The sequence below is a fragment of the Fukomys damarensis genome, unplaced genomic scaffold (assembly GCF_012274545.1).
Source record: "Fukomys damarensis isolate Sample0158 unplaced genomic scaffold, DMR_v1.0_HiC HiC_scaffold_16, whole genome shotgun sequence".
NCBI classification, from domain to species: Eukaryota; Metazoa; Chordata; class Mammalia; order Rodentia; family Bathyergidae; genus Fukomys; species Fukomys damarensis.
Window position 1 is genome coordinate 38,609,589 of NW_022900928.1, and position 72,089 is coordinate 38,681,677.

The 72,089-nt window shown below is 38.1% G+C and overlaps 2 protein-coding genes and 1 pseudogene across 4 annotated transcripts in view; 2 read left to right on the top strand and 1 right to left on the bottom strand.

Moving 5' to 3' along the window:
* Positions 1-3,605: 3,605 nt before the first annotated feature.
* Ccdc81 (coiled-coil domain containing 81) lies at positions 3,606-56,431 on the top strand. 2 transcript variants are annotated; one of them, XR_782112.2, is made up of 17 exons: positions 3,606-4,004; positions 11,265-11,326; positions 12,751-12,907; positions 17,445-17,701; positions 19,625-19,704; positions 23,181-23,302; positions 25,110-25,233; positions 33,695-33,788; positions 34,207-34,353; positions 35,452-35,556; positions 38,561-38,733; positions 40,803-40,881; positions 41,104-41,324; positions 48,528-48,653; positions 52,495-52,767; positions 53,648-53,714; positions 56,379-56,431. XR_782112.2 is itself a non-coding variant. In XM_010633729.2 (15 exons), exons 1-15 carry the CDS (start codon positions 3,926-3,928, stop codon positions 52,634-52,636), a joined length of 1,968 nt encoding a protein of 655 aa, XP_010632031.1. In that variant the 5' UTR covers positions 3,606-3,925; the 3' UTR covers positions 52,637-53,182. The 2 variants fall into 2 exon arrangements, 1 of the variants encoding a protein (XP_010632031.1); XM_010633729.2 differs by lacking the exons at positions 53,648-53,714; positions 56,379-56,431 and having other exon boundaries at positions 52,495-53,182.
* LOC104868786 lies at positions 56,022-57,020 on the top strand (annotated as a pseudogene).
* A 3,576-nt stretch (positions 57,021-60,596) lies between these two features.
* Me3 (malic enzyme 3) overlaps positions 60,597-72,089 on the bottom strand; it is a 199,280-nt gene continuing 187,787 nt past the window's right edge. For both annotated transcript variants that reach the window (XM_010633727.2, XM_033764266.1), the window contains 7 exons: positions 70,633-70,730; positions 70,268-70,381; positions 68,494-68,599; positions 67,776-67,918; positions 67,007-67,180; positions 63,587-63,685; positions 60,597-62,187 (listed from right to left, as the gene is read on the bottom strand). In XM_010633727.2, the coding sequence (XP_010632029.1) occupies positions 62,026-62,187; positions 63,587-63,685; positions 67,007-67,180; positions 67,776-67,918; positions 68,494-68,599; positions 70,268-70,381; positions 70,633-70,730 (896 nt within the window). In that variant the 3' untranslated portion in view covers positions 60,597-62,025. The remainder of the gene's footprint in view (positions 62,188-63,586; positions 63,686-67,006; positions 67,181-67,775; positions 67,919-68,493; positions 68,600-70,267; positions 70,382-70,632; positions 70,731-72,089) is intronic.

Here is a 72,089-nt window from a genome sequence, read left to right on the forward strand (position 1 = left end):
TTTTCTAGTTCTGTGAAATATAGTGTTGGAATTTCAATTGGCATTGCATTGAATGTATATAGCAGTTTTGGTAGTATGGCCATTTTCACTACGTTGATTCTTCCTACCCAGGAGCAGGGGATATCTTTCCATTTTTTAATATCCTGTTCAATTTCTTTTTTCAGAGTGCTATAGTTTTCAGTGCAGAGATCTTTTGCTTCTTTTGTTAGATTGTTTCCTAGATACTTCATTTTTTTGGATGCTATTGTAAAAGGAATTTTTCCCCTTATTTCTCTCTCAGTGAGTCTTTTATTTGTGTATAAGAAGGCTATTGATTTTTAGGTGTTCACCTTATATCCAGATACTCTACTGAATCTGTCAATTAAGTCTAGAAGTCTTTTGGTGGAGTTTTTTGGGTCTTCAATGTAGAGTATCATGTCATCAGCAAATAATGACAGTTAAACTTCTTCCTTTCCTATCTTTATTGCTTTAATTTCTTTCTTTTGTCTAATTGCTGTGGCTAATGTTTCCAGAACTATATTGAAGAGGAGTGGTGATAGTGGGCATCCTTGTCTTATTCCTGATTTTAACATGAAGGTTTTCAGTTTTTGGCCATTTAATAAGATGTTGGCTGTTGGTTTTTCATAGATAGCCTTTACTAAGTTGAGGTACAGACCATCTATTCCAATTTTTTGCAGGGTTTTTATCATGAATGGGTGCTGAATTTTATCAAATGCTTTTTCTGCATCTATTGAGAGGATCATATGGTTTTTGTCCTTGACTTTGTTAATATAATGTATTACACTTATTGACTTTTGTATGTTGAACCACCCTTGCATCTCTGGAATAAATCCGACTTGGTAAGGATCTTCTTGATGATCCTCTGTATTCTGTTTGCTAGTATCTTATTAAGGATTTTTGCATCTATATTCATTAAGGAGATTGGTCTGTAGTTCTCCTTTTTAGTTGCATCTTTCCCTGGTTTGAGAATCAAAGTGTTACTTGCTTCCAGGAATGAATTTGGAAGTGTAGCTTCCTTTTCAATTTCATTGAAAAGTTTGAAGAGTAATGGCAGTAGTTCTTCTGTAAATGTCTTGTAAAATTCAGCAGTGAATCCATCAGGGCCTGGGCTTTTCTTTGTTGTTAATTTTTTAATTACATTTTCAATTTCACTGACTGTAATTGGGGTGTTTAAAATGTTTTTATCTTCTTTGTTCAACTTTGTTAATTCATAAGTATCTAAAAATCTTTCCATTTCTTCTGTGTTTTCCATTTTATTGGAGTACAGGTTCTCAAAGTAGGTATTAAGGATCTTCTGGATTTCTTTTGGATCTGTTGTAACTTCACCTTTTTCATTCCTGATTGCATGGATCTGAGCCTTTTCTTTCCTTTTTTTGATAAGATTAGCTAAGGGTTTCTCAATTTTATTTATTCTTTCAAAAAACCAGCTCTTTGTTTCATTTATTTTTCTTTATCATTTTCGTAGTTTCCATTGCATTGATTTCTGCTCGGATCTTTATAATTTCCTCTCTTGTTCAAGCTTTGGTTTTTCTTGCTCTTGTTTTTCTAGGAGTCTAAGTTTCATCATTAGGTTGTTTATTTGAGCCTGCTCTGTTTTCCTAGTGTGGGCATTCAGTGTTATGAATTTTCCCCATAGAACTGCTTTCATTATGTCCCATAGATTCTTGTATGTTGTATTGGCATTTTCACTTATTTGTAAAAACTGTCTAATTTCTTCTTTAATTTCCTCTGTAATCCATTGATTGTTTAGGACAGTGTTGTTCAGTTTCCATGTGTTAACCTGCTTTTAAGTAATGGGTCAAGTGAATACTCCCAGATCACTGGGGGTCCATAATGCACATTTGGCTGTTGGCCAGGTTTTATTTTTGTCTTTTAGAAGACCTCTGAAAGACTTCATTATATAAGCCATCAGATGACAGGATATCTCAGAATCTGTTCTTCATGCTTCCTTCAATTTTAGGCATGCCCCCTCTCATCCCCAAAATAAAGCCACTAGTTTCTTTTTTATCTCATAAACCCTCTTGGCAGAAACAACACTGGAACTATACATGAGATCTTTAAGCATTGTCTCCACTTGTCTGTGCAGGGAGAGAATTCTCTAAGGGAGGGAGGCATGAAGTCTGTTAAGTGGTTCTTAGCTGCTGCTGGTTTTCTCCTACAGTAAACAAATCAGTGCCTTGGGCCGGGGATTTAGCCCAGTGGTTCTGCTGCCTGCCTCGAAAGTGTAAGGTCCTGAGTTCAATCCCCGGTACCAAAAACAAAGCAAAACAAATAAACAAAAGTCAGTGTGCCATTATGAGGATTAATTTCTCTTCCAGGCTACGTGATCTAATATGCATTAGAAATGTCTAATATTCTTATTGACACTTGTTCTTTTTCTGGTTTTAATATCAAAGGATCCTCATATAAACTGCACATGGCTCTGCTTGAGCTACCTGATTAATTAAAGCTAGGATGTAAACTTATCTGTCTACTCCTTTATTTTCTGAAAATGAAATGGGAGGGTGGGTAGCCTCCTTTTACACTACACTAGTCTGACGTTTGTTTTGTAAAGTGCTAAGCAGACAAGGCCACAGATATTGAGTTGGCCTAACTTAGTTAACTAAATTTAACTCACAGAAGTGAGTTATTGGAAGACCTTTGGGAAGCTCACAGAATGATGGAGCTGGGAGAACCAGACTTAGGGCAGGAATGAAGGAGGAGATGGAGGGCTCAGCATTAGGAACTCTTAAAATGAGACAGTGAGGAATGCATGCCATCCTTGCCTAACTATCTTCCAGATTTTCCAGCTATCAAAATGTCACCATTTTAACAATCTGAGCCCTAGAATGAGCTTCTGACAACTGAGCTCGGGTTACGTGCCTGGCTCCTGGTCCAGCTGAGGAAAGGAAAGCATGGATCTGCTTCCTTCAGTTTTGGGAATAGGAACATGGTCGCTAGGAATTACTGTCCCACCAGTATTATACACAATGTGTAAATTCCAAAAGAAAATTTGCTTTTAGGGCACTCAAACCCAAGCAAATGCTGACGAGGACTGTATTTTCAGAGGAGCAGTTTCAATAGAAAGGGATTGAGAAGTAGGCACGGAACAAAAGGGGAGGAGCGTGAAAGAAAATGGGAGTAAGTGAAAAATCAGAAAACATTCTCCCAAGAACAAGTATTCTTTGGCAATAAGTATATCTACTTGTACATACAAGTCATCATGGCTTTTTTTTTTTTTTTCCTCTAGCAGAATTTTAATTCACCACCAGATGGTGCTTGAAATCTACATGCATACTAGTGTAGTGTGGATACTGGGGAAGCTCCCAAAGCTCTGCTTATTTAGTTTTCTTAACCTTTATTCAAGAAACATGGAGGGAGTGCGCGCCCAGAGGATGGTCACTCCCTTTATCTGCGCAGATAGGAAAAGGAAGATGTCCTAGCAACAGCTGAGGTTTGGGCACAAGGCGAGACAGTTACTGCGAGGAGAATTGCAATTTAAGGGTTTGGTGAATCCGCGCCTTGAGGCCCTAGCAACCGAGCGAGCCTTTGTTGCGTCCTAGCAACTTGCTCCGCCCTCCTCTCCCTTCCCTTCCCTCAGCGCCTGCTTCCTCCCTCCCGCTCAGTTTCTCACTGTGTCTGTCACTGTTCCTCCGGTGGGCGCATTTTTTGCACTTTTGGAGAAACGCTGGATAGTTTTCGGACATCCTACCGTGGCAGACTTCTGAGAGCCAGATCAAGAGACAGGATCGGCGAGAAATAACATTTATTTAAGAAAAAAATAGAAAAAAATTCAAGATTTAGGTAATTTTTATTTTTAAAGCACGTCCTAGGCTCTAGAGAGGAGTGACTAGTGGTTGGGTAAAACACTTTAGTAGAAACTTCCTACAAGGAAGGAAGAAAAGAGCCATCGAGAACCAAGCACGGAGTGGACCGGGGACTGAAGATGTTGGACACTATCCTCCCTGATGTTCAGGAGCTGGGCAGGCCGGTGCTGCCCACGCTGCCCTCGCTGAGCCAGGAGGGTAAGGCTTGAGTGGGGCCCTTGGGGTCTGGACGTTCACCTGCTTCGCTGGGAGGCGGGAGGCGTAATACCTATTTTCTTATTTTCTAGTCTGGGCCTGGCCTGGAAGGACCAGGTTGCCTTAGCCACCAGGTAGGAATCAAAATCAGCCTGGGCTGGATGCCTAGGACATTATTGGCTGCCTTATTTATTGAAAAGAGCCCGATGAAGGTATTTACTAAACTCTCTAAAGCATATAGGACCCTCAGCTGGCGAACTAGAACTAGCGCAAGTTGCTCAACAAATGTTATTGAAAAGCATAGACCCCACCCACTGGTGCAGAGGAAAAATCAAGTGGCTACCCAGAGAAAAGCTGTTGTAGGGAACCCTAAATGGCTCCTTTTCAGAGTTCATACGAAAGCACAGTTGCTTTTGTTGTCTTTCACACTAATTTTGCAGTTAAGAAGATGAGACGATCTTAAAACGATACTGGGTATCTGTTACAGTAACGGGACTTGGCATCTTTTCGTAGAAAATTAATCAGGCTTGGTTAGTAGCAAGACACTCTTTTTAGCATATTTTCTAATAAGACTCACCTCAAACTGGACTTAGAGATCTGGTTACAAGCCATAGGATCCCTTTGGGAGAAAGTATTTCAATGATGAATAATGTAAATGTATTGTATACCTAAAATGTACCAATAAAAGAATTTAAGAGAAAAAAAGGTATTTCAGAAATGAAAGCTATTATTATCAAGCCATTGTAACTTAGAGATGTTAGCTAGGCTAACAAATGATTTTAGGAGACAAAATCAATGAGGATAATTTTTTTCTTCCCCCATATCAACTCCTAATTTTCATGTCAAAATAATTCTGACAAAGGCATTAAAGATAATAGCTTTATGGATTTAAAAATATTTGCCAAATTTATAAATTTATACATATAGTCTTTTAAGTAATTTTAAAATCATATGTGCTGAGTTCTACATGTTTTTTACCCCAGTAGATGCACAGCTTCCTGCATGTCGTCATCTATGGGTGCTGTCATCTATGCATATCACCCCCACCAGAGTAGTACAGTCATTAACATTGATGCACGTACACTGACAGATCACAGCCGCCCCAGAGTCTTTAGTTTACATTTGGGTTCACTGTTGGTGTTGTATGTTCTACAACAAATGTAAAGTGAATTGTAGCCATCATTACAGTATCACACAGAGGAGTTGCACTTCCCTAAAAATCCTCTGTGTTCTGCCCCTTCATTCCTACCCCGACCCAAAAGCCTTGGCAAACCACTTGAGCTTTTACTGTCTCCATAATTTTGTCTTTTCCAGAATTTCATATAGTTAGAATCATACATTATGCAGCCTTTTCAGAGTAGCTTTTGTCATTTAGTAACATACATTTAACTTTCCTCCATGTCTTTTCATGGCTTAATAGCTCATTTATTTTTAATGGTAAATAATATTTCATTACCTAAATGTACAGTTTATCCATTTGCCTATTAGATATATCTTGGTTCCTTCCAAGTTTTGGCAACTATGAATAAAGCTACTATAAATATTTGTATGCAGGCTGTTTTGAGACAGCCTCACTCTGTAGTTCAGGCTGGCCTTGAACTCACTATGTAGGCCAGGCAGGCCTTGAACTGGTGGCAATCCTGTCGCAGCCTCCCAAGTTCTGGGACTACAGGTGTGCACCACGACACCCAGCTTATTTTTAGACTATATTGAAATTCTTTTCATTTTGAGATTTAGTAACATCTTCCTAAAAAACTGGAATGTAAGAACAAATCAGGTAGAAATCACAATCTGTAAGACTTATGAATATATTCTAACTGAATTTCTAGGGCCTAATGTTTCCTAATGTCGCTGTCACTGATGTGCATGTTTTCCCTCTTCTTCAATAAGAAATAGCAAATGTCACTTTAAATATTCACTTACATAACTTTGCCTACTATACTTTATGGAGTAGAGCATTACAGTGGATTTAAATAATTTATACAAAGGAAGAAAAACTATTCTCAAGTTTCCAGTTAAGCTTGGTCAAGTCTTTTCATCAGGCTTGGTTGCAAAGTATACAGTTTCTCCTGGCCCCAATTAAATAATTTCCTTTGTGTAGATGGTTTTCCTGAAATCTGATCTGCATGTCACGTCTAGGTGAAAGACTTTTACTGCAGCTAGCAGTAGTATTCTTTTGGGTTGCAGAGAATGTAGTAGGATGTAGTCAAGTAGGGGAAACACTTGATTATAGAAACATCCATGATTTAGAGTGAGGGGCAGAATCTTGGTCTTTGGGCTCACTTTGTCAGGCAGTCCTAGTTTCACTGGTGTTGAGTGAGGTTTCCAACATCTAACTTGTCCAAGATGATCATGAGAGTAAATGCTACTTCACATCCACTAAACCTTTCTTGATCTCTCATTTCTTTTTTTTTTGTTTTTTTTGGTACCGGGGATTGAACTCGGGTCCTTGTGCTTGCAAGGCAGGCCACTGAACGACTGAGCTAAATCCCCGGCCCTTGATCTCTCATTTCTAAAATAAAAAACTGACACTCTTTGTTTGCAAAGTGTTTCTAACTGGATGGTATCTTCAGTAAACATACTATTAGGTTTTGAAAGGAGATGTCCAGCCAGACACAATTCTCTGTATTTCTGAATATTTGTTGTATAGAGTATAAGTTTATATCACACATTAACAGTATAATTAATATAATAGCGATTGTATATAGTTAATATAATATTAATAATAATATATATTTTTCTACAGTAACATTTTGAGGGGAGCAACACAACTTAGGACAAGAAAATAAATACAGAAGTTCTCTTATCAAAATTGAACTGTAAAATCTATGTGTTAAAGTAAAGCCCTTTGGTCTCTTAAAAGGTCTGTTTTAAAAAATTACTATTTTACTGGCCAAGGATTTAGCTCAGTGGTTCCACAGCCTGCCTCACAAGTGCGAGGTCCTGAGTTCAATCTCCAGTAACAAAAAATATTTACTGTTTGGGTCATAATATTAGTATGTTTGGTGTTTCCAAACCTGTGATACAGCAGGTTGGAAGCAATGTATTAAGATAAGGCAGAGAGCTTGCATTAGGAAGCTAGCAGAAGATAGAAATAACAGCTGGTAGTCTAACAGTGAAAAATAAGAATAAAAAAATAGATTCAATAATTCAGTAAAAATAGCCAGATATGGTGGCATATGCCTGTAATCTCAGCTATTCAGGAGGCCAAATTAGGAGGACTACAAGTGTGAGGCCAGCCTGAATAACTTAGTGAAATTGTGCCTCAAAATAAAATTTTAAAAATGGGGGAAGGGAATGTACCTCAATGGTAGAGTGCCTTTAGATTAAATCCTCAATACATGTGTGCATGAACACGCACACACACACACACACACGAGAGAGAGAGAGAGAGAGAGAGAGAGAGAGAGAGAGAGAGAGAGGGAAAGGGAGGGAGGGAAGGAGAGAATATGAATGAGAATTTAGAAAAGCAGAAATGAATGTTGGGACACTTAATGTGTAGATGATAGCCTTTAATACCTTGCCTTAGTCTTGGATTATACAATGTGATAAGAATGAATGTTCATATTATTTAGATGGCACAGAGTAGATACTTTAATGAGTTGTTAAGAAAAAACTAGATTGCACTTTGTTAACTCCATTTGTTGGATAAGGGAAATGTGTGATAGAGTTGTCTCTATTCTAGAGAGGTTTTCTTAAAAAATTCATTGTTGTTATTAGAATCACATCTTTGGGACTTTAAGGGGTAAGCTTTAGTTACCAGGCAAAATAACTTTTGGAATGATTTTATTTTCTTTCTTTCTTTTTCTTTTTTCTTTTTTTTTTTAGCTTAATACAATTTTTTATTGAGGTTATTGGTACAATCTAGGTATACAATACAATTACATTCATCATTGGGATTCTGTATCTTTACATAATAGATCTTGATTCTCATTTTTCCCCTTGTCCCTGCCCTCCCTTCACCCCCCTCCTCCCCTCCACATTTACAAACACTTTATTTCCATTTTTTCAGTTTCTCATATTTTTTCCTCTCCCTTATTACCTTTCCCCCACCCTTCCCACTTTCCTTACACCTTTAGCCCTTTACTTCCTATTTCACATTATTAATTATCTCATTAGGATCCTGTGTACTATTATAGCTTTTTATACCAAAGAAACTATTCAGTATTTCAGTTAAAGAAATCTCTGTATGAACATTAAAAATAGGGAATCCTAAAATAAAACTAAAAAGGAAAGTAAAAGAGAAAAGGCAATGATGTAACATCAAAATAATCCTTAATTCTGGAGATGAAAATGGCCCCTGAACATATTTAAATTGCTTCTTGCTCTTATAGTCTTATCTTATTCTTTTTTTCATTATTTAGAGAATAGTTTATTAGTTTCTGTAATCAAACCCACGTAGATATGACCTTACATATTTAGTACGATGTGTTACCCCTGTACACATGGAAAAAAATAAAAATAAATTAACATTTCTAGACCAATATGTTTGTCCATTTCTGTACAATGCCAAGTCAACACAGTAAATTGGGATGACTTTTTCCAAAGTTGGCAACACCGTTAGTTTCCCAAAATTCAATTTATATATATGTGTGTGTGTGTGTGTGTGTGTATAGACTTATAATAGTATGTTATGCGTCGATAGCAGCAACAGCTTTTCCAGGTTCTGCAGTCATCTGAACAAAATTATAGACATTCAGCACATTCCATTAAAAAAACAAAACAAAGAAAAGAATAATATCCAGACAACAGCAAAGTTCTGTTGCTGTTGTGGTACCTGGCACCATTTTTTCTATTAGCCTCTTAATCATCATCTGGAAAGAGAACATTCTAGAGTAATATCATTAAATGTAGCTCTGATAAAGCACGGTCCCTACTATGTATCATAAAGCAGGTACTAGATATTTTACATTCATAGAGGTATGATACAGTACTGTCCTACATCAATAATACTAGATTCAGTTTTGGTTTGAAATTTACTTTGCCTGCAAATAAGATTGCTACCCCTGTTTTTTTCTGGGCTCCTGTCACATGGAGAATTGTTTTCTATCTTTTCACTTGCAGTCTATGGGCTTCTTTTTGCACTAGGTGTGTTTCTTGTATACAACATATTATTGGATTTTGCTTCTTATTCCATTTTGCCAGTCTATTTCTCTTGATTGGTGAGTTGAGGCCATTGACATTGCTGGTTATAACTGATATGTACTGACTTATTATTGACATGTTATTGGCCTTTTGTTGACTCTTTTTACTTTTTCACCTTCTCCTTTTAATTTCTTGCCTTGCCTATTTGATTTGCTCTGTTGGGCCTCATGGTGTTGTTGCCTTCATTGTCTTTTTCTAGGATCTTGTTTAGAATTGCTTGTAGTGCTGGTTTGGTATTCATGTAGTTTCTCAGGTGTTCTTTGTCGTGGAAGTGTCTTATTTCCCCATCCATTTTGAAAGAGAGTTTTGCTGGATACATCAGTCTAGGTTGGAGGTTGTTCTCTTTTAGTACTTGAAATATCTCATTCCAGGCTCTCCTTGCCCCAAGGGTTTGTGTTGAAAAGTCTGCTGTGATTCTGATGGGCTTTCCTTTGTATGTGATTTGTTTCTTTTCTCTTACTGCTTGTAGTATTTTGTTCTTCTGTTGGGTTTCTGGGATCTTGATTATTATATGTCTAGGTGTAGATTTTTTTTGATTGTAGCTAGTTGGGGTCCTATATGCCTCAGTTATCTGAATGTCAAATTCTTCCCCTCTGTTTGGGAAGTTTTCTGTCATTAATTCTGCAAACAGCTTTTTTAAGTCATTTGTATTTTCTCCTGCTACTTCATGTATTCCTATCAGTCTTATGTTATTCTTCTTTGCATCATCTAGGAGTTGTTGGATCGATTTCTCATGATCTCTTACTGTTTTTAAGAGACCTCTCTTTTCATGGTCACTGACTGCAATCTTATCTTCTATATCTGAGAGCCTATCTTCGCATTCTTTTATTCTGTTGCGTACACTTTCAATAGAGTGTTTAATCTCCTGGATATCTGTTTGAATCTGTTTTATGGATTCCATTTCTTTCCTATGTTGGGCGTTTATTTTTTCCATTTCTTTCTTATGCTGGGCCTTCATGGCTTCTATCATGGTCCTGAGCTCATCTATTTTTTTGTCAGTTTCTGCTCTAGAGTCTCGAATCACGACTTCCATTTTGCTCACTATCTATGGTTATCTGGGAAATTATTTCTGTTTTGAATTTTTCTAGAGCCTGATTGATCGGTTTTGTTACTTCCTGTGCTTTGAGTTCAGGGTGTCCTGGTGGTTCACTATCAGCCTTTTCATCCTCGTTTGCCCTACTGTTTGCCATTGGTAAACTGGAAGTCTTGTGTCTTGCTTAAGTGTTTTCTCATTTTAATTTTTGTTGTCGGAGTGTCCTTGGTTTAATCTCTGGATTATCACCCAAATCTTCCTGATATAGTTGCACCCTAGCTTCTGTATCTCTAACGACCCACAGACATTCTCATCTTCATAACATCAGAGAAAACAGCTCATCAAATCAACGGCAATGCTTTACCCCAACTTATACAATCAGCAACACATTAAGATCAAACACAACTTGGACACTGACCACCTGTGGTAGTCACTAGTGTATCACCCTTAAATCATTTGAATTAAATTGAAATCAAGAAGCAGTCCAGAACATGTCTGCAGTGAACAAACTTTTCAATATAGTATATTTACCATTTAATGGCTCAGACAGAGCGAGGATGCAAGACCCCTGATCTCAGTTAGCTGATTTGTGAACCCCATGAAGCTGACTGACCTCGGGCTGCAAGGCCCAGATTGAGTTCCCCATCCTTCTGAATGGTTGAACTCCGCAACGTTCTATTACAGCTTTCCCCCGCCCTTTCTTTAAAGATGTTCAAAGTTGGGAACTCAGAAAAATACCTCTGTCTTTGCAGAGTGGGTCCAAAGACTTGCACAGTCAGGAGGTCTGAGAGTGCGGGGGGGATTATGGGGGTTCAGGGGCGCCCACATGGCTACCTTCCCGGTGCTTGAGCGATGGCTGCTGGGTCGGGAGCAGGCGTGGTTCTCCTTCCCCCGGTGGATCGGGGCCCGGCCTACCTCCCAGCACTTGAGAGATGGTTGCTCTGGAATGATTTTATTTTCTGCTAATGCTAAATTAGGAATTACTGTCAGTTGATTTTGCATTTCATATTTACATTCTTTACTAGCACCAAGATATTTACGTATAGGTGCTCACATAAATTATTTTGGTTTTCTTTGAATTTCAGAAGTCTCTACTATCTGGGGGAGTGTTTCAGAATTTGTGGAACGACAGCTAACCTTGAATAAGGTAGGATTCATTCTTTAGTTTTAACAGAAGAGTCCAAAGAATCTTTCTTGTATAGTCTTGTATAGTTTTTTGGAAGGAGTATGGGAGACTTTACAGCTACCTAGTTTTACTTGATTTCTTAATATGCATACTTAGGGCATGTGGATAGTAGATGTAAGAACTGGAATATTTCCTAGGTGATGAATTTGTAAGTGCCATTTTTCTACTATAGTGCTGATCAGCCTTGGTTTTTTTTTTTTTTTTAAAGAAACTAGATGAGTCCTGTTTCTCACTGTTCTGATATTTCATGGCATAGCTGTGGAACAGTGTCATGCTTCTTGTTTTGCCTCTTTGCAGGGAATGGATTTTAGGTGAAATCCATGAAGATAGGGAAAAATTGCCAAAAATGGGAAACTTTGCTCAGGGATGGACTGTTTACTCTTATCAAGTATTGGGTTTGGATACCATAGAACTGCACAGATTTTGGGAGGAGCTTAGAGAGAGCTAAGGGGTTGTAGAACTTACAGCCCTACTCAGAATTCCCACTACTTAGGCTGAATTTGACCTTTAAATATATTTTATGTGATAAGAGAATTTGAATTAGTTATCACCACTTAAAATTGGAAGAGTCTATATAAAAGTTGACATTGCCTCCACCTAACAAGCACAGCTTTCCATTCTTGTCTGGGACACTTGGCTGGAGCTCACAAAGGCTCTCTTCTTTGTATGAGATATGCACTCTTTAACCAGTCTGGCTGGTTAACCTCAGTTTCTTGCATTCTTTCTTGGCTCCTGCAGGCATTTGAGTTTGTAATTCTTGATGTACAATATCTCCAGGGAGACAGAAACCAGCTCTAAAGCCAAAAGCCTTTGCTTCTACCATTCACCAAGATTACTGCCTTGTAGCATGTACCTGTGAAGCTGGGCAGCCTGATATTAAGTGGGAGATTTACAATCTGAAAAAGAGAATGAGAAAACTGGGATTCTCATGACCCATTAAATGCCAAATGATTAAAATATAACATACTACATAGGATGACAGAATCTTAGATAACACACTTTGTTTTTGTTTGTTTGTTTGGTTCCAGAGATCAAATTTGGGATCTTGCACTTGTGAGGCAAGTGGCAGAACCACTGAGCTAAATCCCAGGCCATTAGATAATAGACTTTTAAAAGCTGTGACATCCATGCAAGTTTTTATAGTCTTCAGCCTTTTAATGATGTGGAGATGGTATCTGTAAAGCATATATTTCATTTTATTCAAATTTATTTCAGAATTTAGAATCTTAAAATACTACCTCTATGAATGGCTATAGAGATCATTGAATTTTTAGTGAATAAACTGAAATTCTTTTCATGATTTTTGGATAACAATATCAAGGATTCGTCTTCATTTTTTTGATGAATTGTGTCTGTTCCTTTTTTATTATTCTTTTTCCTTTCAGGGGGTTCAGATTCCAGGACTTGGAACTTTCACTTTCACAAGACAAAAGCTTGAGGTGGGAAACAACAGTTTTATTTTAATCCAGAGGCCTGTGTTCATCATGGCTGAGAAGTTAGTGCAGATCCATGGACTCAAACAAAACAAAGCATATTCTCCTGGTAAATACAATTCTAACATTTAAGACTTTTGCAGAAATTTTTTAGCCTGGGGATAAAAAATGATAAGACAAAGATTGGCTAGTGCTGCTTATTAGTTTCTGGTTTGAGGGATAAATATTCCATGTGGTAATTTTGGCAGTGGGAGGGACTGTGGTGGGAAAATAAGTCTTTCTGCAGGCCATCTTAAACCTGAGTACCATAAGAGGCAGTCATGAGATCTGATGTGATTTAAAGGCAAATTTATATAGAAGTCATGTCACAGACTTGAACAGACTCTTACTTGTATTTCAGATCCTAAGAAGTTAAAAGTATTATTAGGAAGAGTAATTTTATTTGTGTCTCTGGGTGGGAGAATTAGAGTTAATATTAGCTGTTCAAAAGATAATTAAAGGTGTTTAGAGGAGGAGAGAGGAGGGGGGAAGGGGAAGAAGAGGGGGAAGGGGCTTGAAAAAAGAATTAAGATGTGTTATGTGCATGTGCCAACTTCCCATGAAGAATATAATCATTATTTACTGAAAGCATTTACTAAAAAAGAATTGAAGAAAGACAGTTAAATGTGTTCCTATCACAATATAATCTAAATTATTAAAATTTAAAAGTTAGAAGTTGAATAATTCCATATTTAATGCATATCTTACTTTTCTCATACCCTAAAATGAACCTGCCTTCCTGCTTTCCTATTTGCCTCCCTTCTTCCTTCTCTCTCAACCAACCTCTCTTTCCCCTTTCCTTCCCTTCCCTTCCCTTCCCTTCCCTTCCCTTCCCTTCCCTTCCCTTCCTCTCTCTTTCCTTCCCTTCTCTTCCTTCTGCAAATATTTACTAAGGGCCAATTATTTGTCAGGCTTGGTTCTAGGCATAGGATGTTTATATCCAGCTTTACTTATGGGCTTTATGACAATTGCCTTGGTCAGTAGCAACCTTTTGGGGCTTACCTTCTGATTCCTGGCTCTGTTCCTTATTGTCCTTTCCTACATTAGACATGGAAAAAGCAAGATAGTCTACCTCCATTGGCTGAGGTGAAAATTCTGTGACTTTCCTGAAAATTATTGTTTAGAATAACTTTCTCCCAGAAAAATGATATAGCCAGGTATGGTGGTGAAAGCCTGTAATCTCAGCACTTGGGAGGCTGAGGCAGGAGGATCACTGTGAGTTCAAGGCCAGCCTGGGATACATAGCAAGACCCTGTCTCAAAAAACCAAACCCTGAGCTGGGGATTTAGCTCAGTGGTGCTGCTGCCTGCCTTGCACTTGCAAGGTCCAGAGTTCAATCCCAGATGCAAAACAAAACAAAACAAACAAACAAAACCACAAACAAACAAATAAATAAAAAAAAATAAACCCAAACAAAACAAAACAGAAAAATGATATAGTGGAAAAACAAATACCAACAAATTATATTGAGACTATATTCAGTATGGTAAGTTTAATAAAATTTAAGTCATTTTTACCTAAAATCTTATGACAGAAGAAAAATATAACATTTCATCAAAAATTTACCAGAGGAAATAAAAATAAAGACAGTTTTTTTCAAAAACATTTTTGCTTTAGAATTAGTCAATTTTCCATCTTATATCTTGTTCTGCAGTCCAAAAAATAGTTTAGATTTTCCCAGGAGAAAGAAATTTTAGAGTTAAATATAACAAAGTGAAGTAATTCAAACTAACAGTATAGTTTAAATTTGGGGTTATGATTGTCCATTACTAATGTAATTCATAATCTACATTTAGTAGATTCATTATCTATATGAAGATCATGGTTCTTGCTTTGAAGAGCTCAGGATCTAATAGACAATAAATGCAAATGATGTAATATGATTAAGCACTATATAAATAGCCCAGATCAGAACTGAATCACATGCTGTGGGAGCCCAGGGTAGATCTTGCTTACCTCTGCTTAGGAAGATGGTGTGTGAAGCGGTTCTTTAAGGAGAGGGCGAGCTCTGCCAGCACAGAAGATATTTCAGGACTAGTATGAAAAAGTCAATAATACAGAGAAAAGTGAATCTTGTTAAAGAAGTAATGAGTACCTCTGTGTGAGAGAAGAAAAAAGGACAAAATGGCAGATAGCAGCCAATTATATGATAAAGATTTTAGAATTCATCCTGTAGGCACTGAGAGCCATGGAAAGATTTAGAGCAGTTGTTAGTTTAATTACAATTTCAATTACAGCAGATGATAAAATAATGTAAAAGCTTGAAGGAAGGATGATCAAGAGGGAAATGAGGGGATCTATTTCTGAGATATTTCAGACGTAGAACTGTTAGGACCAGTAAGTTGAGAGGTTAGGTTGCTGGAGGGAGGGAGGTATTTTAGAAGGACTTTGATTTCTTGGTTGAAAAAAATGTTCATTGGTTGCCCATGACATTAACTTCCATAAAGAATGAAGGGGAAGGACAGATGGCTGTGGTGGATTAAAAAATGAGTTTGCGGGCTGGGTATTTAGCTCAGTGGTTCGGTGGCCTGCCTTGCAAGCACAAGGACCTGAGTTCAATCCCCGGTAAAAAAAAAAAAAAAAAAAAAAAAAAAGAGTTTGCTGTTGGACAAGCTGGATTTGAAGCTCCTGTAGGGACATTTAGATAAATATGATTCTAGCCCATAGGAGAAAGACAGACAACAGAGATCAATATTTGAGTAGGTTTTCTCAGGAGAGGATATAAGGAAAAGAAAGGTCAGGACAGAATACTGTAAACAAACATGAAAAATGCACAATAAAACCCTCAGTGATGCCTCTGGCATTTTACCCAATGGCCTGTGATGAGGAAATTATTTCTGAGAAAGAGTGAAAGGTTGAGGAGATGCTAGGGTGTGGATAGGGTCAATATCCAAGGTCCTAAGTGGTCATTTCCTCCCAAATCAGCATCATGCTGGCAGCACCATCACTGCAGTTGTATTCACTTTATGTTGCTTTGGGCAGCACTGTTTTATCCTTGCCTTTTCCAGAAACCTGTGACTCTCACAGGCTTAATAATTTTTAAAAAGTAACACAAAAAAAGGAGGACTCATTTCTGCATTGCTTTAAGAGTAGGAGTACCTGTAATTCAGCCTTCTGAATTAATGGGAAGATTCCTAACACTGAAGCTTAAGATTACAGAGCCTTGCTGACTCTTCTCTAGGGCCAGAGATCAAAGTGAGGGGACAGATATAACCTCTCAGCCCAGGCCCCACCGTTTGGATTATTTTACTCAAATCAAATCTAAAAAACAAAAACAATTAGAATAAAACTCCCTTCAGTATTATGAGCAGAAGAGAATGGAAACTTAGTGAAGAGACTGAGGATAAGGAAACTGGTGAACTAAGACTGGTGCTATGGATACAAGAAAAAAGAGAGGGCATTGCCAACAGACTTACGGATTGGTCATGGGGGGTGAGATTTGCAAAGTGTCCATTGGCTTGTCCACTGTGACGGATAGTGTAGTGAAGAGTGGGCTAGAAGACAGATTGTAGAAAGGCAATGGGCAAATGGGAGGGAGAATCTAAAGACAGGCAACACAACATGGCCTTCTTAGGAAATTTGTATTAGAAGCCAAGTACTGTGGTGCATGCCTGTAATCCCAAGCACCTGAGAGGCAGAGATAGGAGCACTGCAAAGTGAACCAAGCCTGAACAATTTAACAACTTAAGATCCTGTCTCAAAGTAAGAAATAAAAAAAGGGCTATGGATGTAGCTCGGTGTGAAGGCCCTGGGTTTAATCCCCAGTACTGAAAAAGAAAAAAGTGAGGAGAGGTGGTACAGAATTATTATGATATTGTGTGGGAGACACATAGTGAAGCTCATGTATTGTAGAGCTGTTAACCCTCACCAGTCAGCAATATTGGACATTTGAAAGGCTATAATTTATGCTAGGTAAATGTTAAGAATATTCATACCTTGCCTCTGATTTGTTGTTCTATCAATGGACCTTGGCTTTATCATCTTCATCCTCTTTGCTTTTGCCTCTTTTCTGACTTGTGGACCTTGCACAGCTCTGACATATCTTCTAGTCAAGTATACCCTGTGCTTCCTTCAAGCTAGATATAATCTTATTATTCTACAATGTCATGTATGGGCTCATTAGGCAGGAAAATCTTCCTGCAAGTCATCCATCCTTGTATAAGATCCACTTTCTTTTGAACAGTAGCTTATAGTGAAGATGACTGTCTTTTCAAAATATTTGTAGATACTTATTTCAAATGGTTTTATAATTGGAAGAAAACAGAAAAATTGCTGCAGCATGTTCTAAAAGATAAAGGAGCTTAAAACTTTAGAAAACCCTCTGTGAAGAGAAGCAGTTATTACTGTGTCTCCTAAATAAAACTAAAATATTACTGTAGAAAGTTGTTTAGAAAGGTAATTGTTTTATTTTGAGAATACAACATTATACTTTTAGGAAAAATTGTACTGTTGTGTTGGTTGTGTGCAATAATGGTATTACTTTAGCTACGATGAAAGGTTTCATGTGGAAATTTCTATTTTTGAATAGTAAGTGCATTATTTTCATGTGTATATGATATATCTTAATTGTAATCTTGACCTCCTCAACTGTCTTTTTTCTTCTCTAGGCGATATCCCAGTTATTCCACTTAATTTTGTCATGATATCCCTGGAAAGTCCATTTACCAGGGATACAGTGGAAGGATGTGTTAAGGAGACGTTGCTTTTTTTATCACGATCCATTTCCATTAAAAAAAATGTGGAGTTTACATTCAAAGGAATTGGGGTACTTCTGATCAGAGACAGCAAAGTGAAGATGAAATTTTATAAGGATTTCCTTTGTACCGTGGATGGAAGTGGGACTTTGATGAAAGCCCTCGCAAATGTAATATTTTCCTTCTCTTAACTCTCCTTCCCAATTGTAGCTGTGAACCATATACAGCTATGCTGTCATTAGGAGGAGTGCAGGTTGACATATTTTAAGTGGTAGTTTCCCCAAGTTCAAAATGTCTAAAGATGATTAACTCTGACAAAAAAGATGAGAGGGGTAAAAGAACTTTTTAAGCAATGCCAATGAAAGCATATAAACAATATTAGAAACTTGTAATTCTGAATATTTTATAGTACTTTATAGTTTAAAATATTATATATTACTTCTTGGAGTCTCAAAATGTTATACAATTCTAATCTCACAAGTGAGGAAATTGGAGACTCAGAACTCAGCGAGGTTATAGGCGAAGCCTGAGGTCAAGGTGCTCATATTACCAGCATTGTAATTTGAGCTCAGACTTCCTCATCACTTAGTTCTTGCATTAATGAATACAACAAAATCTAAAGTCTCAGCAGTATGTCTTTAGCTTTAATTTGCCATTTCATAGAGAAGATTTTGTAATTGGGCACCATCATTTTATTTTCTCTGTTACTCTCTGGTTTTACTTTATTTTTTAAAATTAATACATTTTATTTTATTTTCCCATCCCCCCATCATTGTTAACCAGTAAGTAGCTGGCATGATTTTCACTCTAAGGTGGGCATAGCAGAGGTTTAGAAGGTAATAAACTAATCAATAGGATTTATTGAATACAAAGACAAGACAGCATTTTACTTGGCCTGCTGAACTCTAAGGCATAACTTTTTTTTTAAAACTACTTGGGACTTAATCTAGGGCTTTCACTCTGCGCTACATCCACAGAGCTTTTTTTATTTCGAGACAGAGTCTCCTTAAGTGGCCAGGTTCCCTGGGCTAAGCTCAAATTTTTGATCCTTCTACCTCAGCCTCATGGAGTGCTAGGATTACGGGTCACCGCACATGGCTAGGCATAAATTTTAAGGAACATTTCCCCAAATAACTAATTTTTAAGAAGATAATGTATGAAAAGAAGGGTTGGACGCCAAAGCAGATTGAGAACTTCTGATTGAATCAATCATCCTCAGGTAAAGAGGCACAGAGCACATCAGGCAGTTGAGCTGAGAAGCCTGGCTGTAAAGCACCTGGTTCAACTGAATGTACTGAATCATGGAACTCTCAGTTAAGCCCATACTTGTCACTGGCTCATTAACTACACACTCTGTGAAGGAGTGGGAGTGATAGTGTTATCCTCAAGTGTCCTATGTATGACCTATCTGTGAGTACTGTCCTGTAGGGATAGTCCTCCTGGAACTTGTGCTTATTTCAGTCACGGCTGTTTTTTTAAGCTTCTTTTTGGAAATTCCGTTCAAAGCCTTTTGTGTACAACATTCATTCAAAAATAGTAATTTTCTATATTATGCTATATTAATAATAGAATAGTTCATTATGTAGTATAAATTACAGCAGCTATATATTAAATCTTTATTATGTATTCACTCACATAAAGTACCTTATAAAAGTCCTAGAAATTAGAACTATTATTGCCCTACAAATCTAGTGCCTAAGGTCACATTTCAGTGAGCAGTGTGAGGTTTGAATGAGAGGCCACTTGACTCCAAAGCTCTTCACTTAATTTCCTAATTTTAGAATCTGGGGTCAAGAGTGGAATCAGCCAGTTTGCTCATTTCCTTAATAGTTTCAACAAGTCCATTTCCTGTCCAAAGACGTCTGAGAGAAGTTGTCAACTCTGAAGGCAATTTCCAAAGAGGCGGTGGTCTGAGAAAAGGCGGCATCCGTGGAGGTGCTTTGATGAATGAAAATTTTCCTCACTGAATTTTTAAGCTCTTGATGTTCATATTAAATAGCCTGGTAGCCTTGCCTCTGAGACAGCCAGTAGTTTCTGATTTGTCTGTCCTGGGTCCCAGCCCAGGTATAACCTTTTCTATCTCTCTACTCCAGAGGCCTGGCACTGTGGACTCAGTGTTGTCTTCCAGAGAGGCCACTGGGAGGCGGCCTGGCAGCATGCTTGCATTTCCAAGGTGAGTGCTTTGCTCTGTGGGTTTCTCCAGGCACCAGTTCTCCTTGCTTTCTGCTGATCTGATCAGGTGGCCTTTCTCAACCTTCTGTAGCTCATGCTCCTTTTCATGCATTCTCTTTCTCTCTGTCTCTCTTAGTGCACCAGCAAAGAAGAGTTTATTGCATATACTTTCTCTAGTTAGTTACAATGGGTCCTTAGAATATTCCTTTTTAAAGCTACTCTTGACTTCCTGGAAATTCTGGTCTTGGACTAGACTAAGGATACCAACCCTTAGTCTCTGCAATATAAGTAAGATTTTTTTTTTTAACCTGCCAGGCTTTCCTCCACTTCCTCTCTCTAGCTTCTTTCTCTTCCTGCAGTCTAGCCCACCATCTGAGCTTTTGATTTTTACCATTCTTTATTTATTTATTTTTGGTACTGGGGATAGAACTTGGGTCCTTGTGCTTGCCAAGAAGGTGGTGGAACCACTGAGCTAAATCCCTGGCCCTGATTTCTACCATTAAATAGGTTAAAAAGATAAGAAAGCATAGGGGACATCTTTATCCTCAATAGCACACTTGAGTGTTCCTGAAGGCTGCTGACAAAAATGATAATAATAATAATGATGATGACAGTGTTAATAATCACTGCATAGCATTTACTAGATACCAGTTAGGGTTAAGTATTTTTCAGTATTATTTTATTTAATGTTCACAACCATTTAAGATTTGTTATAATTTTCTCCATTTTATAGAGATAGAAATTAATTTTAACTCTTCTGTTTTTAAATGAGTGAAGCAGCATAGTGTGCTATGGATAATGATGGAATTGGAGTCAGAAGGGTTGCTTTTTATTTCCAGTTTGGCTGTCACTCACTCATTGTGTGCTTTAAATTATGTTCTTAATCCGAATTGCAGCGCTATTAACTGCTGTGCATTTTGGGTAAAGGAAAGTTGGAGAATAATAGCCAACATCCTAGAGAAGTATTTTCTCATATATTTGGAGCCTATGAACATTGTGTTTATTAGTTTGGAACATGACACATACTTCAGAAGAACCAGAGTGAAGGAAAGAATAAGCCTGAGAGATTCATTAGTCCATTACCCTCATCTTTATTTTTCATATATTTATTAGTGCATATTTATTTTATAAGATATTGGGGTTTTATTGTGGTAATTTTATACATGAATATATCTATCCCTTCCTTACCCTTCCTTACAACCCCTCTTTGTTATCTCCTGACCCTTTCCTCTTGTCTTTCTTCCACTTTCAAGGCATGTTTTTGAGATTCCACATATTGGGGGTAACATGCTACACTTGTCTTTCTGAGTGTGGCTTATTTTACTTAACATGATTATCTGTACTTGCAAATGGCATGATTTTGTTCTTCTTTATGAGTAAATAATGCTCCTTTGTATGTATATGCCACATTTCCTTTATCTTGTTATCCATTGACAGGCACCTAGACTCCTTCTATTTCCTGGTTATTGTGAATGGTGCCACAATAAACATTGGTATGCGTGGGTGCCTCTCTAGCCTGCTGGCTTTAACTCCCTTAGGTATATAACAAGGAGTGGTATACCTGGATCATACACAGTGATTCTAATTTTAGTTTTCTAAGGAACATCCATATTGATTTCCATAGTGGCTGAACTAATTTAAGCCCCTGCCAACAGTGTATAAGAGTTCTTTCCTTATCATATCCTTGCCAACATTTATTGTTTTTTATATTCTTTATAGCCATTCTGACTGGAATGAGATGGAATTTTGGTGTAGTTTTGATTTGCATTACCCTGATGGCTAAATATGTTGACTTTTTTTCATATACTTTTTGGCTATTTGTATTTATTCTTTTGAGAAGTATCTGTTCAGTTGCTCATTTTTGGTTGGATTATTTGATTTTTGTGTGTGTTGTGAGTTCTTTATATATTCTAAATATTAATGCTCTGTTAGAAGAATAACTGATAAAATTTTTTTCCATTCTCTAAATTGTCTCTTCACATGTTGTTTCCTTTATTGTGCAGAAACGTCTTATGCAACCCCATTTTTCAATTCTTGGCATTATTTCCAGAGCTACTCTCCAGGAAGTCACTGCCTGTGCATATGGCTTCAAGTATTTCTCCTGGCACTTTCAAAGTTTCAAGTGTTATATTTAGGTCTTTGATCCATTTTGAGCTGATTTTTGTTTTGTTTTGATTTTGGTACCAAGAAGGATCAAACTTGGGTCCTTGCGCTTGTGAGGCAGGTGGTGTAACCACTGAGCTTAATCCCCAGTCCTTGAGCTGATTTTTGTATACAGCCAGAAATAGGGATCTAGATTCAAGCTTCTGAAGATAAATAATCACTTAGTTAAAGAAGCCATTTCCAGTGTATTTATTTTTGGCCCCTTTGTCAAGAATCACATGGCTGTAGCTTCATGTGTTTGTTTCTGTGTTGTCTATTCTATTCCATTGATTTGTGTCTGTTTTTGTGCCAGTAGCATGCTGTTTTTGTTACTATGGCTCTATAGTATATTTTGAAGTCAGATATTGTGATATCTCCAGCATTTGTCTTTATACTTAAGATTGTTTTGGTTATTGTATTCTGATTCTTTTGTGTTTCCATATACATTTTATGCTTTAAAAAAATTCCCTCAACTTGTAGATGAAATAGCCATACAACTAATGAAAGGCCAAGCTACAAATAAATGGCCTCTGATTACTCCAGTGCTCTTTCCATTGCACCATATTGCTCTTCTCCTGAAAAATAAACTGATGGATTAAAAACATTTTTATTTTGATTGTTTTGGAAGGTACATTTGATGGTCCCCTTTTTCGTATTTTGCCTGAAACATTCCAGGAGAGAAATAATTGCAGAAATGAAGGCTCCTATCAATTTGAGAGCCTATAAATGGACTTGATGACTCTTAAATCCTCAAACCAGTTGTTGGTATTTATTTACTTGAAGTTTGGTCCCTGAATTTACTGAGAGGTACCACACTCAGTACTATCCTCACTCCCAATTACAGCTCAATACTCTATATCTGAGGCCAAAGAAAACCTACAAGTATACAGACTGGTTGAACACCACTTCCCCAAATTGTGCCTTTGCAGTTCTCTGAGGAGAGCATGAGAGGTGGAGTCCAGAAAAAATACGAGAGAAATGAGACCCATATAGCATTTAGCTAGAGAAACAGAAAAGACACAGAAACATTTTAAGTGGAGCCAAAGCCAAAAATTAAATAGAGACTTTCAAAGGAATTTCTTTCTATACAACTTGATTTTGACCCCACAGTATAGTGGCACAGTGTCTTGGTTTATTCCCAGACTGGGCCTCAAAGAGAGTGAATCCTTGATAATCACTTGGAAATCTACCCCACTTCAAGGAAGTGAACTTATTTTAGAATCAGCAAGCTGGCTGAGTTGCTTTCTAGAATTGAGAGTTCACACAGTTCTAGAATTGAGAGAGTTCATCTATTCAGGTCTAGTGTAATAGACAAGCATTTTGATTCCTTCCCAGGATTGAGCACAAAGATATGGAGAACAAACCACCCATGGAGACCATTACAGAAGAAGGTGAAGGGAACAGACACAGGAAATATAAGTTGAAAGACTACTTAGATAAAGAAGAAGCCATCAGAGGTAGGCCAGTGATTTTGGTGTATAATCTGTCATGCTTTACTACTCATGTACCCAGCCATATTTCTTAGCAACTCATATGCTTAAACTAAATAAAGTTAGATTCATGAATAATCACTGTATTCTCTTCTGTAGCAAACATCTTCTGTTTATGAGATCCTATATCCACTTTATGAGTCTTAGATCCTATGATTCTCAGGCACTTAGACTATCGACGATCTCTTTCCTGACTCTCCCATGCTTAAAGAGGTCAAAACTCAGATGTCTACAGGGTACAGATCTATGAAGTGGATATGTACAAGATGTTAGGAAACTGTTAGCTTAAAAACATTTTTTTCTGGAAAATGAAGTGTGACAGTTTTATGTCTTTGATTTCTGTAGAAAATAGCTGGAATCTCCTGTCTTGTCTACACTTAATCTTATGTAATAAGTGGTTTTGGCTGGAGGAAGAATATCTGAGAATTCTGAAGACATTTTGGAAGGGACAGGGGATGCTCAGAGATGGCCAGACTATGCTTTGAAGGCTGTTACTCCAGTAGTGGAAGTGTAGTCCAAGTGATATAAAATCAAAATTTTCAAGAAATACAGGGCCAGGGATTTGGCTCAGTGGTTCTGCTGCCTGCTTTGCAAGCACAAGGGCCTAAGTTAGATCCCTGGTACCAAAACAAAACAAATAAACAAACAAATACAGAGATCCTGACTTTATGTGAAACTGATGAGTTATTAAATGTTGAAACAAAAAAAATTGTGAACCCCCCTTCACCCACCAAAAAACCCATTTTGATGGGTCAGTATTGGCATACAAATGTCAGGTTTTTTTTTTTCTTTTTGACAGGGTCTCACTATGTAGTTGAGACTGACCTAGAACTCACCATGTAGCCCAGGCGGGTCTTGAACTCACAGCGATCCTCCTGCCTAAGCCTCCTGAGTGCTATGATTACAGGTGTGTGCTACCACACCAGGCAAATATCAGTTTTTGATGTGTGGCCTGCAGGATCACATGTACATCTTTAGTTTAATATTTATGAAGTTTCATTTCTCTAGTCACTGTTTTCTAGACAGACTTATTCTTTGGAAAGAAATTTTTTATGTTCTAGCATGGATTCTTCTTCCTTATCTTCATCCTTTTTTTTTTAAACTCTTTTTCTCCAGTCTGAATTGCTTTTCCTTTTCTTTTAGTCTGTCTCAGTTCTCCTCACTTTTTAACAGCCTTTCCACATTTGACTTCCTCCATGAAAACTACTTTTATCACTGGATTCTGAAGTGACTTCTCTTTTTTTCTGAGCATGTCAGATCCTTAAAGAATGTGCTGCTGTTTTGGAACTTAGATTTGTGGCATCACTGCCCTAAAACACTATTTATACAATATACTCTGTCGGCATGTATGAAGGCCTCCACAAGTGGGAGCTCTCTCTCCTTTTTTTTTTTTTTGGTACTGGGGATAACTCAGGACCTTGTGCTTGGGAAGCAGGGGGGGGCACCACTGAGCTAAATCCCTGGCCTTTTTTTTTTTTTTTTAAATATCTGGGTTTGTTTTTTTTTTTTCTCTACATCTATTGAAATATATTTAAGGTCAAATAGTTGCCTGTTTCCTCTGAATACCCACCACAGTGCTCTTTGGAAATAGGCAGCAAAACAATTTTAAAAACATAGCACAACAAGACAAAGGACACTATTTACATATAAGATAGCATATCATATGTTAAAATTTGCCTTGGTAAGATTTATCAGTTTATCCATGTTGAGTACAAACTATGCATTTAATAGTTTGAAGGTTGACAGTCACCTCCATTTGTTTTTCATTCTACAGAAATCTCATCACCCAAAAGATTACAAGATAGACAAACCATCTCCCCGGCCAAAGTGACAAATGTCAGCTTGTTGGACAAAGTTGAACAAAGTGGGAATAGTGGAAAGAATATGATCTCTGAGAGGTAATGAATGCATTGACTGTCTTTCTGTTGCACCTCACTAACTTTATTTGGAGATACTGATGCAGAGAATCACAGTAATTGTTCATTTGTTCCTTTATTCAGTATTATTGGGAGCATTCTATATGTTAGGTGATGGGGATAAGAGAAATAACTAAGGCTCACAATGTAGTGGAAAAACTAGACAGGTGAAAAATGATATATTACGGCTTAGTGGGATAAATGTTATGATGGAAGAAAAAAAAGCCACAGAAAATATCCTACTTTCCCTGCAGATTTGGTGAACTACTTCTCAACTTTACAAAACTTTTGTTTTCTGAGTGCTTAAATATCATGACATCACATGGTTTCATACATACTTACATCAAATGGAAAATAAATCTACCATGTTTGGCACTAACAGAATTCTTTGAATTAGTGAATTATTACAACTTATCATGGCTTGGTCTTCTGTGATGCTATGTGAAGAAATTTCTATTTTATCCTCCTTTATTTGAGCAGGATACTTTAAAAGTAAAATATACTCAAGTATTTCTTGAGCATGTAAGTAACTTGCGTTGTGCTGTCAATTTTAAGTGTATCAATGTATTACAAAATAGCTTTCATATATAAAATTTATGTACTTTGTGAGTTACTAAAATCACATTCAAAACCCCAGGTATGCTTTTTATTCTTATTTTGTGATAATCTTGCTTTTAAAGAAAGATATGTGAGAAAGAAATGTGTAGTATTTTGGAATTTAGTTCAATCCATTAAATACTAGGTACCATTATATGCTGGATACTATTCTATGCACTGAAAATATAGAAAAAAAGACATATGAATCTACTTTCATATATGAAAGTATATAAATGAATCTTACTTGGAGTGTAGCATCCAGAAATGTGACACATTTCTTATTGTCTCCTCATAACCTAACACCTTGCACCTGACAGGTTATGATTTCTTTTTTTTTTGAGACAGGGTCTCACTATGTAGTTGAGACTGACCTGAACTCACTATGTAGCCTAGGCAGGTCTCAAACTCACAGCAATCCTCCTGCCTCAGCCTCCCGAGTGCTGGGATTACAGGCATGCGCCACCATGCCTGGCTGGTTATTTATGATTAACCAGCATTGCCAACCTCCTCTGACTTTAGGCTTATGAAAGGTAATTTACTGGAGACTCCTGCAGTTGGATTCTAGTATCCTGCCCAGTACACGATGCAGGCCTGAGAAACAAAAACACTAAGAGACAGAACTAGGAGAGAGAAAGCCGGGTGCCAGGACAACTAATGCCAGTGCAACTGACAAGGGCCCTGACCAGTTCCAGGCACTGATTTTTATTGGCAATCAACAGGGATAAAGGCACGCTATGTGCAAGGGCAAGACTACGTGTGGGTTCTATGGAAATTAATGTAGACAAGGCTCATAAAGGACAAGACAAAGCATTTTTGAATTAGGAATAGAATAGACAAAATACATGGTTATAATAAGAACATAGTCCTTCTAGTCAGAAGGTTTTAGTTTTGGGAATGGAATTTGGATGTGAGTTACTCTAACCTGGGCCTGTAGGCTTCAGCCAGACTCAATTTTATAAATAAGCCAATTGTGGGGTTAACTCTTCACAGCCAGCTTTAGGAATAATCATTACTAAAGTCCACCACAGGGAGACCCAAAAAACAAGTTTCAGAAATACAGTAGTCTATTCTGAAAAGTTCCTACTGAGAGCTAAATGCAGCCAATCTACAATTTTATGTTAGTTTTTTAATAGCTAAAGTTTTATTGGAACATAGCCGTGCTCATTTACTTACATATTATTTATGAATGTTAGTTGGACCAGGGACCTATATATAATCTGCAAAGCCTAAGATATTTACTCTCTGGCTTTTTACAAAAGAAGTCTGCCAACTTCTGCTCTAAAAGATCCCAGTGGTTTTGATAGATAAAGTTGGTTCGATCAACCATTTAAATCACAGCCCAAATTTGGAGGGATGGTGTAGGAACAAGCCTGATAATGACAGCCCTCAAAAAGAAAAAGGGAAGAAATGAGCCCCCAAGGATTTTGGAACTTGAACATTATAAAATATAAAATTTAAGCCGGGCATGGTAGCACATGCCTGTAATCCCAGCACTCGGGAGGCTAAGGCAGAAGGATCTCTGTGAGTTCGAGACCAGCCTGGGCTAGATGATGAGTTCCAGGTTAATCTCAACTACATGGTGAGACCCTGTCTCAAAAAACAAACAAACAAACAAATATATTTAAAGGGCTGTTGTTGTTTTGGTTATCTTTTCATTTTATGTTGTGATTAGTTATTTAGAATATTGTAATTTGTTAGTTATTTAGAAAATTGTAAAATGTCAAGTCTTTGTGGTTTCTTTGTATTCTTTTTTTTTTTTTTTGGTACTGGAGAATGAACTTGAGTCCTTGTGCTTGCAAGGCAGGCCACTGAACCGCTGAGCTAAATCCCCGGCCCTTCTTTGTATTCTTGTAATTGTTTCATGTGTTCTTGGAGAGACTATATACTTTTCATTGAATCTAAATTTTTGTATACAGTGTTTAAATACTAACAAAACCTTAATTAACAGCACATGACAATTACTTTTTTTTTTTAGTTCCTTTTTCATTACGATAGCTCTTCCTTTTTATCACCTAGGAGATTTTGCTTTAAATTCTGCTCTAATGAACAATGAAACTTGTAGTTAGTACTTACTTGGAATATCCTTTTATGTAATTATTTTTGTGTATGTGTGTTTTATTCTTTTTGTGTCTCTTACAAACAACTTATACTTAGGTGTTTTTGTTTCAATCTAGACTTTTTTCTTAAGTTTTAAATTTTTGTGTTTTCCATTAAAAAGTATTTTTAAAAGTTGTAGTAAAAAGAATAGAACATTAAATTTACCATCTTTGTGAAATTAATAGGACACATGTGTAAATACTGTATAGTTTCTCTGGTGTGATAAACTAAAAGTGTAATTAAGGATCAAAATGTATAATTGATAATGTATAATAGGAAGAAAAGGTCTAAAGGTGTAGGGGAAATGGGAGGGTAGGGGAAAGGTTGGAAGGGAAAAGAAAAAATAAGAGAAAAGGAAAAAAATAGAAACAAAGTCTTTGTAAATAGGGAGGGGGAGGGGTGAAAGGAGGGCAGGGAAATGGGGAAAAAATAAGAACCAAGATTCATCATATAAAGGTACAAGGTCCCAATGATGAATATAACTAACTGTATTGTATACCTGAAATGTACCAATAAAAATATATTTAAAAATTTACCACCTTGCTATTTTTGAGTGTACAATTTCAGTAGTGTTATGCATATTCACATTGTTGTGTCACCGATCTCCAAAACTCTGTTGTTTTGCAAAACAGACACTTGGTACACATTAAACACTTAATCCCCTTTCCTCTCTTCTCCCAGTCCTTGGCAACTGTCTTTCTATTTTTGAATAGAAAAATATACTTTTAAATATTTTAATTTTATTGGTACAATTTAGATACATAATGATCATATTTATCATAGTGAATTGGTATCTGTGCATGGTGTTCCTTGATTTCTCTTTTTTCCCCATCCCCCTCCCCTCCCTTCTACCCCTTTCTCTCCTTCTTTATTTCTTTATTTATTTTTGGTACCGGGGATTGAGCTTGGGTCCTTGTGCTTGCAAGGCAGGCCACCGAACCGCTGAGCTAAATCCCTGGCCCTCTCCTTATTTATAAAAGTCACATTTCCATTTTTCCTTTTTTTCTTTTTATTTTTACTTCCTTACTTTCCCCACTCCCCTCTCTAGTTCATTCTTCCTTTTGAACAGTTTTCTCTTATTTCACATTATGCATCAGACATTTTGGTCCCTATTTACACTCTCATTTCTTACACCGGAGTGACAATGTTATATTTATATGCACGTCCTATTTATTTCACTTAAGAGTATAGCTTCAAGGTATACTCATTTAGCTGTATGTCTCAAGTTTATCCTTCTTTATGACTGAGTAGTACTCCATTCTATTCCATAGAAAAACCACGTCGTTTTTATCCATTCATTGACTGATAGGCATTTGGGTTGTTTTTAAGATTTTAGCTATTACTGACGCTGTTGTTCTAAACATGGGTACACATGTATTGCTGTTGTATGATGCTTTTAATTCTTTTGGGAAGATACCCAGAAGGGGAATAGCTGAGGTAAATGGGACTTTTAATTCTAGCTTTTTCAGAAATCTCCACAGCCACAGTGGTTATCCCAGCCTGCACTCCCACTAACAGTGGAGAAGGGTTTTTTCCCCCAAAAAATCCCTGCTAGCATTTGTTGTTGATTTCTTGCTAACAGCCATTATTTTTGGAATGAGATGGTATCTTGGTGTTGTTTTAATTTGCATCTTTTATGACCAGTGATGTTGAACCTTTTTTCATTATTTATTTGCTATTTGTATTTCTTCATCTGAGAAGTATGTATTAATTTCAAATGCCCACTTTTGGATTGGGTTTTTGAATTTGAGGGGTCTGATTTCTTTCCTACTCTCTTTGTTTTGTTTTTTGTTTGGTTTGGTTTTTTTGAGACAGGGTCTCACTATGTAGTTGAGATTCATCTGAAACTCACTATGTAGGCCAGGCTGGTCTCGAGCTCACAGCGATCCTCCTGCCTCAGCCTTCTGAGTGCTGGGATTATAGGCATGTGCTGCCAGGCCCGGTGTCTTTCCCATTCTTTGTATGTTCTAGATATTAGTCTTTGTCTGAAGGATTACTGGCTAAAATTTCTTCCCACTCTGGATTTTCTCTTCACCCTGTTGGTAATTTCTTTTGGGGTACAAAAGCTTTGTAATAGGATGAGATCCCAGTTGTTAATTCTTTGTATTATTTCCTGTGAAGTCTGGGTTTTGTTTGTGAGATCTCTACCCATCTCTATGTTGTCAGTTCTACCTCTTCCCTCTCCCAGAAGATTTAGTGTTATGTTTCAATATTTAGATCTTTGATCCATTTTGATTTTAGTATAGTGCATAGTGAGAGACATGGGTCTAGCTTTACTCTTCAACATGTAGAAAGCAAGTTTTTCCAGCACTACTTACTAAAGAGGTTATCCTTCTTCCAGTGAATGTGTTTGACCCTTTTGTCAAAGATCACGTGGCTGAGTATTTTGGCGGTTGTTTCAGTATCTCTAGTCTGTTCCATTGATCCTTAGGTCTGTTTTTTGTCAATTTAGACTTTAACTTTCAATTCTAATTACTGGTACACCTTTCTTTAACATCATATTTGATATTTTATATTTACTATACATCTAACTTATTTTCCCCCTTTGTCTGTTTTCTGTTGGTTTGATCAAATTTCTTTACTATGCATTGAATTTCCTTCAAACTTTGCCATTCCATATCTGTATCAGGTATAATTGATACATTGAGTGAATATTTAATTTTTAAAAATCTACAGTAAAAGGTGCATTGCTATCAATCCTCCTTCAAATTGCACCCCCCCCAACATGGAGCATACTTTTCCCATTCAAAACATCCTCATTTTTACTTTGAGGAAAAGCTAGAAGTTGCACACTGCCAGATCAGGTGAATAAGATGGATGAAAACACATTGTAAGGTTTTTACAAACCTGCCTTTCTGTTGGATGGCATTTGGCAGAAGCATTCAGTTTTTGTTTGTTTGTTTGTTTTTCTTGCCAGGCAGGTGCAATGCCACTGAGATACATTCCCTCCACATTCACAGTATTTTGCGCTTTGCAGAAACACTCAGGAAGGAGGACTTCCAGAACTGCTTCAGAAATTGGCAAGACTGGAGGGCTAAGTGTGTTTGAAGTGAAGGGAAATATTTTGAGGGGGAATTAATGGCAATGTGTCTTTTACTGTACATTAAAAAAATTTAAACATCACAGTATATTTCAATAATACCTTATATTTTTGTTGCTAAATCTTTGTTCCAATTTTCTTTTAAGTAAATCTTTTTAAAAGTTTTACAGCCAATGATTATTTAGATTTGCCAACACAGTTTACAAATTTCTTTGCTCACCATTGTTTCTTTCTTTTTTTTTTTTTTTTTTTTTTTTTTTTTTTGGTACTGGGGATTGAACTCAGGTCCTTGCGCTTACAAGGCAGGCCACCGAACTGCTGAGCTAAACCCCAGCCCTGCACCATTGTTTCTTATATTTCTGCCCTTCTTCCTTCTAACATGAGTCCTTGTAATGGTTCTTTTGACAGGGTTCTCTGTCTTTTTCATATCCTTAGTCTTTGTATTGTTTAAAAAAGATTCTTATTAGTTGTCGCTCTTCGAACGCTGATTTTTGGTTCATATTTCCCCTCTGCACTGTGATAACATTGCTCTATTTTCTTCCAGCGGTTGTCCTGATGAAGAAATCTGACTCAGTCCAGTTATCATTATCTCTTATAGCTTTTATGAGTCTGTCTTATTTCTGGCTGTTCTGCACTTTATTTTTGTAGGAATCTTGACTTTCTGGAAAATTCTTCTCCATGCCATTCTAGAATAGTGGTTGTTGCCCTTTTCTTTGAGTGTAGGAATTTCAGGCATACATCACCACCCTTATTTTTTAACTTTAAAAAATATTTTCTTTTATCTCTGTGCTCCCTTTTAGGTGATATTCTGAATTCTCTTTTCAGATAAATTAATACTAGCATTAGGTAGACCAATCTACTATTTATTTTCTTTATTGAATTTTAAAGAGTATTGTTATCTCTTTTATATTAGTTGGATGCTCTCACCAATTCCTCTATTATTTCTGAGCATTTTGAATGTATTTGTTTAGTATTCTTTTTCTCCCTTTTTTTGCTTCATTATTTCCTCGGGCATGAGTTACCTCATTTGTTGGATTTGCTGACAGAAGTACTTTTGCGGCTCTGGAGTAGTTTATTTTTTTAAATTGAGTTTATTGGTACATTTTAGGTATACAGTTACATTCATCATTGGGATCTTGTACCTTTACATGACAGGTCTTGGTTCTCGTTTTTTTCCCTCATCCCTGATCTCTCTTCACCCTCTCCTCCCCTCCCTGTTTACAAACACTTTATTTCCATTTTTTCATTTTCTCATATTTTTTTCTTTCCCATTATTATCTTTCCCCTACCCTTCCCACTTTCCCTACATCTTTAGCCCTTTTCTTCCTATTTCACATTGTCAATTATCTCATTAGGATCTTGTGTACTATTACAGTTTTTCACACCAGAGAAACTATTCGGTATGCTCTGGAGTAGTTTAAGTGCTTGACAATTTGGCTTTGAGAATTCATTTTGTGTAGACTTTTTTACGCTATATGCCTCTCTGTTATGTGGTTGTTCTGACATTCAGATTGTATAGCTACAAACCCTGGGTAAATATTTATATCAATACTTAAAGACCTTGGGAAATGCTAGAAACTACACCCATATCTCCTGTAAATCAGATATTGGTTTCTGATAAGGAGCTGTGGCTTGTGTGATGCAGAGACTGAAACTGTGTTTCACTGGGAGACTGGTAGGAAGCATACTCCCTGTTGGTGGCCTGCAGAAAAAACAAAAGCACTTGTCTGTAGTCAGAAAATCCTGTGAATTCTATCTTCAACACATATCCAGAAAGTAGCCACTTCTTTTCACCTCTACTGGTACCACCTTGGTTCAAGCCACTCTCTTTTTGAGTTACTGGAACAGTCTCTGAATGGTTTTCTTACTACTGCCATTGTCCTTGTTCATTTTGTTCTCACACTGAAGCTGAAGTAACCCTGTGTGTGTGAGATGCGCCCATCCACTGCTCCAAACCCTCCATCTGCTGCCCATTCTCCCTTAGGATGAAAGTGAAAGGTCTCACTGTAGCCTGGAGATCATCCTGCCTGCTGTCTTTCTTCTCTCCTACAGCTTGCCTCTAGCTGTTCTCCCTCCCTCCAGCCACACTGAACACAGGCGCATTCTCTCCTCCAGGATTAGCCACTCTGCTGTCCTGGAATGTCTTTTCTATAGGTTATCTACATCGCTTCTCTCTTACTTCATTAACACATTATTCAAATGTTATCTTTGATTTATGATTTAATACCGAATTTCCCCAGCATTGCATGGCATTCGTCATCATGGAACAGCCTTTACAATTTACTCTTATTCCTGATGTCCATGCCTATCCACATTAGAATGCCATTTCCATGAGGACAGGGGTTTTGCGTGTAGGGGTGGGGTTGGGGGTGTTCTTTGTACTGCATTTACTAGAATGGTAGACATGGTGAGCACACAGTAAATTTTTGAAGAATGAATAAATTTTATTTCCATTTTGCAAAACTGGTAACAGACTTTGCAAAAATTACACATCTTCTGGATTGTGAGTCACTTTGTAAGCAACAAAGCTGGGATTCAAACCCAGCTTGATTTGATAATAAAGTACAAGTTCTTAATCTTAATATGGACAGATGTTCTGTAGAAAGCCACTCAAATATTTTATCTTATGTTTATATTTGCTTCTAGAATTAGTATTGCTCTAGTGACTACTTATATTAAAAGTTAATTAATGTTTCATTGCTTTTACAGATTATCACCTCCAGGTTATCTGAATAATGACAATGAAATGAAGCCCAGAACATCTCTAGCTCTTGCTTGCCATGATCATAGTAAGGCAGGACAGGTACAGTGTCTTCAAATAATGCCCAGTCAGAATTTTCCTTTGACTTCTGTTTCTCAGAAAGAATTCTGGAAATCTCTCTTTATTACTTGTAGTGTTTGGGAAAGGGTCAAGTATTCCAGACCCCAACTTGGGACTATGACAAATGTATTTATGAGTTAAGATCTACTAATTAATTGAAATAGGATTGCGAGATCCCTTCTAATTTTCATTTTTGCTGTTTTCCATCCTGACTGAGAGTTCAGTGAATCCTTTTGATTATTTGTGAGGGCCATTCTGTAAATCTTATCTTGCTAACTATCACAATATATATTTTCTATCAAGTATAGACACACCTTGTTTTTGGAGAACTTGTGAAGAGAATATGAAGGCTAAAGAGTAAAATGTAAAAATTAATTTGTCCTGAAATTTGGGATTGTAGGAAATGTGCTATGTATGTTTGCAACGAGCACAACGAAATTTCCCATTGTACTACAGCAAGGAGAAGAGGAGGATAGAGATAGAAGATGAGCAAGTTCTACAGCAGTATCAAATATTGAAGGATCAAGAGGCTTACATCAAGCAACAGGTAGTCCAAAGCCTCAATTAAACAGTGTTTAGTATGGGGAAGAAGAATATGATTATCAAAATCTACTTTAAAATGTTCCATCATGTTGGGACACTCCTGTAATTCCAGCACTCGAGAGACTGAGGTAGGAGAATCACTGTGAGTTCAGGGCCAGTCTGAACTACACAGTGAGACTCTGTCTCAAACAAACAACACAAAATATTCAATCATATGCCTGCATTATCTAATTATTTATATACTTCTTTACTGAAACTTAGGTTGTGTCCACATTTTCACTAATAATAACTCACATTAGAATAAATATCCACATGGTTCAATATTTGCTCATATCACTGATTAATTTATTCCCCAAAGACTGAATTTTAAAGGTGGAAATGCTAGATTTACATTAATTTTTTTTTTTGTTTCTGATAAAATACTAATTTGGTCAAAGCTTTTACCTTTCAAAGTAATGGCCTGTCTCAAGCAAGAAGACAGAATGGCATCTTTATGTTTACTCTATCCAGATTTCTGTGATCTCCAATAATTGACTCTACTGCTCTTCTATGCATTTATAATTAAATCTTCCACTCCTTTTAAAAATACTTTTTTTCCTCTTAAATTCTTTTATTGGTACATTTTAGGTATACAAGCTGGGCGTGGTGGCACACACCTGTAATCCCAGCACTTGGGAGGCTGAGGCAGGAGGATCGCTGTGAGTTTGAGACCAGCCTGGGCTCCATAGTGAGATCCAGGTCAGTCTCAACTACATAGTGAGACTGTCTCAAAAAAACAAAAAAAATTTTTTTAGATATGCAATACATTTATATTCATCATTGGGAACTTGTACCTTTACATGATGTTTCTTGGTTCTTAATATTTTCCCCATTCCCCTGCCCTTCCTTGAACCTCTTCCACTCCTTTTTAAGATCATTGCTTTAAGTCCAAGAAAAGGAAATAAAAAACCCTCCCCTAAACTACTTACATCTATGAAGACATCAAAAGACTGCCTCCAAATAGGTTTCTATCTTAGTTGCATTAAGGTAATATTATAAAATTAAAAGTTTAAAGACTATGTTTAAGTTTGTTGTTAAATTTTTAAAAATTGTTTTGTAACAGATGAAGACTTTGGCAACTAGAGAACAGAATCAGAAAAATGCTGCCTATAATCTTGGAGTTACTGAAGCTATAAGAAATCACAAGCATGAGAAACCAGAATTTTATGTAAGAGTCCCTTTTAAAACTTGTTGCTAACAGCTGCCCCATCTTTGAGTCTTTGGAGCCACCCCATTTATGTGCTTTTAAAGGTTTAAAGGTGTGTTCCAGATTTTAAGTGGCAGAGTGGAGAAGTGGGTTGTGTAAAGATGAAGCTTTCTTCTAGGGCAGGTGCTGCCCAGTGCTTGCCTATACACTGCCCAGAGTCACAGACAGCTCCCATTAGTCTCCGTAGCTCTTGTTCATTATAATCATTCTCAACCAGTAAGGTGGTGGAGGGCAGAATACTAAAGTCCAGCCCTAGGAGCTGAAGAGAGAAACAGCAGCATTTCTGTCACCTGTGAGCATGATAGAACTTCAGACTCTAGGGTCCTTCCCAAAGTTCCAAAAGGGTGAGTCACATTTAAGTAAGGTCCCCAAATGATTTGAATGTGCATCAAATTTTGAGAAGCTCAGCTTCAGATGGAGGTGAACCAAGTGCTTCACTGATTGATTACATGGTTTCAATCATGGTCTAATTTTTTTCTTCCAAAATTATCTTCATATACCACTACCTAGGTAGTCTGACTCCCTACACATACATCAATAAAATATATTTTCTACATCATCAAACATTTATTAACTCCTCTTCACTAGCCTGTGCTGGCAGCCAGGAATACAAGTTGCCTCTTCTAAAGAGATCTCAGTCTAGTTAGGGAGAGAAACCTTACAGAAACAAGAGTGTGAGACACTAACAACTATGATACATCTTTGAAGAGGAACTGTGTGAGCAAAGAGGAGAGTCACTTAATCCAGTCAAGAAATTTAGGAAGACTTCTTAGCATACAAGAGTTAGGTAAATCCAGGTATGGTGGCACACACCTGTAATCACAGCATTTTGGGAAGCTGAGGTAGGAGGATGACAAGTTTGAATTCAGCCTTGGCAACTTCGTGAGAGCCAGTCTCAAAATTAAAAAAATTTAAAAAAGGCTAGAGATGTAACTCAGTACAAAGGACCTGGGTTAATTCTCTAGTAACACACACACACAAACACACAAGTTAAGAAGTGTGAGGAGGACAGGAAGAGCAGTCTAGGCAGGGATAGCAAGGAGGAAGGGAGAAAACATAGGGCTTTTGACATGTAGCTTACACTAAGCTCCAGACTATATATATTTAAAAAATTAATTTTATTGGTACATTTTAGGTATACAATATATGTCATTCATTCATCATTGGAAATTTGTACCTTTACATAATATATCTTGTTTCTTATTTTTAGCTTCCTATTATATTATTGCCATCTACTTTGAAGCTCCTCTTTGATATAGCCTATAGACATTTTTTTTTTGAGACAGGGTTTTGCTTTGTAGTTCAGGCTGGCTTGAACTCACAATGTAGCCCAGGCTGGCTTTGAACTTGCACTGACCCTCCTGCCTCAGTCTCCCGAGTGCTAGGATTACAGGTGTGCACCACCATGCATGGCCCTAGACATTTTAAACTTTAAAAGATAAAAAATAGAGTTTTTTTATTCCCTTCCAAGCCTGTTCTTCTTTGTCTTCCTTTGTTAGTAAGTGGCAGTATCTTCCAACCAGTTGCACAGAACTCATATCTTAGAGTGATCTCAGGTTCCTCTCCCTCTGTCCCTCACATCCAAGCACTTCCGAGTCCAGTTCACTTCACCTCCCAACCCAATATCTATTCAGATCTCTTCATCTTCAGTGTTACCATCCTAGACCAAGGCATGAAGCTCAACTTTTGCAATATTCCCTAGTTAGACTCACTGCTTGCGCTCTGGTTCTCCTACAGTCTACTCTCTACATGGCAAAGTGAACTTGAAATATTCTTAACCAAAACCCACAGCTCCCTTGTTTAACTCCTATAAAAGCATATCACTGAATTTCAATTAAATTCAAACTCTTGGCTTTACCCTAATAGACTAACCCTACTTGAATGCCCCTGCCTTTCTCTTCAAGCTCATCAACTTCTCCTTGCTCACTGTGCCTCAGCCCCATAGTCTCTTTTCTGTTCACTGAACATGCCTAGCTTATTTCCATCTAGCATCTTTGCACTTGCTGCTCCTCCTTTATGGAACTCAGGACTGCCTGGTTTGCACAGCAGAGGTGATTTAGTCCTCTACATGGTAAGCTTTCCCTAATAACTGGCCAATTTAGTCCTCCTTACACCCAGTCACTTGCTGTGACAAGGGCTTCATACCAGTTATCACTACCTTAAATGATCTTATATATTGTGTACTTGTTCATTGTCTGTCTCCTGTTCCAGAATGCAAATTAAATGAGAATGAGGATCTCTGATCTTGATCACTGCTGCATTGCTGGATCACTGTCTCCCAGGCCCACTATAGATATTCAATTCCTTTGCTTTTGCCTCCTTTTGTGTTCTTCTTCACATTTTTGCATGCTCTCAGAACTTCTTTTGTCCATCTGGAAGTTGTAAGTATCACTCAGGACTTACTCCATTCAATCTTATTTTAGGGAATCTTTCTCTCAGAAATGGGTTAGCTCAGCTTCGTCCTTGAACGTGCTTATATTATTCTTTGGGTTAGCTCAACTCCGGCTCATCCATGTACTAAGGGCTAGGCAAATATTAGAAATTAAGAGATACTTTCTGATGATTTTAGTCTTCTAATTTATTAACCCTTCAGTGCATAGTGTTCCTTTTTTTGGAATGCCCATAACAATGGAACATAATAAAATTTTTTCCAAGTTCTTGTTCCTTGGAATTTTCTGCATTAACATATATGAATTTCATGTGAAAATTTAAAAAATTGTGGCACATGCCTGTAATCTCAGCACTTGGAGGCAGGAAGATAGCTGCAAGTTTGAGGCCAGCCTGAACTACAAACAGAGACCCTGTCTCAAAAAACCCGAAAACAACAACAAAAAGAAAGAAATAATTATAGTCCCTTAAAATAAAAAAATTAAAGTATTTTAAAAAATTGCAATCTTTGGCACAAATGGATTAATTTACTTTTTGACATTCTATAACAAAATAAATTGCCTCTCTTTTATTCTAGAAATCTTTCCTATTCTATAAACGGCCACTTAGTTCTGAGATTAATGCTCTTAGGCAAGAAGAATATTCCCAAAGCCTCCTCAAACAAATGGATAACAGACGGGAAAAAGAAATAACGCAAAGACAAAACAGAGAGTTGATGGACCGCCTAGAACAAGTACAGCTCACAGAGGAGTGAGTCCAGCCAGACATGTTCTGAAGAATGGTTTCATGATTTTTGTGTGGTTAATTTCTATGTAAGGTTGAATCAGTAATGATAGCTTCATTAACATCACTGTAACCAAATGAAGAAACCGACCCAATTAGCAGCCAGTACCACAGAGTAACTTTTCATTACAAAAATGAAAAAGCCATTATTATAAGTAGAGTAATGGGGGCCAGGGATGTAGTTCAGCACACTGTACCTGCCTGGTAAGCACAAGGTCCTGAGTTCAATTCCTGGTACCAGAATAATGATTGCTAAGCTATAATTATCATAATTATAGTGTCATTTTATATTGTTTTGCTATCTCCAATACTGGTACATGGTGGAGGGGAACTTGTTTTGAGAAGGCATCATGTCCAGCTATTAGGTGCTAAGGCAACCTCATGGCAAAACTGAAGTTTTATTACAAGTACATAAAGTGTCCTATGGAACCTGAGAGCAGAAATGTAAAGGGAACCCAGGAAAGACTAGAACGAAGGACTAAAAAACCCAGGTAGATTGGCATTTCCTCGATTTTACCTAGTACTCCTTAGTTGACATTATCCCATTACTTGAAGAATGTTAGTCTCAACTCCAAATTTTCAAGAGAGAAAATCTTAACTGGTTTTGATTGGATTTTCTGAGGCTTTGGATAGGGTCAGGGCCATGGAGTTCATATAAGCCTATAGAGGGCCCATATTTCTACTACTGAAGTCAGGAGAGCAGTTGTGGAGGCTACCATAGTGCAGAAGAGATTTCTAAGACAAACAATAAGCTAGTTTTTGTGATCATAAAAGTGTATTTCTATAAAATGTATACATTCAATTATTCTCACTTAATAGGTCCTTTGGGTTTCCTAGAAGTTGCACACAATGAATCATCATTTATAACAAGATAGATTATTTTTCCTAAAAAAACTCTTGATATATGTTTATAAGATGAAGTTATGTCTTGCTTTCTTTTTTTTTTTTTATTGAGTTTATTGGTACATTTAGGGATACAGTACAGTTACATTCATTGTTGGGATCATGTACCTTTACATGGCAAGTCTTGATTCTCATTTTTTCCCCTTACCTCTGCCCTCCCTTCACCCCCTCCTCCCCTCCCCATCTACAAACACTTTATTTTCATCTTTTCATTCTCTCACATTTTTTTCTTTTCCCTTTTTGTTCTTCCCCTACGTATCACACCTTCCCTACACCTTTAGCTCCTTTCCTCCCATTTCTAAATGTCAGTAATCTTATTAGAATCTTATGCATTGTTGCAGAATATTCACACCAGGGAAACTATTTGGTATTTACACATGTGGGACTTATTTATTTCACTTAGGAGTATATCTTCAATATGTATCCATTTTCCTATGAATGAATCTATTCTCTCGCTCTTTATGGCTGAGTAATATTCCATTTTATAGAAAAACCACAACTTCTTTATCCAGTTTCCAACGGATGGGCAAATAGGTTGTTTCCAAGATTTAGCTATTACAAACTGTGCCGCTATAAACATGGGTGCGCATACTTCTCTGTGATATGATTCTTTTAGTTCTCTTGGAAAGATACCCAACAGAGGGATGGCTGGGTCAAATGGCACCTCCAGTCCAAGCTCTTTGAGGTATCTCCATATTGATTTCCATAGTGGTTGCACTAGTCTGCACTCCCACCAACAATGGAGGAGGGTTCCTTTCTCCCCACAACCCCGCCAACATTTGTTATTGTGTGATTTCTTGATAGCAGCCATTCTTTGTGGGGTGATTGGTTAAAGAATTGGCAGGGGTGGCCTGGGCGGGGACCTGCTGTTTTAGTAGTATTTGGACCTGATGGCCAATTACTTGCTTATACTTACTGTATCTATCCTGTGTTCAACACATTGTACACTGGCCTGTGGAACTGAGTTACTTTTTCTTAACATGAAAGCTCTTAGAATGAATCAGCAATTTTTATTTATCATGCTCTCATTTCTCTTAACATGAGTACTTGCTGAATATGCTTTGATGACATTAATCTGTATTACTAAAGATTCTATAAAACTGCTCCCACCTTCTCCTGTTCTTAAATGCCAGACTTGCTGCCCAAAGAGCCAAATATTTAAAAGATAAGATGGAAGAAACACAGTGTTACAAAAGAGCTTTGGATGCACAGGTGAGGGGACAATTATATGTAAAGTGATCATGCTTCATTAGCATTCTATAAAAATGTATTCATACTGTAATGTTATTCATACTTAGTGTTATGTTTTTGGTGGTTTTTAAGCCCCCTTTCCTTCCTGTAAGTTGTTGGCATTTGATTATATTAGAGAGTTCGGTGTAAAAAGCTTATTCCTTGGTAGAATTATAATTTGCATTACATATGTCCCTGTTTCAGATAAAGAATAAACCCTTCCAGTTGCCCATATTTGAACCAGACTCTTCTGAACCTATCTTTGGTAATAATGAAGATGAGCTGATGGTGGAGAGACGAAAACGACAACAGAATTACATGAAGCACCAGCTGGAGTCCGCTGCTAATTCCAAGAGGAAAGCCATCCTGCAGCAGCTGATGGATCAGAAGCGGGATCTGCAGATGCTTCAGAGGACAAAGACAGAGTAAGGAGCCATGACTTTCACCCTCTGACCATTTCCTCCCCTTCCGTCTCCTCCTGCACTTCTTCCTCTTGTTTTCTTCTCCTTTTTCCTCTTCCTTCACTCCTCCTCCTTTTGTCATCATTGTCTTCATCTTCCTCCTCCTCCCCTTCTCTTCCTTTTTCCCTTTCCTTCCTCTTCTCTTTTTCTCCTCTATTTCTCTTCCTTTCTCCTTCCCTCCCTCCCTCTCTTCCTCCTGCCCTTCCCCCCTAGCAGAGAGGTAAGAATAATACCTAACACATTGAGGACTTAATTAATTAATTGTGAAAGACATTGTTCTAAGCTCATCACATACTTCATCTCCTGTAATCCTGAATAATTCACACTATGGAGAAAAAATTACTAAATAATATATCTCTCTTGATTTCATGTCTTCCTCCAATTCCCTTCCGGTATTTTCCTTTCCCTTTATAGTACTGCTTCTTAAAAGAATTGTACATCTCAGCATTATCCACTCAAAGTATAATATGAACCATAGATGTAGTATCATACTCAGGTAAACCAAGACATGACACTCAGGCCCTTTTTCTTCTTCCACTAACCTCTCCTCCCATCCAAAGGGTGACAGTGAAAGTGATGGAATAAGAAGAGGAAGATTATGCCACATCAGTGCACGTATCTTTATGTTCAACTCTTATACACCCAGTTTCTCAAAATGCCCAATTTGTCACCTCACCACTAGGACATTTTTGAAGATCCCGACAGGCTCTCAGCCTTGCAGCAGCTCTATGGTGCCTTTCCAGCATTTTCATTGTTCATATATCCTACTTCCCACCCCCACCTCAGATTGCTACAGAGGATTCTGGTTTCTTCTTTTTAGATGTTCAGTACTTCTCAGATCCTTAATTAGCAAAAGTACCAAGGTATCAGGAGTTCCACAGAAGCTTCTGTCCAAAGGAATCCAATTTTTGAGAAGGTAGTTATATTTATAAAAAGAAGAAAAGGTTATTTTACTAAAGCTTTTATAAATTCGCTAAGTGGTTAATGGCATAGTGCTTAGATCTGCTATGTTCTGAAACAAATGCGTCCAGATATAAAAATATGAGTGGACAGTAAGTTGAGGATTTGGGATCTCGTGGTCAGTGTGGGGTTTAATTGTTGGTGGAGAGGTTGGGGTGGTGAAGTACGTGAGTTCTGGAATCAAGTCTGATGTAGGAGAGTCTTGCATGTTCCCAGGGAAGTGTGTACTTATATGTGTATATATTTGCTAAAATACTGAAGTATTTCCATATCTATTGGTAAATAACTGTTGCCTCAAGCCCCACAGTGCTGCACTGTTGCCCAGACTGCTTCCTCCCCACCCCTGGCACCACCATCCTATCTCTCCCTGATCTTTCACCTAAAGGATAAATACCCAAAACCTCCAGACAGTTCCAGTATCCATTCTGATTGGTTGGTGTTATTTTGCTAGTTGGGTGACACCGGGAAGGTTACATACTGCTGAGGGCTCTGGTTTCCTTATCAATTAGGAATAATACAAGTATCTATCTGGGTGGTTAGTGTAGTGCCTGGCTCAGAGTAAGTTCTCAGTCAAGGGTAGCTACTGCTATTACAGGAGAAGAAAAATGAAGAGGAGGCTGTTTTTTTATTTTCTGGATTACCAATTGGCATAATTATTCATTAGATCAGTTGAAATGAGATTGTTCTTATTTGAGGTCCTACTGAGATCTGACTGCCCACAGGTAATGATTTACTCATTTTACTGATTTCAGCACAGAACTCCTAGTCATTCTGAACATTTTACCTAATGTAGAGGGTGCTAAAGGCTTTTTCAAGAGGAGAAAAGAAGTGGTTGCAGAAAATAAAAGGTAGTAAGTGGTCTGTTCTCAGTCTGTGTAGGGTGGTGATGTGGTAGTGTGAGAAGCTATTGAGAAGCAGGCAAAGGGCTGTGGGGTGAAGAGCTGGGATTCACTTTCTACTATATTGACAACTGGAAATGCTTGTGGCACAAGGTTATGCCCATGACTTTTACTACTCCTGTGCCACAATTCTGAGAATTATAAAATTGACTCGTTTTGTTTCTCTGAGAATACGATTTTTAAAAACAGATTCCATGGTTTTTGACCCACAAGGTGTACTGCTGACAGATTAAAAGATTATAATAATCCTAAAAGGCTGTGTGGACATTTTGATGGTGGGGAGGAGAGATGGTTGCAGTATAAAAGGATTTATGAAAGCATAAACATTCCGGAGGGAATTTCCTACTGGTTCTTTTCTTATTCTTTTTGTGAAAACACAACTTTATTAAGATATAATTGATATACCACAAAGTGTATCAGTTAAGTGCATGTACTTACAGTGTACAAGTTCCTAAGTTTTGCTGCATGTAGGCATCCACTCATGAAAGTTTACCACAATAATGATAATCTCCCAAAAAAGCTTCCTTGTGCCTCTTTGTAATTCCTCATTACCCTTCCCCATCTTTGAGAAACCACTGATCCACTTCTGCATTACAAATTTGTTTGCATTTCCTAGGGTTTTATGTTATCCAAATATAATCCCAACCAACAATATATAGCAGTTCTAGTTCCTCCTCACCCTTGCAAACACTTTGAATAATGTCTTTTTAAAATTTTAGCTGTTCCAATAGGTGTGTGGTGATATTTCTTGCTTTAACTTACATTTCCCTAGTGACATATGATGTTGAACATGTGTCCATTTGCACTCTATGCATCTTCGTAAGTTTAATATCTGCAGTAGCTATTCAAATCTTTTTCCTAATTGTTTCACTGAATTGTTTTCTTACGGTGGAGTTTGAAAGTTCTTTACACATTCTGTGTACAGATCCTCCATCAGATATATCTGTAAAAGCATAATCATACCAGAGGGAAAGATGTCTTTCCTACTGATTTTATTTTTATTTTTCTACTGATTTTATTTTAAAATATATTCCCTCAGGAAAGGATTCAGCTCCTTTTTAGCTTCTGTTTTATAGCAGTCTGACAGCCAGCACTTGTCCCAGGATGGTTCTGCCTGTGAATTCTCCCACAGCCTGACCTGTGATACTTTGCATTATTGCTGGCATCATTGCTTTTAGGTGTTAGGAGTCAGGAGGATTAAACTGTCACTTCCAAATTGTATGTCCTGAGCCATATCACATACAGGATGTCAGAGTCATCTTTTCCTTATATGAAAAGAAAGGATAATCACACTTGCCCTACCTATTCTTGCTGGGAGTGCTATGAGATTATGTGTATGAGAGCCTATATATCATATATATCATAATGCTTTGAATAAATGAAGACAATGGTCTTAGTTATCTCTTTTTCTGGCTCTCTTGTTAAAGGACCCTCTTTTCAATCTGGGACAGATCTTTGTTCTTTATTTTGTATCCTTTATGGGTTATAGATTATAATCTATAGTAGATTCTCTTACCTCCTCATCTTTTCAACTCCCCAGTTCTTCTCTGGTCCATCTGAAGATGTGCTTTTAAGTCTTCCTATTTCTTTCAGAGGGAATCATTTAGTCAATTTGATCCAAACAGCCCTGTGAAGGTATTTATACTCATTTTACGTTTTTTCTTTGAACATTTTTGCTCTTCTTAAAAAAACTCTGCCCATTGAAATAAATCAGTTGATGAGATTAATTAAAAGATTTTTAAAAAGTTAATAATCTCCATCAAGTAGTCAATGTTAAGGTTAATTTGTAACTTTCTACATTTCCTCCCACTTTTAAACAAATATATTCAAATAATACACACACACATATATTTTTCCTTCCATTTTTGTAAATAAAAAGGAAGTCTGGGAGATTTTATGCATTACTTACTGTACAACATTTTACCTTAGTGTATCATTAATTTACATCTAAGTCCATAAGTGTATATACCAAATTCATTCTTTAATGGCAACATAATATCTATAATATGGATGTATTGTAACTTTTACACTATTGATAAACATTCACTTTTTTCAGATGTTTTGCTATTATAACAATTCTGTATTAGACATTCATTAACATGTGATTTTAACTGACATATGTGTACATATTTATGGATACAGTATGATTATTCAATACATGTATACAATGTATAATGATCGAATCAGAGTATTTAGCATTTTCCTTTCTTCAAAATTTTATACTTTGTATGTGTTGAAAATTCCCAACTCTTCAAGTTATTTTGATAACTTGTAGACAAGTTATATGTCATGAATTGTTTTAGACTATAGTTACCTTACTGGGATTAACAAACAAACAAATACCAGAACTAGTTCTTCCTGTTTGTATTTTGGTACATGTTACCCTGTTCCCCTCTACCCTTTTTCAGCCTCTGTTACAATTGCTTCTGTGAAATCATTTTTTTTCAGCTTCCACAAATGAGTGAGAAGATTTGGTATTTGTCTTTCTGTGCCTGGCTTTTTCACTTGACACAGTGTCCTCCCGTTCCCTCTTTGGTGCCACAAATGACACGGTTTCATTCTTTTATATGGCTGGAAAATATTTCATTATATATTTATGTCACATTTTATTAATCTGTAGACAGATATCTGGGTTGCTTCTACATCTTGGCTATGTGAATAGGGCTGCTGTGAACACGAGTGCCAAGTATTTCTTTAAGATTTTGCTTTTGGTTCTTTTGGGTACATATCCAGAAGGAGGAAATTCTAACATGCTAAAACATGAATGGATTTTGAGAACAGTATGCTAAGTAAATAAGCTAGACACAAAAGACAAATATTAAATATTGTATGATTTTACTTAGCATGAGTTATCTAGAAACATCAAATTCTTAGAAACAGAGAGAATGGTGGTTGTCAGAGGCTGGAGGAAGAACAGAGTTGTTCAATGGGTATAGAGTTTTAGTTTTTCAAGTTGAAAAGAGTTCTGAAAATTGGCTGCACAACATGAATATACTCAGTATCAAATAAATTTACACTTAAGACTGGATAAGGTGGTACTTTTTTAAAAAAACATAATTAAAACTGAAAAGAAAAAAGTGTATGAAAAAAAGAAGTCATCATTTGTCAGTAAACTCCCGACATGATGGTATGTTTTGCTATTATAACAATTCTGTATTAGACATTCATTAACATGTGATTTTAACTGACATATGTGTACATATTTATGGATACAGTATGATTATTCAATACATGTATACAATGTATAATGATCGAATCAGAGTATTTAGCATTTTCCTTTCTTCAAAATTTTATACTTTGTATGTGTTGAAAATTCCCAACTCTTCAAGTTATTTTGATAACTTGTAGACAAGTTATATGTCATGAATTGTTTTAGACTATAGTTACCTTACTGGGATTAACAAACAAACAAATACCAGAACTAGTTCTTCCTGTTTGTATTTTGGTACATGTTACCCTGTTCCCCTCTACCCTTTTTCAGCCTCTGTTACAATTGCTTCTGTGAAATCATTTTTTTTCAGCTTCCACAAATGAGTGAGAAGATTTGGTATTTGTCTTTCTGTGCCTGGCTTTTTCACTTGACACAGTGTCCTCCCGTTCCCTCTTTGGTGCCACAAATGACACGGTTTCATTCTTTTATATGGCTGGAAAATATTTCATTATATATTTATGTCACATTTTATTAATCTGTAGACAGATATCTGGGTTGCTTCTACATCTTGGCTATGTGAATAGGGCTGCTGTGAACACGAGTGCCAAGTATTTCTTTAAGATTTTGCTTTTGGTTCTTTTGGGTACATATCCAGAAGGAGGAAATTCTAACATGCTAAAACATGAATGGATTTTGAGAACAGTATGCTAAGTAAATAAGCTAGACACAAAAGACAAATATTAAATATTGTATGATTTTACTTAGCATGAGTTATCTAGAAACATCAAATTCTTAGAAACAGAGAGAATGGTGGTTGTCAGAGGCTGGAGGAAGAACAGAGTTGTTCAATGGGTATAGAGTTTTAGTTTTTCAAGTTGAAAAGAGTTCTGAAAATTGGCTGCACAACATGAATATACTCAGTATCAAATAAATTTACACTTAAGACTGGATAAGGTGGTACTTTTTTAAAAAAACATAATTAAAACTGAAAAGAAAAAAGTGTATGAAAAAAAGAAGTCATCATTTGTCAGTAAACTCCCATGACATGATGGGCACTGGAACTTTTTGCAGGTGTTATCATTTAATCTTTATAATAACCATACAATAACTGGGAAGTCAGTGCTTGTCAGATGAAAAGGTGGCTATGAACCAGAAGAGGATAGTACTGATTTTTATCACAGGATTCCAACACCCAGTGGCTGTTGTCGCTTAAACACAAAGCCCTTCAGTGTAAGCTAAATCAATGGTCAATTTATTGAAGCTCTGGGGAGTTTAATAAGAACTAATAGTAAAAGCTCTATTGACAAGTAATAGACACACATAAATAATTAAAACCAGGCTTATGGTGATTCACAGTGGTTGTGATGGTATGTTTGGAGACAAGTGATAGAAACAAAATGCTAAGAATAGTAAGACATTGCACTTGGAAAGATTATGCTGCAGTCACTGCTTTGATGACATGGACTTCACCAAACACTCAATTTGCCCCTTAACCTCTTTACAAAGTTGAACATTTTCCCTATTTCCTTTTTCTTAGTCACTTCTATTCCATTTCCCCTTTCTAGACTTTGATTTGTATGCATATCTCCTTTGTCTTGTAACGTGTCTGTAGGCTGATTACTGACAGCTGAGGAGCTGAACTCCAAGGAAAGAAACATACAGGATAGGAAATCTATGGGGGAAGATTCTTCATATGAATTAAATTAGCTTCAAAGGAAATTAATGGCTTTAAAGGTTGAAGATGCTATTTGGAAAAAGGATCCTATCTTGCTAATTTAAACCACCATTGAAGATGAAAGGTCCTGGACCTGAAAATTATTTGACAACTAGGAGTTTCACCATGATTTTACAGCGGCCATGCTTTTCAGTATATTTCAAAATTAGTAAATAGCTGGGTGTGTTGGTGCATGCCTGTTATCTCAGCTCTCAGGAGGCTGAGGCAGGAGGATGGCCACAAGTTTGAGGTCAGCTGGGTACATAGTGTGTTCAAGGCTAGCCTGAGCTAGATAGCAAGACCCCATCTCAAAAACAAAAAGCAAACCCCACAACAACAACAAAGTTATTTTTCTATGTAAAATAAAAGGAATGGGGCTCCCACGGTTGGTGCATGCCCTTCCAAGTATTATGAAGAGAGTCAGACTGTTCTTTTTTCTCCAGGCACTTAGCAGACAGAACTGCTGATGTGGAGCGAGTGAAAAGGATCAACCAATGCTTGCAGGAGGACTGGGAAAGAAGCGCTACTATGAAGAAGCAGCGGGACCTGGAGGAAAAAGCTTTTGAGCGGTAAGAAATGATTTGAACCAGCTTTTTATTTGCATCCCCCCTGCCCTGTTTAGTTTCCTCTAATGTTGCGATGACAGGTTTCAAGTGTCAGACTCCAGTTGATTAGTAATGGCTGCTTAGAAAATTTTATGGAAAAAACAAGTCTGTATTAGTAAGATATACTATGACTGTATGTCATAGGTTTACCAGCCCTGCCCTAAACTTTGTATCTGCTCAAGGTAGCTTTATTTTCCATTCGTAGAGAATGGGGATTCTCTTTGAAAATAACTATTTGGAAGCAGGGAGAGTGAGTTTCTGATCTGAACACTTCTAAGGCTTATTTATGTATGGGATGATCACTGAAGAGCAGAGTCAAGGAATTGTGGGTAAGTTTGACACTTGGAAAGTGAGATGCCCATTGTTTTAGTCACTTTCTCACCACTGGGACACAGTATTTATATAATAACCACACAGTAGTTGGTGAATCAGTGCTTGACAGATGAAAAGGAGGCTGTGCTCTTTTATGAAAAAATGAACCAGTGGAGGTTAGTACTGATTTTTTATTGGAGGATTCTGATACCTAGTAGCTGTTGCCACAACTTAAAGGAGAGGTTTATTTTGGCTCATGTTTCAGAAGTTTCAGCCCATGTTCAGCAAGTTTAAACATAGAAATGCTGTGGCGGAAGGGCCTAGGTGAAGGAAAGCTGTCACATTATGGCAGCTAGGAAGCAGAGAGAGTGAAGGTGGGAGCCAGGAGGTGGGAGTGGGGGAAGAGAAAACCTCTTCCCCAGTGACCTGCCACTTCCTCAAGCAGGCCCCACCTTCCACCAGCACACTCAGCTACTGAACTCACCAGTAGCTAATGAGAACTCACCACTGATGAGTATACTGTCCCAGGGATCCAGTTATCTTCTACAAGCCCCACTTGTGAGCACATGCGGCCTCTGGGGGACAGACATTCTTGATAGAAACTGTAACACTCAGTATGAGACCACCCGCCTCCCTGCAGCTGTGTATACAGTCTACAGTTGGGAACCCTGGCTTTGATAATTTCACTAAATTTGGAGCAGCTAATTGTTTTGTCTTATTTATAAAATGGAAGTAAATACTCCCCTGTCTGTGCTAACCCAGGAGTTTCAGGGATCAAATAAAAAGATGAGAAAATACTATACTTAGAAAGAAATTAAAATCTTTTACAATGTAAAGTGGGATAACACAGAGTTAAAATTTTGATGAAACAGACCATCTATTCAATCAAAATATGAAAACAAAACCTAGTTACACTAAAATAATAGTTTAAATTGCCAAATAGCCTTTATCATGGGTAAAATTTGTTATAATGTAACTTGATCTACAAATTTTAAAAAAAAATTTTTCTTCTCCATTTTTTTCTAGTGGTATTTTCCTGTGTCTTTACTTTCCATTTTTGTTGTTGTTGTTGTTGTTGTTGTGGGAATTAGAATGGCAGGGCAGCATGGTGTTGGGGATTTTTTCAGTACAGCAAATGGTGGTTACACCATGTGTTCCTCAGATATGCAGCTGTGCTGGTTTTTTGGTGACTGAGAATGCACAGCCATAAATTGTGAGTACTGGCCATTTCTTTAGTTATTTATGATGCATTGATGAGCACCATTCACCACGTTTCTTTAGGTGGTTGTAAATTTCTTGCTGTTCTGGGGGAATTGCACTATGTTCTGTTTCCCTGTTCATTGGACACCAGGTACTGTGTCTGTAGAGCAGGGTCCACACCTCTTTACTCAGAGGGCATTTCAGAGGACAGGATGGAAACCCTAAAGCTCCTAGGGATCTTGCACATCACTCTTCTTGCCTGGGGAACAAGGGCAGAAGGACACTGGCAGATGGCAGGCTGGCCAGGCAGTGGCTGAGCTGACCCAAGGAAGACAACTCGCTTGGCATAAAGTAGACGTTTAAGCGGTGCTCCATGCAGGCAGTATTCAGTTTGCCTTTGTTTAGGCCATGCCATGTGTTGTTGAGGAGACTGTACATCCTTCCCTCAGAAACCAAGTGTACACTGTTGACCGTGGCATGTGTGCATGTGTGTATGCCTGTGGCCCAAATCTTTTCTCTCTTCTGAATGTGATCATGTTTTTGATGATACCTGCACAGGGTTGCTTTTTAAAAATTATTATTATATATTATATAAATTTTTGCTTTCTTATACTTTAGAGGAAGTCAAATCTTGGTGTTATTGAAATTGTTTTATAAAGGTGTAAACTGTCCAGTTGATAAATGAAAATCACTGGGTCATCTTTAAAATCATGAGCTTTAACAACTGTGGAACAATGCTGGCTGTCGTCACAGTGATTTTGTACAGAGGCTAAGGAGGCAGTGGTGCTCTCAGTAGGAAGATGTGCAACATGAGTAAGGGGATGCTGTATTTTTACCTCCTCCAGCAACAGACCTGTGGCTTGGGGCTTTTGTGAGTACGGCTTAGCTGCCTTGTGTAGTCCTTTAAAAGAGATGTATGTGGTCTGTGAGAGAATTATAATTTGTTTTTTAGAAGAAAAATTTGCAAAAGATATTTCAAAGATAATGTGCCACAGATCTTTTGTTCTCTGTAGTGAGGATTATTTTTTAAAATAATGTAATTGATTTGTTCATCTCCAAATTCTTTTCACAAGAGAATCACAGTTACAATAAAATTAATAAAAATTTACATAAAAAGGTTTTCTTGTAAGTTTTTCTCACCTGTCTTTCCGAGTGAAATTCATATTTTGACTATGAAAGTATGATAGATGATATAGAAAATGGGTTTCAAAGAAGAAGTGGGATTGTTTGGCCTAAAGAAAAGAGAAAGAGGAGTTGGAGCCTTTAAGCTCTATTACTGGTTTTCTGCAAAGTAGGTAAATAGCATTGAGATTAATGCCAAGGAGTCTTTATTTTGAGTTGCTTGGCTAACACAATGATAAAGAATGGACAGAAATAATAATCTTCAGTGGTAGTCTAACAAATCTGTGCTGGGGACACAGTGCAGCAGACTTGTTACAGAGGGACTTAGACCAACTTGTGGGCAGGAACTTGAACAAACCGTAGATAGTAAGAAGGAAGTGGCTGAGGTAAAAAGCAAAAACAAGGTTCACATGTATGTGATTAGCAGACACTCTGTCCTCTTATAAATGCAAATCAGGTAGTTCTTTACCCACTTTTTTGTTTCTGTTTTCCCCCCACTTTAAGGCTGCTGTTAATGCTCCTTTTCTTTTCTTTTTAAACAGACGTCCACCCTTGCAGAAATGTTAAGGGTGCAGGGGACCATATCAGGGATGGCTTGAATAACTGTCAAAGTGGAAAATCATTCACTACTGCTTTTGCATCTCTGCTTCCACACACTTTTGTCCATCTCTTCATCTCCACTTTCTCCCATGTTCTAGATTCTCCAGAGGTTCTGGTCTCCTGGGCCTTTTTGGTGCTGGTCTATTCTTACTGCTCTGCAGTGTGTTATCTATTGACCTGCAGCTTAATGGCCTGATCTCCCTCTTTAATTCGTCTCAGGGAGGCTAAGAAATGGAGATGCACGCTCAGGGAAAAAACAACAACTACAGAAGCTTTGCTGGCTCTATGGCTTTCAGCATCTGCATTCTCACGGCTGCAGAGAAGGATAGGGTCAGAATGTCGTAAAGACACCAAGTCAGGTTTTTTGATTTCATGGACAGGACACAGTGGAGGTTTCAAGCAAGAGATGCTGGAATCTGGGGTGGGCCACAGGTGGTAGTTTGGCAGGGAGAGACAGAGAGATGCAGGTGGGTTACAGGTTTCTTGAAAGAGGATCCTGCTGTTGCTTTCCTCAGCCTTCATACCCTTGGGAAGTACCTGCTGACTGCTGCTTTCACTCTCCTCCCCTCAGGGCTTCCGACAAGCTGTTCCTCTTGGACCAGTGTGAGAAGTACCCTCGCTGCAAGCAGTGCCAGAAGCACATCTCCAACACGGGGGAGAGCAACCTGTGGCCCACAAACAAGTTCTTGCATGGCTCCCGGTTACTTGTGTAAAACTTGAAATTTGGATCTGCAATTCACAGAGAACTATTTTTTAAAAATCTTTTGCATATTTGGAGTGATTATGAAACTGCATATTTGTACCTCAGAGGAAGAAAAACTGTTGTTCAGGTTTAGTGCTTCGAGTGGGTCGCTTTAACAACCAATTATTGCATTAATTTATGCAGATTTCTCTTCCTGTCTCCCTCCCTTATTTATTCCTGTAACTGGCCTTTGATGGCAGTGAAGGTATCTAAATGATTTTGAGGGCTAGAATATATTTGCCACAGGAGTCAAGAATGGAATCCAGCTTTTTGCTGGCTACTGCTTACTCAGCCCTGCCACTCCCTCTGGGACTTCATCCTTTTTCATCAATACTGGATAATGACATAAGAAATATTTTCTAAGTGTCTGATTGTGTATGATAATCCAAAATGGTAAAGTACCCCTGTCTGTCTTGTTCATAGGGCTGTGTGTGGACGTCATATAAACGGGTCAGGCTATTTATCTCAGGGGCTCAAAGCAACCCCGTCTGGAAAACTGTAGGCATTTTCTAATTGATGACACCACTGGGACCTTGTCACTGCCTGAAGGATATCGTTCCTTGGTGACCTCCTGGGCCAACATTCTGTTGTCCATTTCTACATGATCATTCTATATTGATCATGGGAATAAGTATGTACTGTGAAGGGGGTCTGGCTGATTCAACAGCCAAACTGCCTATCCATTTGAATTTAGCTCATTACCATTTGTCTCAAAACATTCACCAGGAGATGGTTACAGCTATAGCTTTTACTCTGGGATGGATAGCTCAAGGATTACAAATCTAACCTTATTCTCAAAATTTGCCACAAAATATTTGTTTTGTTACTATTTTCATGATGCTCTAGTATATTTATAGTTTTTGGGAATAAGATACATCATTCTGTTATTACATTCTGTTTTTAATAGTGCTATTTCCACTTACAAAATATATTATTTAAATGAATGCTGGTAGCAAGCTGCACTTTTTTGTCTTCTAAATAGGAAGTGTTAAATTGTACGTGCCACCGAAGAGGATTTACTGTCTTGTCAAAAGACTGGGTTAAGTAAGGTATGTTCTACCAAAGACCACCTGCTCTATCCTAGAGCATTTCTCAGGCTCTAGTATATAATACATTTTTATATTGTCTTAATATTAGTTAAAATATAGGCTGCTTTGTTAAAGAAAAAGACAAAGTAATTTTGGTATTTTCAAATGAATAGATTTAATGTCATACATATTCTTTTACCCGAGGAACTGAATTTGTAATTTATTACCATTGGTAGCAGTATTGACACTGTGCAGAGCACTAAGCTAATGTTTGGTGACTCAGATTGTGATCAGCATCTCACTGCTGATTAAATGCCTCTCCTCATCCCCAGAGACTCTGGTATTCTGTGCTACTGCCTACATATACCTCACCTTTGTCCAGCTTTCTACTTTGCTCAGCCCCACCTATCAGGGTGAATTATTAAAGAAGGAAGAAGAGTGATGAGATAATGATGTATAAGAAAAAAAGAGGGAAGAAGAGAGACATAGGATTTTTTTATTATAGAGGATTCATAAGCCAGGAAACAAAGTCTAGACATTTTGGAAAATTCTAACAGACTTAAAGAAGAAACTCCAGGACAAGAAATAATGTCTTTAAAAAAATGAGAGAAAATAAATATCACTGTAGAACAATGTAACCAGCAAGTGAATTTTAGAAAAAAAAAGCTGATGAAATAGTTTATTAACAATAAAAGAAATGCATTTAACAGTGACAGAATGCGTATTTTCCATACTTATAAATTACTTACCAAAGTTGATCATGTTCCCAAACTAAAGGAATCTCCAAAAGATACTTCTGGATAAAGAAAATACTGAAACCTCAGAAAGACGTATGTAGATGCAAGAAAGAAATGAGCAAAGAAATCAATAACTTGTTGAATAGATTTAAACACTGACTTTTTAATAAGCAACATCCAATTTGTGGCATTAAAAACCAAATGCTTGGCAATATTAATGAACGATGCTGAATTTCTTCAAAAGATGGGAAAAAATTCTGAATAGTATTTGACTTTTTCTAAGTAATTTAAGCACTAAAAGAGTAGAAATAACGTGTAAAACAGGTCACATGTATCACAGAGGTAGATTCCGGTGCCAGAATTGAAAGATTCAAATCTGAGCACTGCCATTTACCAGCTGTATGATCTTGGGCACATTTCTTAACCTTTCCGTGTCTTGGTTTTTAAAATTAGAACAACAGACTCATAGTAGTATTTAATTTATAGATAGGGTCGTTGTATTAAATTTGCGTAAAGCCATTTAAATTTAGAACAGTATTTTTAACCCGTATTTCATGCTAACAAAACGTTAGTCACAATTATAAACTTCCAAAACAGAAGGGGGAAAATAGGAAGTTAAGGAAGGAAAAAATTTAAAAGACTTTGTCACTGTATTAAGAAAAAAAGGAAAAAAGGCCAAACAATATGTTATTCCTAAGATAGAGTTAAAATATTCAACTATGAAGCAGAAAGACACAATGGCTGGGAACTTTCCACTACCTTTCCTTTCCCGGTCGGGTCTACCCATTCTTCTCTTCAACCTTGTCCCGCCCCGCTCCGCAGTCCCTCTTCCGCCCCACTTCACTGAGGGAGGGACAAAGATCTCTCCCGCGATCCTGTCAGCCACAGGTTGCAACGCGCAGGGAAGGGGGCGGGCCCCCCGGGCCTCCCGCCCTTGCTCATTGGATCTTTGTTTCCCGGAGCGCGATTGGTGAGAAGTCGCTTACGTAGCCGAGTATATAAAAGGGCTTGTGCTGTAAGGGCGCTTGGGGGTGAGTGTATTAGTTCCTTCTGTACGTCTTTCAGAGGAGCTCCCCCGAGAGGTAGATTTTGATGTTCTGCAGTCTGCATTGTTGCCGCCTCCTCTCTGCGACACCTTCTACCACTTCTGGGCCTCCAGCTACTGCCCGTGTCAAAACCACGGGACAGGCTGTATGATTAGGCCACAGCCTTTCATGAGTAAATTTATTCTTTTCTGTGGTATTCTTGGCCATAAATTTGTGGAGTTTCTTGGAGAGTACTTCCAGGCACAGCACGACCTTGATGAGGACAAGTGAACTGTGGAAAGTCATTACTACTACACCGGGAAGTCCCCACAAAAGCAAGAAACCTGGACACAAGTGAAGTCATCCAAGCATTTCATGAGAACTGTGACTAGATGAGGTAAACTTCCGTGCACCTCCTTTCCAGGGACCTAGTATGAATAAGTAGTTACTACCACTTGTTAGGAGGGTCCTTTCGTTTCCTACCACTCTCGATATCATATTAAAAGCTCTGAGAATTTCATATGGAGTACACCGGAGTGGACATCAGTTTCTTGACATTTCTGTGTTCCAAAACTTTTCAATTTTTTCCTCTTTTGAAACTGGATTAATATGGCTCCAATGAATCACCTAGCACCTGTGGAAGTCACATACAGGAACATGAGATATCTTATTACATACCCAACCAGTGCAACTTTAAACAGATTTATTGAAGAACTTAAGATATATGGAGTTACCACAATAGTAAGAGTGTGTGAAGCAATGTGTGACCCTGCTCTTGTGGAGGAAGAAGGGATTCAGCTTCTGGATTGGCCTTTTGATGATGGTTCATCACCATCCAAACATTGTTGATGCCTGGTTAAATCTTGTAAACATTAAATTTCGTGAAGAACCTGGTTATTGTATTGCTGTTCACTGTGTTGCAGGTCTTGGGAGAACTCCAGTGCTTGTTGCCCTAGCCTTGATTGAAAGTGGCATGAAAGATGAAGATGCAGTATGGTTTATAAGACAAAAGCGGTGTGAAGCTTTTAACAACAAACAACTTTTGTACTTAGAGAAATACCGTTCTGATATGCGACTGCACTTCAAAGACTCCAGTGATCACACAAACAATTGTTGCATTCTATAAAACTTGGCTGTATGATTCTATATGGCCTTGGAAGTGGATCTGGAAGTAGATCTAATTTGTTGTACGTGGTAACCAACATACCGGCTTAGTGAATAAATCTAAGGAAGCTTCCTTGGGAATATTGGTAAGCCACAAGCTTGACAGTATTGCAACCTCTTATGTTTTGCTTATCACGGTTCATGCCAGAAACATTGTGTGAGATTTAATGAGATTAGGTGCCAAGATAGCCAGATAATAGTTGTATATTTTGACTTGTATGGAGTTAAATCCTAACAACTTATAAAGAGCACTTTAGACATCTTAAACACTTAAGGACAAGGTGTATTCCTTAAGTGATTTAAGCAATTGCAAGTATAGCCTATACAGTCATTTGCCTGCCCCTTTATTTATTTATTGAATTTGAAGTTATTATTTATTGAATTTAGGACTTTGCACTTGTGAGGCAGGTGTGGTACCACTGACTTAAATTCCTGGCCCTAACCTGCTGCTCTATTCTTACATCTTGCATTGGTTTGGTGTACATCAGGTTTGCACAGAGTTTGTTGGATTCTTACCAAGTGTCATGTGATTATTTAATGTCTTCCTATAAATCTCATTTTATGCTGTTAGGAAAACCTCCGTTTTGAAAGATCAGCCTCTGTTTAAAAGTTCACATAAAATCCACATTTCCTAGAGCACATGTGTTTAATGTCTTTCGCTTAAAAAAAAAACCTTTGCAATAAGTGTTTACATTTTGGGGAGCAATTTAAAGGGGTTATCCTGAATGGGGAGGAGACTATGAAATGTTTAGTAAAATGTTGCCTTTTCTTCTGGAGGATGTGTTTAATTTAACAGACACTTTTTAAGGTACAGATGCTTTGTAGCTAAAGCAATATTCACAGGATTTCTGAAACTCTTGTAATTTTTCCCCATACATATTGGAAATTGCTGGGCCCGGATGAAGCTCAGTAGTACTGGGCCTGCCTGCCAAAATGCAAGGTCCTGAGTTGATCTCCGGTATGCCCCTCCAAAACAGGAAAAAACCCTCAAAACATATTGAATATTGCTTAAATTTAGTTTAAAAATATATTTTCCATTGTCTTCCCAGTCAAAAAAGGAGTGGGTTTATACTAATGAACCAGTTAGACATTTAATATCATATGTCTTTAAAAGCTATAACTTGATGTTGGGATACTTGATAATTAGTTTTATTATGAAATTAATAAGATGATGGTATGTTTTAATGTTAATATAACTGTATTTTCCTACTGTCTGGGAATAGATGATTAGATTCTATAGAAGAAATAACATGTCAGTGTCCTCCTTCACCAGCTATCTGAATACATAATGAATTGAAAGAGAAAGAGATTTCTAAGATAGTATGAGTGTGTTAACATCAGGAAAGTAGAAGAAAATACAAAAAGTAGAAGTATATAAAAAGTAGAAGCAAATATGAGAAAATAAAAAATAAAAGTAGAAGAAAAGATAAAGAAATCACTGCTTAAAGTTTCAAAAATTTGAATTCACCAGAAGTTATAGCAGTTCTGAATTTATGTATTCAGTAATACTGACCTAAAATATATAAAGCAAATATGGATAAAACTACAAAGAAAATTGAAAAGATTATGATACTGTAGGAAATTTTACTATCCCTCTTTCTAAAACCAGTCAAGTAGACAGAAGTCAATAAGGATTTAATCAAAACAAATAGCTTGAGCCCATGAACATATAAGGGACAATGCCTCCAACAGTGTGAAAATGCATATTCTTTTTTAAGAGCATGTGAAGTATTTTATTAAATTTGATCATACATTTGACCAAACAAATTTCAGAAAAATTTAATATATTTTTAATAATTCAGAGCATCTTCTCTGATCATAATTCGGTTAAGTTAGGAAAAAAGATAATATATGTACACCTGGAAATTTGAAAGTCTGTGTCTAGAGACTTCCACTTCAGGATACTTCCTGCAGCACCAGAAAATGTGAAAGAAATTTCAAAATTCATGTTTGAGGATATGTGAGAGCTATGAAAGCAACAAGGACTAGATGGTAGGAATTCCAGAGAGGGATGTTCCTTCCTGAAATGAGCCATTTTTTTTCCTAGGGGTACTACTGATTCTGGACATGGACTAAAAAGGATCAGAGTTAGTCTGTACAAAGGATTTCTTCTAAGGTTGAAAAATCTAGCAAGGCTTTTGGTGACCATGTGAGATTGATGCAACAGATTGAAAAATGGTAAATCTTGGTCAGTTTTTTCCATCTGTTTCAAATCGGTTCTCCATCAGACGCTGAATGTGAGATTTGCATTCAGATTTATTGAAGAGTTTTCTCAGGGAACACCATCGGTGAAAGGACCAAAAAAACCAGAATAGGCAGAAGATGTTGAATATTTATACTTAGAGTCATAGTATTGGCTTTAGCCAAACTCACAGGGTGTCTTGAAGATGAGATGACTATCTGGAGATGTCTGCAATTTAGGCAACAGGGCCGGGCTTTAGACTCTTGAATCAGTCAATCATTTATTAATGCCTGTTGGATGGAGACTATAGCTGGGTATAATGGTATAAACTTGAGTGGAAGCATCTTCCTTTAGTCAAGGGCAATTCTCAGAGAGAGAGATGTAGCTGTGTGCTGATAATGGCATATGAGTGAAATGAATATTTCACAGCTGAGGAGAGACCTGAGGGGTATAACCACAGTATTACGCTTGCTGAATTCTGGGACTATATACGAGAGACTGAGGAGTTAGAATGGAGACTTAGAAGGCAGTAGAAAATCTTCTTTAATCTTCTTTAATCAGATGTTTCAATTTCTCCACATCCTCACCAACACATAATTTTTAAATCATAGCCATTCTGGTGAGTGTGAAGTGGTATCCCGCTGTGGTTTTAGTTTTCATCTAATGATGTTAAACATATTTTTATGTGCTTGTTAGCCATTCATACATTTTGCTTATTTAAAAAACTGGATCGTCACTGTGTTGTGAGGGTTCTCTGTATATTGTGGATGTAGTGCCTTTATCAGATATATAATTTGAAAATATCTTCTCCCTGTGTACTACTTACTTTTTTAAATAGTATGTTTAAAAATGTAAAGTTTTAGATTTTGATGAATTATAATCTTTTTTTATTCTGAATCACGCTTTAAAAAAAAATCTAAGAACTCTCCTCATATCAAATCATAAGATTCTCTTGGTTTTTTTCAACAAATTTATAGTTTTTGTCTTTTACATTTAGGTCTGTGATCTATTTTGGGTTAATTTTTGTGTATGGTATGAGATTTCTATGTTTTTTAAAATTTCCTTTTGTTTTTTGCATGTGGACATGCAATTGTTCCCAGCATCATTAAAAAAAAAAAAAAGACTACCCTTTCCTGTATTAAATTATCTTAGTAGCTTTGAAGGAAAATCAATTTGCTATAAATATAAGGACTTGTTTGTTTTTTTGTTTTTTTGAGACAGGGTCTCACTATGTAGTTGAGACTGACTTGGAACTCACTGTGTAGCCCAGGCTGTCTCGAACTTACAGTGATCCTCCTGCCTCAGCCTCCTGAGTGCTGGGATTATAGGCGTGCGCCACCACGCCTGGCTATTAGGATTTATTTGTGAACTCTCAGTTATGTTTAACATATTTATGTGAGCACCTAATTATATCACATATAGTAAGTTTGTGAAATTGAATAGTGAAATTTGCTCCTTTGTTAAAAATGGACTATTTTTACTTATTTGCATTTCTATATAAATTTTTAAAGTTTTATTGGTACTTTAAGGTATACAATATAATGACATTCATCATTTGAAATTTGCAGCTTTACGTAATTCATCTTGGTTCTTGTTTTTGCCCCATTCCCCTGCCTTCCCTTCAACCCCTCCCTCCCTATCCACAGACGTTGTTTTCATTTTCTCACATTAATTCCATTCCCTTCTTTCCTTTCCCCTTCCCCTCCCTTTTTCTCCTTCCCCTTTGTCCCTTGTTTTTTCTATTTCACATTGTCTATTATACCTTTTAGTCCTTATTTACACTTTCATTTCTATATAAATTTTAAGATCATCCCATCAATTTCTATCAAACATAAATAAAATGCAAACAAACAATAAACCCCTGCAGGGGCATGGTGCTTAATGAACAAGAATGTGAATGGTTCCCCATGTTCAAATTCCAGCTTCACTCTTCATACCTTCCTCTGAGTAGTTTTCCAATCTCTGTGAGTCCCGGTATCATAGAGGAGAGATATTTCTTAGGATATTCTTGGCTAAGCACACGTTAGAAAAAAAACATCAGAGGAGAAGGTGAGCAATGGCTCTGCTAACTACTCTTCTAGAAGCCCAGTAGTCCACCTGGCTTGTCATTGAGAGGTGATCAGATATGGCTCACTCCTTGTGGGCAGTGGGAATTCTGACACTGGTGGCAGTAGGTCCCTAAGGATTAGTAATACAAAGAAATTAGACATTTGAAGCTGCCATCCAACAGGCCTTAGCTCTTTCGTGATCTCTATGCCCTAAGATATAGCTCTGTTGGACGCAGTGAATTCTGAACTTGGTCTAAGAAATATTTAGGACAGACTGACATAACATCTGCAAGAAAGCTTTTCTGGGTTGCTCAGTTACTTTATAGAATGTGCAGGATGGAAGAAAGAATGTGTTCCAGAGCTAGGAAAATGAAACCAGTCTTCCTTAGAACTCTCTATGGTTCTCGCTCTCTCTCTCTCTCCTCTCTCTCAAACTGTTTCTCTTCCTCTTCTCTCTTTGGCATGCTGGCCCTCCCCACCCACATTTCTCTGGTTTTCTTTTAGAAATAACCTAAAAAGAATGTTTGATACTCTACAACCCATAGGGCAGTGACCACTCTTGGCTAGTGAACTGCCTTTAGCGGCTGAGCCCTCACACCCTGCTGAGTCTTGAAGGGGTGTATTCCTCTGACAGGGACTGCATTCTCTGAAGCGGGGAGGCATATTTTCTGGCGAGTGGCTGTACCCATGTTCCTTGTCTCTTCATGACTTCCACCAGTCTTTCACTCTTGGAATGCAGTGCATATACTACTCCCCGCAAGCCTTCTCTTATGCTCTGATAGGAAGGGTCTTCTCCTCTCTCTGAGTAACTTTGATCTTTATCTACACATTTCTACCCTCTTACCATGCCTTTTTATTTTATGGTAAAATAAATTATGTCCAATCTTGATAGGAATCTAGGCAGCATTCTGTATTTTCCACAAGGCCTAGACAATAGTTGGCAATCAATGGATGAAGAAATGCTTGGGAAGGAATTCAGAAAAGGATACAGGAAAGTGAACTCCCAGGGTTTTCAGGGACAAGGCCCATATTCACTGTATGCCTCAGCATTTTTCTTCACCCACGGTGCTCACAGGAAAGAAAACACATTGACAAGGATGGCCATTTTGGAATCCATTTATATTTCGGCTGTTATTCTGGACTTCCTTTAGTCCCATCCCAGCCCCTGAGACTGCATCAGATTGTCTGAACATTCATGGCTTCCTTGGGCCAACTGTAGCTGTCCAGTGTAAAGGAGTCATAATCTGGAGTGTAGACCAGGGATCTTACAAAGGCCTCCTTGTCCTTAGGTTCTGGGTAGTAGGAGGCCAGGTTGTGTTTGTACGCGTAGTCAAGGACCTAGGAAAAAACATATTTGACTGAGGAGCTGCATCTAAGCTAAAACCTGCTTAAAGCCCCTTGTATGGCATTCTGGGATAGGGGAAGGGCCAGGCACATTCCTTTCATGAGTTGTGGCCCATGAAACGACTGGATAGGAGAGATTTTAAACTTTCTGCCTGGACAGGCAGTTTTGACTGGGACAATGTCAAGAGGCTCAGCCTAAATTCTGCCTACTTTCAAGCTTGTAAGTATCCAGCCATGACAGCATCCTTGCTGAGCCTCAGTTTCTTCATCTGTAAAGTGAGGGAAATGACCCATTTCTCTGGAATGGTGTGAGAATAAAGTTAGATAATAGGTAAAAATGTGTAATATCTAATTTTGTTAGCCAGGCGTGGTGGCACATGCCTGTAATCCCAACACTCAAGAGGCTGAAGCAAGAGGATTGCTGTGAGTTTGAGGCCACCCTGGACTACACAGCAAGACCCTATCTCAAACAAACCTAAGTTTGTTTTCCTTTCTGGGCGTGGGTTGAATTAGATGAGTATTGTGGAAACTTTTCTCTGGGTATTAGATTTCACTTTTAAGAACTTAAATCTAAATATTGCAAAAAGGAAGAAATTGGACAGGGTAGAGCTGCCCTGTGAGCTTTACTGTTGGTCTTTAGGGCTGATTCTGGATCAAGCATTGGACCACTCATTGAGTGTGTGTACTCTTGTGTGATGCATTAATGGAGTTATTTTTAAAAGATACAAAAATGTACATGAATAGAAATGGTAGTACAGTAAACCCTCGGGTACTCATTATAACTTCACCAGATAATTTTGGGGCAGCACCATGCTTAAATTCTTTGATAACCCATCATCTTTGCATAATCTCATGAAATATTCCTTGAATGAAATTACCTCATGGCCCAGCCATTCTGACAGGGGAAGAATGAACATCTGCTATGGCCAGACAGGCACTGGATATAGAGTTTTCTCACTGTTCTTTTAACATTTTTTCCAGCCAGAGCTCTGGGAGACAGGAACTACTGGCCCTTTTGAAAAAGGAGGAAACTGAGGCTCCAGAAAATGACTAGGCCAAGGTTATTACCCTATTACTCATTGGCAGAGCTATGACTTCAAAGCCTGAGCCATTTCCATGATGCATGCAAGCTGACATTTCTTACTGATGGATGATTTTGATTCATTTAAAAAAAAATCCCTCCCATATTCTATAATACCAGAGACTTTGATGAACTTTATGCTTTATGTTTGAGAGGAAATTCAGGAGCTTCTTAGAACTGGCTGGGATTTGGGGAACTCAGCCTGCAGGCCAGAGTTTGTCACTCAATCTTTATCATCTCCTTAGCTTTGCAAAAGATAGAGATAAATAGTTGAGCCTCACTACCCATTTGTAGGGGTAGGATGCCCCTTACTTTGATGGCGATTCTCAGAGACACATCTTGGATGATGCTGAGAGGTGGATACAGTCTCCCCTGAGACAGATGCAGCTCAGAGACCTCTTGGGCAATTTGCTGGAGAAAGGAAGAGAACCAAGAGGAACAAACTGAGTTTTTGACTTTCCAAAACAAAGACAATATATTACCCCAGGAACTCATCCAGCCCTGCACAGGTGGTCAAATGCTATATAATTCTATCAACACACAGCACCAAGGGATTCTAATGGTTAAACTTAGACACTCTTTCATATGCTGTGAGACTAGCTGAGGCTTAAAACAGCATGTCTTAATTCTAAAGAAAAATCACTAAGACTTAAGATGAATAAACTTTTGCTTGCAAAGCAGCATACGGGATAGCCTCTTGATTGATACAGCCTGTTTCACAAGGATCCAGAGTTCCTTACTTCCTGGGTCCCAGTCTCCTCCACATGCTTGGTACTCATCCAAGCAATATTTATTCTTTGTTCAGGGCTCCTTGAGGTCTTCCTTCTTGCCATGATCCCATCTAAGGAAGGCCTTTTCTCCAGCAAGCAAATGACACACTAATATTCTGCAGGCCTCATTTTCTGTCTCAGTGCTGGTGCTCAGCCAGCCTTGCAGTTCAATCTTTTAAATATGGTAGCTTTGAATCCATTTCTGTTTGATCTTCTGGTGTCAAATTTAAATTTGAGAAAAGCCATTGGTGCTCTCTGAGAATTTTCTGTCCCAGAAGGGATAGGGCAGTGGAGTTGATCTTTACTCTGAGTTCGCAGACATTAGGAAAGTGGGTCTCTCCCTCCTGTGCCTCCTTGTGCTCCCATCCCCTCTTTATTCAGCCAAGCATTCTCTGAGCTGTACAATATGCTGGGTATTGTGCTATATACAGTACTGAGCATCCATGTTGAAAAGTCATAATTATTTCTCTCATAGAGGCTGTCAGTGCACAGTTAACAATTATAACACTTATAGTGGGTGAATGCAGTGAGAGGTGCTAGGGCAGTGATGGCGAAGAGCTTTCAGTGATACAAACAGCCTGCTGCAGTATGCATGCCATAGGTTTGCCACCAATGGGCTAAGGGATGAAGGAAAGTGGGGCCTCGTTTGCCAAGTATAGGAAAGGTTTTAAGCGGAAGACATCATAGGCTAATAGCCAATGAACAAAGTATGAATTACTTTTTAAAAATTTTCTATTTTATTTTATCCCATTCCCCCCTCAAGCCCATCCCCTATGTACAAAAGCTTTATTTCCATTTTTTACTTCTATTTTTACTTTTTTCTTGTCCTTTCCTTCCTTTCTCCCCACCTCCTCCCTTGTTCCCCTTCCCATTTGAACACTTTCTTTTCATTTCCCAACATCCATTAAAGTATGAATTGTGTTAAAGGGGAATATTCATGAAATTATGAATTAAATGCAAATTCTTGGAGCGAGAAAAAGCATGAATGTCAGGTTAAAAACAGTATGTTGGATGTATTGATGTTAGGGAGAGGGTAAAAGTGAGGCTGGGGAGAGAAGAAGGCCATGTGATAAATTACCTTGCATTGAAACTATGGGAAAAAGTTTGGATGTTACCCCATAAACTCCAGGACCCATGAAAATGTCCGCCATTAGGAGAAACTTGGCCTGAACTGTGTTTTGAGGGATTCTCTTTGTGGAGGAATAGAAGATAGATTGATTAGGGAGAGACAAGATCTCCATGGCTAGATCTGCTCCTAGAAAGGTTATCCTGTGCAGAGGTAAATCATGGCAGGGGGGGTGCAATTTGAGACACTGGGCACTGGTTCCTGTTGCAGTGTGGATGGAGTCAGGTTGCCTGGGGCCATGCTGGTGCTATGGCTCAAAAGCCCAGAGATCTTGGGGGCAAGTTCTTTAAACTATGTCTCGCTTTCCTGGTCTATAATGTTATAGAGGTAAACACTATATCTATATTACATGATTATTATGGTATAAGGAGGTAGTTCATATAAATTTCATAAAACCTTCATTAATTTTCCATAACGATCAAATTCAACTTAAATTGTCTTAACTAAAAGCACTTTTTTTAGAAATAAAAGTTGTCAGGTCTTTGAAGACCAGACTTTCATCTTCCAGAAGGGAAGGGCCTTAACGTGATTATGGAGGATACTTAATCAACAGATTGAGAAGAGGTTCCTATATAATCGATGGACATTGTTCATGAAACGATGGAGCCAGAGTATCCCACAGCACTCAGAATGAGTCTCATGGGTCACATAGGAACAGCTTCACCAACTCTATTTTTGTATAACAGGGGAATTTGCTTCTAGGTGGACTCAAAGCCAGAATTGTCTCTTTGCACCCAATGGAAGTTTCAGAGAACTTTACACAATGCCAGAGGACATGAACACCCATCATAACAATGAGAAAAATACAAATACAGAATGCTCAGATTAGGACAGTGGACTATGGCACAAAGCCAGAACTGGTATGCACAGGGTCAGGGGGTGAATTGAAAACCTTTAGGAGATACTGTTTTCATGGCCATGTAGAGCCAGTGCTCAAGATCAGACAAAATAAGGGCAATAGGGCAAAAGGCAATACCTAATCTATCACAGATTAGGACAGGGCTGTGTGGAAGCTGTTCCCATGTCTTATTGTTTTGGCTACTCACCAGAGCCGTGGTGAGGAGGTAATCTACGAAGAGTTTAGAAGTCACAGGAAAGACTTTGGAACTTGTTAGGTGTAAGTATTTTAAATATTTGTGTATAGCTTTGACACATTTTTGTTCCTTGGTCTCTTCAAAGTGAGAATAAGCGTCAAGTGCCTGGAACTTAACACTCAATAATGTTAGCACTGTCATTGTTGTAACTGTAATTAATAACTGTAACTATGATGTGGTCTTAATGATTTTTTTCATGTAAAGAAATCATTCTTCCAGTAAAGAGTATTTCCAGGAGTTTCCTAATGTGATACCTTGAACAAGAATATCCCATCACCTCCATAATGGTGCTTGGAGTAGGCAAAGCCAGGCATTCACCCTACTTCCTCCTTTATGGAAAGTGTCCTTGCTGCCACATTCTCCATTGATATGACCAAGGCATGGTCTGCAAGCCCCCAAAGGTGCCTTTGATATCATCTCTGCCTGGGTCTGGGTGGCACTGCTAGGAGGTAGGAAGCAGTTCTAGGTATTTCCTTCACTGCCAGTGCCTTCTGCAAACACTGCCTCCCACTAACTACTTCTTACTCCTCCACCCCCAAAACTCTGGGTATGACTGGAGAGAAAGGCAAGCCTCAAGGTGATGTTGAAAGATGCTTGAGGTTCAAGCTCTTTTGGGATCCATTGCTAAGTCTAGGAGCAGGTGAATAGAAGAAACAAGACAGAATATTTGGGGCCCAGTGTAGGACTTGATGTTGACTCAGAGCCCCTACCAGAATAATTAAGGAAGCAATGACAATGATACCTCTGCCGTCAGGAGGAAGATCTCATCTGGGATATGTCGGATTCCTCCAGCAATGACGCCCAGTGCCACCCCAGGGAACACATAGGCATTGTTTCCCTGCCCGGGAATAAATGTCTTTCCATCTTCCAAAGTCACATTCTTAAAAGGACTTCCACTGGCAAAGATCCCTCGACCCTGGAGGCAGGAAGAAAACCAGAGATGGAGATTGGTTTGGGGCAGTAATGATGACATTTTCTTTAATTCCAAATGTTGGGTCCTTCTTTTTCCTCTCCCAGATGCCTAGCATTGTGCTGAGAACATGGCATATACCAAGCATATTTGTTCATTTTTCCAGAAAGCTCAGCATCAGCCCCCCTCCTTGAAGGCTCCTACCCCAAACATCAAGTTATTTGATAGCTAAGAAGCCAATGAAAGGTGATGGAGTTCATAGTACATTTTTAGACCTGTTACCTAGAAGGCCAATCCAGGGCACAACATGTATGGAAGTGACCTGGGGTCTTTAAGAGCTTTGAGTTCTGCCCAAAGCTTTATGTTATTTAGGAGGAACCTTGAGCAGTACAGCATAATACTAAGAGCTCGTACTCTAGAGTGAGACCTGGGTTTGAAGGCCAGTTCCCCTCCTTATTAGCTCCGTGACCTCGGATAAGTTACTTCATCTCTCTGAACTCAGTTTGTTCATGATGATGGAAATTCTTTTGACCTTCTAGGTTATTCATAGTTATTGTTACTACGTCCTCTCAGCTGGGGGAAGGAAGGACTCCCCGCTGACCTCTGTGACCTGGTAGCACTTCTCAGCCGTGCACTCGGCCTTGCTGGTGGGGTTGCTCAGGGCAAAGATGATAGGGCGCTCGTGGAAGGAGGCCATGTCCTTCAGAATCTGCTCCGTGAAGGCTCCTGCGATGGCGGCAACACCTATAGGGAAGAGGTGGGGGTAGTGGGGATACCTACTCTTTTAAAACCAACCCATTCTTCTGGGCAAAATAAGTGCACCACCAAAGACTCAGGAGTCTGGGGGATGGTGTGTGGCATAGGGACTGAGGGAGCAGAAGGGAAGAGGGTCTTCTTGTTTGAGCTGCCTGAGACCTCTTGTTCATCCCTAAAGGATCACTAGTCTACATATCCCTGCCAGTTAGATATACCTTGAAGACATTCTTGGCATTGTCAGTGACAGTGGGCTTCTCCCCTAGTACAGTGACAGATGGGTTCCTGCCTTGGAGGGAGAAGTGCTCATCTCATCTTATCTTGGTTAGAGAGACTAGTCCTGTACTTTTCCACTGCATTCTTAGTCCTAACTCTAGTGCCTTATTTACTTTTATGTTTTTAATACAATAACTACTTAGGAAAAGTGACATCAAATTAGATATGAGAAAGGGGAAAGAATTATGTTTCCATAAGGTACTTATATCTACCAATTGAGCCTCATTCACTCCATCTGCAAATCAAGAGAGTTAGCTAAACTGGGTAGTGGCTGATCTTCCTCTTCCTACCTATGATGGCTGAGGGCTTCACCAGCCTCACCACCTCCTCCAAGGAGTTCACTTCAGGGTGGTCTTGGGCAAACATCTCCTTTTCTTGGTTCAGGTGACTCCTTCCCTGTAAGAAAAGAAAGCTCATCAAGCCATTTTGGTGCCGACAGCTGTTGGACAGGCATGGATGTATTTGAAACCTCTGAGAGCATTCCCTGCCAAGCCTCATATTTTGGTCTGAGCTTTGAGAATCTTTGGGGCCTATCTTCTTGAGCAGGTTTTCCAGTACAGCCTCAGGTAAAATGTCAGTGTGTTTGTGTGTGTGTGTGTGTGTTTTAACCCAAACAACATAGGGAGAATTAATAAAGAATTTCTTTGAGCTGCTTGGGGCATGCCCTCCTGGCCAGGACAGAAATGCTCTCAGGAAATACCTGAGTCGGACTAAAGCCGTTGCCCCCAAGACATCCAGCACCCAAGTCCAGTTGAGGGACAAGGGCTCAAGTCATCTAGGAGCAGGGAGAGAATGTAAATGTATTTTATCAGGACTGTTAGGCTTCCTGTGAATAATACTTAAACTGAGCTCCAGGATAGGCTTTGAAGAACAAGATGTGCTAGACAAGCTCCAGATTCCCTCCGTTTCTTCAAATAGAATTCTGTGGGCGACAGGCTGGAATGAGCGCCAGTAAATGAGTACAAACACTTCTAATGATTCCTTCGTGCCAGCTACCCTCATGAGAATCAGAGTAAGGATTTCAGATTTGTCAGCTCCTTGGGTAGAGATGAGTTTGATGGGGTGAGCAAAATGATAATGAAAAATGGGCAGGAAGGAAGAATGGTAGGCTTTGGCAGCTTGTATTTATGGCTGGATTATGCTCTGGAATGACATGAGGGTGAGGAAGAGGAATCGCTAGGCCTAAATTCTTACCACAATGATCTGGATTTACATGGAGCAGTAGGAAGGCCAGTTTCTGCTGAGGGTATATGCTACTCTTGACCAGTGACCCCATGTGCTTCCCTATTCCCATCTCTCATTAGTTTCCATTTCTCAGTGATATTCATAGAATTATGGAAATTAAAGCATGAATCTCTCAATGAAGCCTTAAGAGAGGGAGGAGGCCATGCATTGTGTCCCTTATCAGATTCAAGTCAGAAGCTGAATTGTTTCTCTCATTCATTCTTTCACTCATGTTTCATATATTGATTATGTATTCACCATATGCCAAGTTTCAAGACTATATAGTCTAACGAGGAGACAGACAAGTGAAAGCAACTGTTCTACAAAGTTGTTGTAGGTACAGTTTATGAAGAGGTGAGGCCCACATGAATATAGATGCAGTAAACTGACACCTATGTGTTCTTAGAAAACTTCTTGGAGGAAGTACTGTTTGAGCTCAATTAGAACATAAGGAAGAAACTGGGAAAGGGTTGAAGATTGAAAGTGAGTATGTGGAGAAAAGAGAAGAGCATTTCAGACAGATGAATAAAATGTACAATGGTTTACAAGAAAGAGAACATGTGACTTTTGGAGAATTATGATTCACTATGGCTGGAGGTCCGTCAGCATGGGAACTGATAGGAAATAAGGCTGGAAGGGGCATACACACATATTCAGAACTTTTATATAAGAGCAATTAAATCTAGTTAAGGATGAATCTTTTGCTTTGGACCTTATGCCATTGCTATTGGTCTCTTTCTATATTTTATCTGAGCAGTTTGCCTCTTAGAAAATTCTTCCAGTCTAGTTCCTGGGAACTGTAGGTGTCAGCAAACCTCCATGTCTTCAGAATGACAGTACCTTGACAATTAGCCCCTTGGAATCCACCATCCATATCTTCTTTGTAGCCTCTGCCTTTGGTACACCTTCTTTTTCTAGGGCCATGACAAGGAGATGAGCAATGCCCATGGCTGCCTGAGGAGTATCATAAAGAGAAATTTAGATACAGGGCATGTATTAGGCGCCTCACCAAAATGAGCCCCTCTTCTTTCCCCCAGTCTCATGATTGTCAGGAGGCCCAGTTAAATCCTTGCCTTAAGAGAATCAATGTTCAGGAAGCTGCACCTATCAGAAAACACATGTGCTTCTTCCTCTTCTCAGAACCCCAAAGCATCTCCTTTTTTGATACTTCCCTGTGCAACAGCAGAGACCCCAATGATGCTTACCTCACCTGCACCTTGGAAAACAAACACGTGATTGGAAAGCTTATTCTTGGTGATCCTCAGAGCAGCAAGGATCCCTGCCACAGCAACAGAGGCTGTGCCTGCAACAGAGTGGACTATGATCAACATCTGGCCATTGGCCCACACACCTAAGAAGACCCTTGGCAGAGTTCCCAGTACTTAGGACCTGTGAAGGAAGAAGCAGATTTCCTTAGCCTTTATAAAATTTCAGCCTGTAGGCATGTAGGTTAGAACAAATTCATGCTCTCTTTTATAAGTAATTATTCTACTTTTGAGGAACAAATCATGGATTGTTCTTATTCTTGGGAGAGAGGACCAGACATCCAGATGCTGCTACCACCATCATTCATAAATAAAATGATGAAATAAATGTAATTTAATAGGCTCTAGAAAGAAGTGTGAAGCCTATAAAATGGTTTATTTGAGATAAATGGATAAAATATTTTAAGAAATATCGTACCATACCCTGAAACATTAACTGTCTGATATGTTCTGAGCTGTTCATATCATGGGTTAGGTGTATCTGATAGCAAATACCATCATCAAATGGCTTAAATATGTCCAGAAGAGACATGAAAGTTGCATTATTAGTTTAAACTTGTGTGAGCCTGCTCTATGATGTCTTCCTCCTCAGTCTACATCTAAGGCTCACTGGGAACTTTTTAGATAAGCTAGACAAGGAAAAAATAAACCACGCTTGGTTTATAGAATGTTTTAAATGATATGTTCACACCAGCTAAAAGTATAAGGTTGCAACTTAGCTCCAACAAAAGGTAGCTCTAAAAGACAATGATGGCCAGTGGACATGGTCCCATTTGGTGATTTTGTTGTTTACTTGGTCCAAGACTAGATCTACATTTATTCATGTCAGTAGTTTAGCTGGATGGTCAGTGACTTGGAAAGAACAAATTAGTAAGAATAGTGATGAGGAGTTCTAGGGGAGTGATTTGTGGAGCAACCTCTTGGAATCAATGCAGAGTGTGAAGATGTTTGTGCTCCGTGTGAGAGCTCACTGAAAGATATAATGAAAATAGTATCCCAACATCCAGGTGGATAAAGTGTTATGTCCTGTGTATTTCAGACAGCCAGCATATTTATTGATGGGCTTACATATAAAGTAGCCATGATGGCAAGGATGGAGGCTGTGCATAATTTCCTCTCACCAGTGGCGATCGGCTACTGAGACTGCTGAATAACCTGTCAAAGCCAGAGACCAATGTTGATCTTCTGTTATGGCACCACTGTCTGGGGGGACCATTTTCTGGGAGGCTATCCATGTTGTGGCAAGATGACTACACTGAACCCCTTCTATCACAGACAGGAAAGAGAACTGTCCTCACTGAAATAGATATTTTGGATATGTAGTTCTCTTCTTGTTTATAATGCGTCTGCCAGCACCATCATCTGTGGGTACTTGGAATGCCTATTCACAATTTGCT

Coding starts and splice junctions, on each gene's coding strand:
- Ccdc81 (XM_010633729.2), top strand. CDS start 3,926: ATGTTGGACACTATCCTCCCTGATGTTCAGGAGCTGGGCAGGCCGGTG. Junction 40,882..41,103: donor AAAGAGCTTTGGATGCACAG/GTGAGGGGACAA, acceptor TCCCTGTTTCAG/ATAAAGAATAAACCCTTCCA. Junction 48,654..52,494: donor GAGGAAAAAGCTTTTGAGCG/GTAAGAAATGAT, acceptor TCCTCCCCTCAG/GGCTTCCGACAAGCTGTTCC.